The sequence below is a fragment of the Dipodomys merriami genome, unplaced genomic scaffold (assembly GCF_024711535.1).
Source record: "Dipodomys merriami isolate MVZ:Mamm:240054 unplaced genomic scaffold, mDipMer1.0.p SCAF_34, whole genome shotgun sequence".
Taxonomy (NCBI): Eukaryota; Metazoa; Chordata; class Mammalia; order Rodentia; family Heteromyidae; genus Dipodomys; species Dipodomys merriami.
In genome coordinates this window covers 493,124-563,515 of record NW_027204937.1, presented here as the reverse complement: position 1 = coordinate 563,515, position 70,392 = coordinate 493,124, and the positions used below count along the sequence as shown (strand labels likewise).

General features: G+C 47.5%; 3 protein-coding genes and 1 non-coding gene across 4 annotated transcripts in view; 2 read left to right on the top strand and 2 right to left on the bottom strand.

Moving 5' to 3' along the window:
* Bsnd (barttin CLCNK type accessory subunit beta) overlaps positions 1 to 1,429 on the bottom strand; it is a 10,549-nt gene extending 9,120 nt beyond the window's left edge. The window contains exon 1 of the mRNA XM_069987133.1: positions 895 to 1,429. Within this exon, the coding sequence (XP_069843234.1) occupies positions 895 to 1,071 (177 nt within the window). The 5' untranslated portion in view covers positions 1,072 to 1,429. The remainder of the gene's footprint in view (positions 1 to 894) is intronic.
* A 4,098-nt stretch (positions 1,430 to 5,527) lies between these two features.
* Tmem61 (transmembrane protein 61) lies at positions 5,528 to 13,486 on the bottom strand. The gene is made up of 4 exons (XM_069987042.1): positions 13,439 to 13,486; positions 13,096 to 13,217; positions 11,253 to 11,602; positions 5,528 to 5,923 (listed from the first exon to the last, which is right to left on the bottom strand). Exons 2-4 carry the CDS (start codon positions 13,108 to 13,110, stop codon positions 5,707 to 5,709), a joined length of 582 nt encoding a protein of 193 aa, XP_069843143.1. The 5' UTR covers positions 13,111 to 13,217; positions 13,439 to 13,486; the 3' UTR covers positions 5,528 to 5,706.
* A 27,150-nt stretch (positions 13,487 to 40,636) lies between these two features.
* LOC138803534 (U6 spliceosomal RNA) lies at positions 40,637 to 40,745 on the top strand. Its single transcript, XR_011364953.1, has one exon. It is a non-coding gene; the product is annotated as a U6 spliceosomal RNA (small nuclear RNA).
* A 5,246-nt stretch (positions 40,746 to 45,991) lies between these two features.
* On the top strand, positions 45,992 to 70,192 carry Dhcr24 (24-dehydrocholesterol reductase). Its single transcript, XM_069987132.1, has 9 exons — positions 45,992 to 46,337; positions 50,191 to 50,346; positions 55,262 to 55,367; positions 55,941 to 56,059; positions 57,764 to 58,027; positions 62,536 to 62,679; positions 66,890 to 67,087; positions 67,430 to 67,608; positions 67,714 to 70,192. Exons 1-9 carry the CDS (start codon positions 46,107 to 46,109, stop codon positions 67,865 to 67,867), a joined length of 1,551 nt encoding a protein of 516 aa, XP_069843233.1. The 5' UTR covers positions 45,992 to 46,106; the 3' UTR covers positions 67,868 to 70,192.
* The last annotated feature ends 200 nt before the right edge of the window (positions 70,193 to 70,392 follow it).

Genomic DNA, 70,392 nt, shown 5'->3' with positions numbered 1-70,392 from the left:
TGAGCCTGCCTGTTTGAGCAGCTGTTTGTCCTGGAAAGAGTCACCCAACCTCTCTGGACATTAAAGGTTTAAAACTCCTGACATGCCCATCCACAGGGGTCAATGATCTAGAGAGGATCTAGAATTATGATAACAGCTGTCCTTTACCCAACCCCCCCCCTCCGGCCCCCACAAAATTCCAGATGGGCCATCTTCCACCGCTTCTGTGATCACAGAGTGGAGAACTGGGGACCCATTTGAGTGGATGAATACACTGAAGTTCAGAAAGACAAAAGTCACACACAGAGTTGGGGAGAGAGCCAGAACCAGAACACGGAACTTCCAAACCAGGCCACCTCCCAATCACAAAGTCCCTCCTGAGACTAGGAAGAGATTAAGACTCTGAAATAGAAAACCCTTGTGTCTTCAAGTTATACCTGACCCACCCAGACCTCTCTGGAGCTCTAGGACATGGAGTGGAGCACTCAAGCTGGAGGACTACCCTTTAAGCTACCCATATCTAAGCTCCCATCCGAACTTGGCTACTTAGCCATGGAACACCGCCCCTCAGAGCCTTCAGCCACTTGACTCGGAAAGCAGCTAAGAGAAGGCCCGAGAGAGCTCAGGGTGAGGAGGGCTGGGCCACAGGAAATAAGCACCAGCTGACTGGCCAGGAACATAGATCAGGCTCTGGGTTTCATCAGAACCCCCTGTGATATCTGGGTCAGGGTCCAGACCCAGAGTGCTTCTGTCAGCCCTAACACTGAGAGCTGGATGGAGGGGTGATCAGATGCTCAGGAGCACAGAGAAGAAATCAAGGAGTGTCAGAGGGAAGACAAGATGATTGGAGGGTGGAGATGGTATGTAGGCTAGAGGCCCAGCCACCTGTTCATTGACCCCAGACCCCACACCTACCTTGGGGTAGCACTGGCACATGCTCCAGATGATGCCCCCGATCACCATGATGCTGCCCATGGCATAGAAGGTGCCATAGACCTGGGGCCGGTCGTGGCTCATGAGGAACGTGCCGAGGGACAGCAGGAAAAGCCCCAGCACAATGAAGCCAATGCGGAAGGTCTTCTCGTCGGCCATGGCTGCCTGGCCAGGCCCTGGCCTGTGTAACCCCAAGCAGAATGGGCACCAGACACCCTGCACAAACAGGGCACAGGCTCACCCAGGGAGGGACGGAACTCCGGGGTCACCACGGATTGAGCTGAAAGTCAGAGGAAGGGCAGGCTCCCTTCAGGTCCTGTTGTAGTCCGGGGACCCACCAGTGAGGCAGGGCTGGAGGTGACGCGCTTCAGTGGGCCCGTGGGCCCAGCCATCCACCTTCACTCCTCACACGTTCACCTTCCCTCTGGGCCCAGTGGCCTGACGTGTGTGTGAATCTGAGTGCAGAGACGAGGGGAGGGACAGGGGGAGGTCACAGGGCTGGGCCCCTGCCAACGCTTTGACATCACCTCATTTGCCTAGTGTGGAACTGAGCTGGGCGACAGGTGACTCCACACCTTCCAAGAGAAGCAGGTAGAAATCTGCAGCCCAAAGAAGTTAGAGCTGCTAGAGGGCTCCAGGAGCCCAGGCTAGCATTTTAGAGTCCTGGAGAAACCTACAGTCTCCAAGACAAGCGTCCATCTGGCTGGGGCTCAGAAAGAATGCTTCCTATCAGCTACCAGTGACTATCTGGGACATGTTGCAGCTACCCATTTATTTAAGGGGAACTTTAGAAGGCAGGTACCACATTTCCACTTTACAGATGAGGACGTGGAACCTGCTGAAAGTCACAGCTAAGTGTGGCAGAGCAGAGACGGGAGTCCAGTGCAACACTGCTTAACTATGATGCGAAGCGGAAACTTGGTGAGCCGACTGCTGGGCTGGTGTTCGGATTCTTCCACCCCAATCTTACTCAAGCTAGGCCATGTCTCAATTCCTCCTCTGTCATATGGGGATGATCATCCTAATCCCTTCTCAGGACTGGAGCTATCCCCAGGCTCGTTCTCCTCTGTCCCCTTTGGATTTCATGTCCTATCCAGGCTTGCTTACCACAAGCTGCCCCTCAACCTCCAAGGGACTGAGGTGTATATTAACACCTGCCCCTGCAGGGTGGGAAGGACTGACTCTCTCTTCCTCCTTGAAGCCCTCCTGGGAAGATGCCTTCCTCCTAAGAATGATGTCACCATGGATTTTCAGTCCTGAGAAGTCAGTCACTTGGTGCCACCCAGGGAGATCAGGGGCATTCTCATGGGGCTGATTGGCTGATACACCCTATAGATTGGGGGGTGGTTGATCAGGCCATCTCCAGGTCATGCGTAGGAAAGTGTAGAAAAAGCCGTCTGTGATTACTCACGGCCCAGGCTCTGCAAGGATTCATGATCACCAATTCACAGAGGCCCAGAGTCACCTCATTGGTGCTGTTCCCAGAAAAAGAGACAAACCCAGAGCATCCGCCTCTCCCATCCACAGTGGCCGTCCACGGAGCCTCTTGCACCCCCTGGTGGCCCCGCCACGCTCGGCACCGCATTGTGATATCCTTGTGGCCAAGTTCCAGGAGTTCCCACATCCATTTCCCAGATGAAGAGACTGAGCCAGGAGTGGCAAAGATTCCTTAAGATCTTTCCAAACTGACTGAGGGGTTGATTGGGGACAGGGACTAGAGCACCCCTTTCCCTTCCCAATGTAGGCAGGGCAATAAGGCCTGTGGTCACTGGAGCCAGCTTGCTCTGTCCTCCTCCCATGACCCTCCCCTTGTCCACCGCCCACTTTCATCCCTTTTAGATACAATGAGTGACAGCAGGAGTAAGTTGATGCCCAGTAAAATAAGTCTAGTCCAGCCTCCCAAGGGTTGTAACAGTTAACCAGAAAAGTGTGTGTGCAGTGCAGGTACCTCTGTTGTCCAGTGCTCCTGCTCACTGCAAGTCTGTCTCCCCCTCCTCCCTCTACCCCCCTCCACTTTGACTTTGGTCCTGCCACTGGGCAGGGAGGGGCCAAGGGGGCAGCTAAGGAGTCCATCACCCGCCAGCAGAGGGCACTCGATATCTGTGTCCTTTATCCTATCAGGTAGTAGAACCACCCCACAGGACACTCAGAGGAGGGAGGAGAGAGCCTAGCTATTGACAGATGCAGAAACTGAGGCCCATGAAGGCATGGCTGGTGCTCTGTTCTGCCCTCTACTACACGGCACAACAAAAACAAAAAAATGAAGTATGTGTGAGGTCAGCACAGTGGGAAGCAAAGAGAGAGACTGCTGGGCGGAGTGAAGGGACAGACTTACAGAAGGCACTCAGAAGAAGCTGATTAGAATTCTTATCACCAGGATGTGCAAAGGCACAGGGGCAAGTGCCCACTGACAGGTGGCAGGCTCTGTGAAGAGGCTGGTCCACATTGAGCCCTCCTATATCGGCTGTGTCTTCTAACGAGTTCCCAGGCCACATTAGATATTCAAGCTACCATCCCTGCCTCTGTCACCCCCATATCCTCTTGATTGTACTTTCAGTTCCCACTACTGATCCTCACCTGCCTGAGCCCCCATCCTCTCTGTTCCTCTAACTGGTCTCTGCTTCCATCCTTGACCTATGAATCTCATTTTAGCCCAGAGGCTAGGTTAACTCCTTACTCCTCTGCGCAGGACTCCTCTGGAACCTCTCCCTGCCTTCTCAGAGTAAAAGCCAAAGGCTCTAAGGTAAGTGATGCTGAGCTGCTATAGAGAGAGGCTGGAAAGGAGAGAGCGGGCTGCCAGCTCACCCACCCTGCCCTCTGGCTATAGCTAGGAAAAGGGACCTCTGACTCCCTCCTCCATCTTTTCTCCTCTCTCCCCCCTCCTTCTTCCCCCCTCCCCTTTCCTCCTTCTCACACCTGCAATTCATTAACTTACCTGTGCTGGGCCATTGCTCACTTTGGGGTCACAGGGCCAACATTAAGCCCTTAGAAATTGCAGAGGGTCTAATAAAACATGTGTCACGCACAAGGTTACCAGCAAGGTAGGGGCAGAGCATCTGCAGCCACCTGCATGGGCCCTGGGATGGCTCAGGGGAAAGAAATTATCAGGCCACTCGTGATAAGTAAAGGAGAAGAGTGGGAACACAAGCAGGAGAGAGGGTTCCTAAAGTCCCTCGAGTTAGTGAGGACCCAGCTCTGGGGAAGAGCTCCTAGAATAGTAAGAGAAAAAACCATGACCCTGGAAAAGAAGCTAGGTCTGTTGGGGAGGGGTATGGAGGTGGGGAGCAGACCAGACCTCTCCTCAGACCAGCAAAAGACCTCTCCTTATTCTAAGTGAGCTGTAGCTAGCTGCTACCAGATCTGGCCAGGGCCCGACAAGGCTGGCTCAGGGCAGAGACACCTTCAGGGAGGGGACAGACAGACAGACAGGGAGGCTTCATGGACAGCTACTGAGTGGTCCAAGCCATTGAAAATGGGAGACCCTGGGTCCAGGAGGAAAACATGACCCTGACTTTCTTCTCGGGACATTTACCTCTCTCCAGCTGTTCTCTTGCTTCCAGGGACTTCCTTGGAGCCTGTGAGGAGTGGCGTTGAAGGAATAAGACAACAGCAGAAGGCTGGCCCAGAACACAGTAAGCCCTTGTCTAGCTGACTGAGCCCCGGGCCTTTGTACTTCTGCCTGCTGTGGGACTCAGGGAAGCTCACTTAAACCTCACTCGCCTGAAACTGAGACAAAATGAGAAAGGCCCAAGTTCCCAGCTGTGTTCTCTGCCTTGAATGAGATGCTGGTTACATACCTGCTTCCTTCAACACCACCAGCCTCACCATGTGTGGAGAGCCAGGCTCGGAGCACCTTTCTGGCACTGAGCACTCCTGCAGTGATCAGGAGCACCTCATAAACTTTTCTCCCCACTTCTAGGGGACCCTAACCTGTGATCATCATCCTTATTCTGGAACAGTAGCTCCATCATCCTCATTCAGATAGTACAGACTGTCTGTGCAGTTTGAACCACCAACAGAGCCAAAGAACCCAAGGCCCAGAGCAGGAAACACTGGTTGACTGGTAACAGAACAGAAGTAGGTGGGTAGGAAACATGGGGCTTCAGAGAGGAGCTACATGGAAGCAGATGTTCCTGCCCATGGGTGGCCAGCGGGGATGGTAGTGGGCTTCTGCCACAGGACATGTGGCAGCAGAGGCCAGACTTGTGCTTGGTAGAGGAGGAGCAGGAATCATTACATACCTAATGCTAATGCCACCCTGGACAAGCTGACACCCGCATTTACCACCTGTCATCCGCACAGAGCCTGTGGGAGACCTGCGCCCCCAGCATCTACTGTTCCATCCCATTTATCTTCCCACCCAGGTGTCACTCTAGATGGGGAAACTAAAGCTGATAGAGGGATAGATGTTGTCCAAGGTCACCAAGATGGTACCTGGTGGCATTCAGCACAGGTGATCTGAATCCAGAGTCCTTTGTTCTCTTAGTCATTAGCTTAGAGTGTGGCATGGGCCAGGTCTGCCTCTGCCTCTTGCCCCATATGGAAACAGGAAGGGCAGCTGCCAGCCATTCCCACCTGCCAGCAGCATCTGGGGCTGTCATCTTCAATCATGAGACATCATGAAACATGGATGTATTTAAATCTAGCAAAAAAAAATGTACAGTGTTCACTGCACACCAGGCCTGCAGAGCAAACCTGAGAAAGGCTTAACTTTCATTGCCAGTTCCAGTACAGCTAGGAGCCTGGGCACCAAGATGGTACTTCTGCAGTTCGAGCTAGTCCTGGGTTGGAATGTCAGGAGCTGGGAGCACATGGTGTCTTTCCAGAACCTGCACTGCAAGCATGGATGATGGTGGAGTAGCTGGGTGGAGGTGAGGGGGGCGGAGTCCCCAGCAGGGCTGGCCCCGGCACCCTGCACCACAGGTCTTCCTCTGGAGGGTATGCAGTTGGTGCTGGGGGGCTCTCCACCAGGGGACAGCATGTGGCCTCCTCACAAGTGGGAATGGCAGTCCTAGAGAAACAGATAAAAGGGTATTTTCAAGGCAAGGACAAAAACTCACCACATGTCAGGGAGGCACTAAGAAAGGCTGGGCCTTCTTTCCGTGGTAGATCCAATGCTTCATAGCTCCCTGATGTGACCTGCTCCAGGCTGACACATGACTACTCTGCCAGCCTTGCTCTTCTACCCTTCCTTCCAGCCCCCTCCTCCCTCCACATGGAAAAAGCCATCTCCCACCCCCTACATTCTCTGCCCTACTCCCTGCTGTCCTTTGAGATAACCCAGGGACATTTATGTCCTGCCCCCTCCCTGAGAAAAGATCTCACTGATGCTCTGCCCGCCCCCCACAGTGATGCTTGCTGTCTGTTACTGTCGTGACACTATTTGATTGACCCCTAGAATGGGGACTGACTGTGAGTATGCAGAGACTAGCAACAGGTGCTTGGGATGGTTGTCGAAAGATGGGGTGGTGACCATGAACAGAGATCTCCAGGTTAACAGAAGTGTCCTTTACAAGGCCAACAGAATGGGAGACCTCAATCCCCATGCCTGCTGGATGCTTGAGTCTTTGGCATGATGTCTGCCTAGTGGTTACTGCTGCTTGCTTGTCTCAAAGGATGGTGTGCTCCCTACTACCAGGCCAACCACTTTATTCTTCAGTCCAGAGTCTTGAACTTAGTACCTGGGTACTGTCCCTGAGCTTCTTTTGCTCAAGGCTAGCACTCTACCACTTGAGCCACAGCACCACTTCTGGGTTTTTTCTGTTTATATGGTACTGAACTCAGGGCTTCATGCATACTAGGCAAGCACTCTACCACTAAGCCACATTCCCAGCCCCACCAACCACTTTTGAACTCTGCATAGCTTAGCTTTCCTGTTACTTTTTGCCTTACTCCCCCCACCTCCCCAGCCAACTGAGTCACTTACAGACTAGGCAAAGACAGTCTTCCAGTGATCTGCCAGCCAGATTCTCAGACCAGGCACCTGTATCCCAGCTACTACAAGGCTGGACTGGCCTTTTCTAAGCCCTGAGGGTCATCTGTGGGGACTCAGTGCCCTTTTCCATACCAGGGCCTTGGAGTGGGTGTCACTGTCCTATATTTGAGGTGACACTGGCAGGTACAAGGTTGACTGGGTGACATTGCAGGTCATTTCTCACACTAAGCCACTAGAGGGCTGGCTCACTCCTTGCTCTGTTGCATTCTTGGTAGAAATCAAGGGACAGTAACTCTGTTTATCAGGGCCTCAGTTTCTCTACCTGTGAAACGGTAACAGTGACAGGTAAGAATGACAGTCTGGGAAGGTGGCTCAGTGGCAGAGTGCTTGCCTTGCATGTATGAGGACCTGGGTTCGATTCCTCAGTACCACATAAGCAGAAAAAGCCGAAAGTGGTGCTGTGACTCAAGTGGTAGAGAGCTAGTCTTGAGTTGAAGAGCTGAGGGACAGCACCCAGGCCCAGGGTTCAGACCCCACAACTGACAAAAAAAAAAAGATGACACAAGAAGGCAGTCAGCACATGGTGTATAAACCAGGTGTCAGCAGCCGCTAGAAGGTCTGCTGTGAGGAGGGCAGGTGTGCTTCCACAGGCCCCTTGAGTGGCAGGCCCTGCCATGCAGGCTCAGAGCGGCCAAGTCTCTGCAGTCCATTTGGAGCTGACTGGAGACTTCAATTCCTCCACACCAATGATCTCACTGTCCAAACCCAGGAGAGGCCACTGCAGAAGGCCAATGCAGGGGACCCCAGGAGTGAAGGATGGAAACATGCAATGGCCCCTGGGGACATGTCCCTTCTCTCTAGCAATGTGTCCTCTTGGTTCAAGCCCATTGCAGCCCCCTGAGGAGCTCACCACAAGCAAGCTCACTATTCCCAGCCACAGACGAGGTTATGTGGCAGCAGGATTTGGGGTGCCAGCCAGAAGCCTTGTAGCTGAGGAAGCCCTTGGGGCCTTGTGCATCTCTGGGCTCCCAGCATCCTTTGCAGGGAGAGTAGGGAAACAATGTTCCTGAAGGCAGGCAAGCATGGGTCTATGCTGTGTGACCTGGGCCCTGTTCACAACTTCTTTGAGTCTCTTTGAGCTTTGACAGCACTCAGAAAAATGTGAGTTATAGGGCTTCCAGGCCCCCCTCACTCCTGCCTTGCTCACATTCTGGCTATAGTCCCCCCCCATTATCAAGAGTATCTGAGCCTTAAAGAACCAAGACAGGCTTTGAGGGTGTCTGGGGCCATCCCAGCAGGTGGCAGCTGGCAGGGCAGGGCTTAAGTGCCATGTGAGCTCAGCCCACAGCAGGAAGTTTACTTAGAAGGCGGGTGTGGAGTGGTCCTCAAACTACCTCCTATCACCTTAGCAGCCATCTGGACCCACCAACCCTAAATCTCCAAGGTCCTGCTCCAGAATGCCAAGAATAGAGGGTTTGAGGCTCTGCAGAGTGGTGGGGTCCCACAAGTCTCAGGTAGCCCCTTTCCCGGTGCATTCTGGGTAGGATACCATACAGTGTGCCACAAATGGGGACCAGGACAAAAACCTAACTACCCTGAGATGGAGTGGGGCAGACACAGTGGGGGGGAGTACCAATGAACAAGAATGACGTCCTATTTATCCAATGCACATCTATATCCATAACTACATAGGGGGAGGCATTTCACCCTACCCATTTTACAGCCCAGTAACGCTCCTACCCCTGCTATCTGGTGAAGACCCATTTGCCTGACTGCAAAACGTAGCCTGCCCTCCCCACCACACCTCTCCCTAGCTGCCTAATCCCTCCATACCTCAGGTTCCTTTTTGTAAAATGGGCATCATTACAGTCACCCCATGAGCAGCCAAGGCATAATCCAGTTAGCGAGCCTGGCACACTGAAGCTCACAATGCACGGTAACCACAGGAAGCTAATGTGTGCACAAGCTTAACAGCCTGCCACTCACATCTGCCCTCTCCTCTGAGCTGAAACAGCCACCAGGGGCAAAGACCTCTCCCTCCAGTTGACAGGTAAGGGATCAGGAAATCTAGAGGCATTCATCACACCTCCTGACTGGACCCAGGCCCTTCCTGCCATGCACACTGAAAGTAGGGAGTCCCAGGCTCCTTACTTTCAGCTACCTGGTACAGGACTGGCATTTGTGAGTGAACTCCTGAGGCCAGGACTGTTTTCTGCCTGTCCCATGACAGGCTCATTTTAGGTCTATATTAATTAAATGCATGAAGGAATAAGGAAGCAAATAAATGGGAAAACTGAACCCCCGCAGGAAAAGAAGCCTACCTGAGCCAAGAGTCAAGCCAAGGGTCTAACCTGGCTACAGCCAGATACCCTCAGAGATCAAGGCTCCTAGGACAGGACCAGCACAGTAGCTCGTAGGGGCAACAGCCAGGCTCTAGGGCAGCAGAGCTGGGCTGGATCCACTTCTGGGCAGGAAGGGACAGACCAGCAGACAAGTTTTCTATACACCTAGATGTGGTTCTCACAGCCTGAGGGGTGAGAAGCCCCCAGCAGCCTCCTGGGTGGGCATCTTGTTTGACCTCTAAGAATGGAGGCCAAGGCTCACCTGCCGAACAGCTGGAACTCAGACCCTGTTGTGTCCACATAGCTGTGTGTGTAGACAACAGCCACACCCACACACTCATGCCAGGCTGGGGGGGGGGAGGAGCAAGCTCCTGGGCACAGCTCCACAGCCTGGCATGGCTTCTGGAACCCCTAACCCCCAAGTGGGTCACTTGGTCTCCCCAAAACCCAGGTTTCTCAGCTGAGAAGGGCAGGGCTCTTCTGGCTTATCTCCAAAGCTGACCTCTCTCCTCTGACAGTTCCTTCAAAGCAAGATCTGGCCAGGGGTTGAATGCCTCAATAAATACCTGCTCCATCCTCATCTCAGAGGACACTGCCCCTCTGACAAGGGGAGATGGACATTCAGGCTCCAGAGAAGTTCCCAGGGGCCTAGGCTTGGCCTCGTTCCCCAAGATAGCCAGGAGGGAAGGGGGAGAAGCAGGACAGACTGTGGCCAGCAGGCTCCCACGGTGTTAGGTGCACCTGCCATCTCCTATTCTGCAAACTGCAAGTGACTCTTACCTGGGCTATGCTAGAAGTACAGTGATGGGGGGAGAGGCAGATGATGACCAAGGGCCTATATGCTGTGCAGCACATGGGTACTTTGTGTGTAAGTGTCCAATAAGAGCATGCACAATGTGTGCATTTTCACGGAGCCACATGTGGTGCTCCTGCAGAGGTGGCATTTCCTTCATGTGGAAAGCACAGACTGACAGAACATACACAGACATGGTGTCATACATCTATGGGAGTCACATTTCATGTGTGTGGGGGGGGGGGAGGGAGGGCTAGACACAGACGCTTCTGCCTCTAATCCCAGCTACTCCGGAGACAGAAATAGGAGGATTTCTATCAGAGGCTAGCAAAAACACAGGACCCTATATGAAAAAAAAAAATAACTAAGCAAAAAAGGCTGGAAGTTATGGCTTAACCGGTATAGCATCTGGTCTGGCAAGAGGGAGTCCCTAAGTTCAAGTCCCAATGCCACCAACAAAGAGAGAGAGAAAGGGAAAAAAGAAAAGAAATTGCCTACAAAAGGCTGGGAGTAGGGGGAGCACTATCTATGGGAAAAACAGGCTGGGACCTGTCTTAATGTAACGGTTCTGCTTCACTGCCCCCCCAACCACCCCAGCCCAGCACAGCCCATCCTGTGCCTTTGAGCATGCTCTTTTTCCTACCTAAATTTCCCCCTCTCTACCATGTCATCTCCTGGGCACCTGCTGAGTGTCAGGCACTGGGCTCAGCTCCATGCACATCATGACACTCCAATGTCCCAGGTACCCCTTAAGGCAAGGAGCCAGCAAGAGCACTGACTCCTGGGTTACCCCAGTTTCCTTCTCTACAAATGGAGCTACATCCTGGAGCTGCTGTACGGAGTAAGGGAGTATGAAAGGACCCAGCGCAGTGGCTGGCCATGGCAAGTCCCAGGCAATGTCTGCTACTATTATTACTTTTGTTCCTGCTTCATTATAGAGGAGCAGCCTGAAGCTTGAGGCAGAAGCTTCTTGGAGTCCCTCAGCAAGTTAGTCATCAAACCAGGAAAGAATCCCAGTAGGTCTGACTCCTTTCTGTGCCTGCTGCTTGGGTGAACTTAGCAACACCTCCCCCAGGAAGCACATTCTCTCACATTGCTCTCAGAAGCAGCGCTCATCTACCTCTGTCCCAGGACATTCAAGTTCTTCAGGACTGTACCAATCTCTGTCCATGTCTCCGGGGCACAAGACAAGGCTTGTGTCTTGAGGAGGAACCTTATAAAAGTTTGACTGTGTTCAGTCCCCTGGGATCCCCTCCCTCACCCCACTGACCTGCAGCCCCCCTTCTCCAAGGACTCCGCAGTGACATGGTGCAGGTCTCGGGACAGGTGATACAGGTTCCATGGGGGCGGTGCTCGTGTGCTGGCCTTCATGGACCACAGCAGGCCGAAGAGCAGCAACAGGCCACCCACCCCGCAGCAGAAGAAGCTGACAGACCTGAGCACAGGACGGGGGACCCCAGGGGTGGAGTGCTCCACACTGGGGGTCAGTTGGCCAGGCTGGCTACCTGCATCCCCTTCACTCCACCAAGCAAAGCAGAGGGTCCCAACTACCAGAACCACTGCACCACTGGCTGTCATGCTGTAGCGAAGGGTGGAGGCCACGCAGCCCCTGCTGCACATCTGTACAAGAGAGAGAAGACATGGGTGTTAGTCCTCCTCTGCTTGAGGTCATTGTGTGACCGTGGAGAGGCTGCCTCATTCCTCTGGGCCTCGGTGTTCTCATCTGTGAAATGGATACAATGCCGCCAACTGCACAGGTCTCTGAGGGTCTCACATATAACACACATCATGATGTCACACATAGCATGCGTCATGTTGCTAGGACATGGTAGTGGTTTCACACACATGGCCACTTTCCCTCTGGGCTTTTGTCCTGACTTCCTGGCCTGGTGGATGTCAGGCTCTCCACCTTCTGAGTAAGCCAGGAGGAAGGACATTGCCCACCTGCTGGGTCCCTAGGCCTGTCAGGACCAGGCTGGCTGGCTCTGCTCTGCCTCACCTCTCTTGGTCCCATGAAGGGGAAAGCTAGTATCACCATTAGACAGAGGAAGATACAGAGGTCCAGGTCAGGTGTGATCAAGGTGCTCTTAGTACAAAGAGCCAGGCTTCCTGCAAAAGGATATTCACAGTGGCCTTGTGGATGAGGATCATCATTTAGAACAAGCCAAAATGTCCAGTTATCAGCAACTGGCACACAAATCCATCACAACCTCCAGATGGAATAACTAAGATAGATTACCCATTAAGCTGCCAGGCTGGACACAAGCATATGACAGAAGGGAAGGGCTTACAACCTGCTCCATGTCAAGTTAGTAACTAACCTTTGCCATGTCAAGGCCTTAGAGAAGATGCTGCATAGGGAAGGAACACAGGAAAGATTCCACAGACAGGAAGAGGCCTACTGTCCCCCAAAGCCAACCTCTAGGCCGTTCTCCATCCCTAGTGAGTCTCTTCGTGGTAATTGCCTCTTCTCTGGCCTAGCCCTTACTGGAGGAACCCTCTGGATGATGCTAGAAAGCCCAAGTCCCTGAGGCCTTCTTGGAGCATAGTACTCCCGTGCCTACCTCCCTCCCTGCACCAGATCCCTCCTTCATTTCCTGTCCCTGTGGTCCTTCTGTTGGCTCTGCCACCTCGAGCTGGCTACAGGGTGGAAGCTAGACAGAGGATGGGCCTGCTCCAACCCTGGGCACAATTACCTAGTCTCTCTTGGCCTCAATGCCCCCTTCTAGGTCATAGGCATGATTTTTAGCTCCTGCCCCCAACTCCTACTTGCAGGTACCATGAGCTCATTTAGAAAGCCCTGCTCCTGTCAGGACAGCTTGGGAGAGCCCAGCTCAGGCTCTCACAGAAGCCGTGTCGGGTCTCCTGCCCGACAGTGAGCACCCACTGGGTGCCAGCTTCTGGAAGGGAGTAACCCACTGATCCACAAGCTGCCCAGCCCATCCTCTCTAACTGCTGGGAAACTGAGGACCTGGATGGCACCCAGAGAACAAGTACCAATCGAGGAGGACCCCAGATGTGCAGCTACAGGTGGGGGGGGGTTCCCCACAGGGGGTCCAGGCAGGCAGCCTAGCAGGAGGTAGAGGGAGAAGGGCTCTATCACCCTTACCCACCTCACTGGAGGCCATGGCGCTGCCGGGGAATCAGACGTGGTCCAGGTGCAGGGAACAAGGCAGGTATGACCCCATGGTGGCTGGGGGGTGGCTAGGTGGATGAGGGCCGTGTAAAGCCAGAGCTGTGGAAGACACAGGGGCTTTAGAGGAGAAGAGACCCACATACACACACACCCTGCGCACCCTCCCCTCCCCCCCCACCCCCCTACCGTACCCCCTCCCCCCCTCCCCTTGGCCTCAGCCACATCATGCCCACCACAGGATGCCACAGGGTCCCCTGACTTACAATGGTGATCTCCCACCCTTCTGCCCCCTGCCCAGGCTCCAAGCCCTGGCCACCCACCTGCTGTGCGCCACTAACTGCACTGGGTGGCTGCTCCCTGCCGCTCCAGGTACCAGGTGTCGCCTGGAAACCCCGCCCGGCCTTAAAGTGACAGCACGCTCCTGCCCCTGCCAAGGGGCGGAACAACCCTGGAACTGTGCAGGAGCCCCGCCCTGGGCCGTGCCGCCCCATTGACTTACAGGGTAGATTTGACATTGGAGGCTCACTTCCAACAGCCATGGTGCCTCCAGACAGGGATACAAGTCCCCACATCTCCTCACTTCACAAGGAAGGGGAAACTGAGGTCCAAAAAGGGAAATCTCCAGCGTGGCCTGCATCTGCTTTGACATGACCATTATTTTCTGTTCACATGAGTCAGTGAGAGAGCAGATTCTCCTGGACCCTTAGTACCCCATATCCCTGAAGGCAACATGCCCAAAACGTTCCTTACCCAGGTCACTGGCCTGCTGGGAAAGACCAGGGCTGGAGTTGAGGCACTCATATTCGGTCTTAAGTCAAGGACCAGTGCATGCTTAAAAGATGCTGGGGCTGGGCACTGGTGGCTCACACCTGTAATCCTAGCTACTCAGGAGGCTGAGATCTGAGGATCACAGTTCAAAGCCAGCCCCGGCAGGACAGTTCGTGAGACTCTTATCTCCAATTAACCACCAGAAAACTGGAAGTGGCACTGTGACTCAAGTGGTAGAGTGCTAGCCTTGAGCTGAAGAGCTGAGGGCCCAGAGTTCAAGCCCCACAAGCAACAAAAAGAAAAAAAAGAGAGAGATGCTGGCTGAGCTCACCTCAGTCCACTTTTGTAGACAACTGGTTTGGGAGCCTGAAGAGTTAGCTCTGTGTGTGTGTGTGTGTGTGTGTGTGTCTGTGTGTGTGTGTGTCTGTGTGTCTGTGTGTCTGTGTGTGTGTCTGTGTCTGTGTGTCTGTGTGTCTGTGTCTGTGTGTCTGTGTGTGTGTCTGTGTATGTGTCTGTGTCTGTGTGTGTGTCTGTGTGTGTGTGTCTGTGTGTCTGTGTGTGTGTCTGTGTATGTGTCTGTGTCTGTGTGTGTCTGTGTATGTCTGTGTCTGCCTGTGTCTGTGTCTGTGTCTGTGTGTCTGTGTGTGTGTCTGTGTCTATGTGAGCATGCACATGTGTGCATTTGTGTGTGTTCTCTAGGAAGACACCTGAGCTATCCTAGAAAGGGGCTGCCCAGCAAAGGAGCAACAAGTGCCAAGCTGAACAAAGTCACAGACCAGTAAAATCTTAACAGATTTAAGAAGGTCTGTCCAGGACTCAATGGAGCCCAGGTTTGGGGTGTTTGGTTTTTTGTTTGGTTGTTTTCATTTTGTTTTTGTCTTTTCTGATGCTGTCAAAACCTGAGCACTGGGTTTGGATTGCCCTGAGCCACAGCCTAGGATCCCCAACATGCGGGAGTGATGCTCTTCCTACCCGGGAGCCTCCGACTCTGGCAGCAACCTGTGTGGTAGCTTTGAGGTTGCAAAAGGGGAGGCTGCTGGCTGCAGGTCATAGAGCAGGGCAGGGAGGAGAGACCACCAAGACACCAAGAGTCTGTGAGTGATCTGAGCACTGGTCCTCAGCTGGCAGGTCTCTTTCATTTTCTCTGTGTGGGGTCTGTTTAAATGCCCCCATTTCAAGTCAGGACACAGGCTCAGACAGGGGCAAGTGCCTTACAAGGCTGAGAAGCTTAAATGAAGCTAAACAGAGACAGGGACCTAGGACTGCTGAGCTCCATTGTGGGGGGAGATTGGGTAAGTGGTGGTACTGGGGGTAGTTTGGGGCTTTGAACTTGTAGCCTCACACTTGCTAGGCAGGTACTCTACCACATGAACCACCTGTCCAGCCCTGCTTTTTCTTGGTTACTTTGGACATGAAATCTAGAGAATGTATCTGCATCAACTGGCCTCAACTGGCAATCCTCCAAACCTCAGCTTCCAGAGTAGCTAGAATTATAGGCATGAGCCACTGGTGCCTGGTTGGACAGAAGCAGCCCCCAGAGCTATGAACAGAAGGCAGAAGGCCATGACGTTGTCAGCTCCACTCACATCAGCAGGGCAGGCTTCCCCAGAAGTCATGTCTCTCATTGGTCAGGCTAATCTCCATCCCCACCCCCCCCCCTTGCCTGTAGTGCCTAGGTTGAGTCACAAGCTGGTGAGGCTAAGGGCCAGTTTGGGCATTGCTTTATCTGAGTCTCCTGACTCCATATGGAAACTCAGGACCTGGGGTTGACAAGTCATGGTTCTTGTCCTACCTCATCCATGCCCAGGCTGGAAGTCTCTGGCCATTTCCTCTCAAAACAGTGGGTTTCTTGCCTGTGGTGGAAGAAAACAATGAAGACTTCCTCTCAGGGAAGCCATTGGGGTTTAATGAGACCAAATCCCTGGAGCTAGCTTGTGTATGTCATCGCCACATGATGCTGCATTTGTGAATCTCCTTGATCTGTGGTGACTCCACTCAGGACTCAGCCATCTAAACATGACTGATTCCATTGCCTGTCCCCTCCTGCAGGAACTGCAGACTCCCAGATTCTGCCATAGTGCCCAAGTGTGCACAGATATGAGTTCTGCCAGGGCTGCTTATTTTCCTGGCACCAGTGAAGACTCAGAGGTGAAAACTGGCCTCCATTACAGCCTGATTGCTCCTATTGCCTCTCACTGCCTCTTCACCCCCAAGCTGCCTGACATCAGCTTGAGCTGCCACACCAGCCTCCTAACTAGTCCTTCACCTGCCTAAACCTTTCAGTAGCCCCCCATTACCCTTGGAATAAGGATCCCACCCAGTCCCTAAGCATCCATGTCCTCATGACCAAGACCCTGGCTACCTCTAACCTCACTTCCTACACTACCCCCCATGTCACCCCTGAACTCAGTGTTCTCTGTGTCCTAGAAACAAGGCCACAAACGTCCTTTTCTCCAGTTTCCCCCTGATGAGCTCCTGCACTTCCCCTCAAACTCAGGTCACAGGTCACTTTCTCTGGGTGACTTCTCTAAGTAGAATGTTCCGTCCCTTTCCTAGGCTCCTATGGGACTTTACAGCCTGTCCATCACAGCCTTAAATATACTGGCAGAAACAAAACTCCATGCTGACATGCTGTTGCCAGCAGAAAAAAAAAAAAAAGTTCAGCCAGATGCTATGCCTCACACCTGTAATCCTAGCTACTCATGAGGCTGAGATCTGAGGATCCAGTTCAAAGCCAGCCCAGGCAGGAAAGTCCATGAGACTCTTATCTCCAATAAACCACCAGAAAACTGGAAGTGGCGCTGTGGCTCAAGTGGTAGAGCGCTTGCCTTGAGCTGAAGAGTTGAGGGACAGAAACCAGGCCCAGAGTTCAAGCCCCATGACCAGAAAAAAAAACCTGGATAGGCTGGGAAGGTGGCTCAGTGGTAGAGTGCTTGCCTTGCATGCATAAGGCCCTGGGTTCGATTCCTTAGCACCACATAAGCAGAAAAGGCCAGAAGTGGTGCTGTGGCTCAAGTGGTAGAGTGCTAGCCTTGAGCTGAAGAGCTCAGAGACAGTGCCCAGGCCCAGAGTTCAGGCCCCACGACTGACAAAAAAAAAAAAAAAAAATCTTGATAAGTTTCAGGAAACTTAGAAAATATTAGTAGAATAAAAAATAAGAGCATTCCGTTCAGAGATAAAAAGCAAAGTCTCATCTTAAAATGAAAGAACATTTCCCTGAGCAAGGTCATACAGGGAGGAGCAAGAAGTACATGCTGGACTTGGCCAGGCTTCTCTAGTTCTTTATGAAGAGTAAACATGTTCTCATATAATATGCCTAGGAACCGTGTTTGGCTCACACTGAGGACTTGGTAATATCACCTGTGGTTATTTTTTTTTCAAGCTGTAAGTAGAAAAGAAGCCAGAGAACATCCTCCACTTTCTTGGGAGAGCACCCTCTTCTCAGTCCTGCTTCCAGGACAGGAAGCTTATTCTGGCAATACCTTCTCCGGGGACATAGGCCTCACCACCACCCAGGGGGGCAAACAACCACTGTAGCACTTGGCTCCAATTCTTTCCAAATGTGGATGCTTTACAAACATCAAAGCATGTGTTGAGGGCTGGGAATGTAGCTGAGTGGTAGAGTGCTTGCCTAGTTTTATGCAGGAAGCCCTGAATTCCATTCCTCAGTACCCACATACACAGAAAATGCCACAAGTGGCGCTGTGGCTCAAGTAGTTGAGTGCTAGGCTTGAGCAAAAGAAGCTCAGGGACAGTGCCCAGGCCCTGAGTTCAAGCCTTAGGACTGGCAAAATAAAATAAAATGTATAAACTAAAACCAGCCATGTGTTGGGTACTGTTTTGGCATCTCACACTATCTTGAACATTTTTCTGTGTTACACTGCTTTTTGATTCGCTCCTCACTTGTTTGGCTCCATTGCGGGCAGCACCTTGAGGATAGCTGTGACATCTCAGGCCTGTCACCCTCCTCAGGGTCATCTCAGAGTGGCCCACTGCAGGTCCACCATGAATCCATGCTGTATGAGGGCCAGCCACTGTCCCATTTGTGCTTCGATGGTAGGATAGGGTATTGCCATGGACACCAGACAGCCTGCAAACACTCAAATATTTTCTGTCCGAAAATATGTGCGAAACCTACTCTAGACCATGATGCAGCTCTGTCACTTGTATGTTGTACAAACCCAAGCAAATTACCTCCCTTCTCTGGCCCTCCTCACATGTAAAATAGGGATAAAATATCTCTCCAGAGGGAGGATGGTTATATTCATTTTCTACTACTCCATACCAAATCACCACAGAGGGAGCAGTTTAAAAATAGTAGCTATTGGGCTGGGAAGGTGGCTCAGTGGTAGAGCGCTTGCCTTGCATGCTCAAGGCCCTGGGTTCGATTCCTCAGCACCACATAAGCAAAAAGAAAAAAGCCGGAAGTGACGCTGTGGCTCATAGTGGTAGAGCGCCAGCCTTGAGCTGAAGAGCTGAGGGACAGCGCCCAGGCCCAGAGTTCAGGCCCCACGACTGGACCCAAAAAAAAAAAAAATAGTAGCTATTGCCTTACTGCTCTTTAGGTCAGAAATCCAGGTGGGTTCAAGTAGGTTCCTTCCTTTGGGTTTCACCAGGCCAAAGTCAAGGTATTGTTTATTCTGGAGGCTTTTTGGAAAAAAAAAAAAAAAAAAAACTACTTCCTTACTCTTTCAAGAGCTTAGGTCCCTGTCTTTGATGACCTGAGGGCTTTCTTTCTTCTCTGGCTATTAGCCAGAGGTTGCTGTCCCCGATCTCAAGTCCTTTCTCCTGACTGCTTCATCTGTGTCTAGACAAATTAAAAATCTACTTTTAGCCAGGCACCAGTAGCTCACATCCGTAATCCTAGTTACTCAAGAGGCTTAGATCAGAGGATCGTGGCTCAAAGCCAGCATGGGCAGGAAACTCCATGAGACCTTTTTTTTTTTTTTTTTGGTCAGTTATGGGGCTTGAACTCTGGACTTGGGCACTGTCCCTCAAGACTAACACTCTACCACTTCAGCCACAGTGCCACTTCCAGTTTTCTGGTGGACAGTTGGAGACAAGAGTCTCAGGGACTTTCCTGCACAGGCTAGCTTTGAACTGTGATCCTCAGATCTCAGCCTCCTGAGTAGCTAGGATTACAGGCAGGAGCCACAGGCACCTGGCTCCGTGAGACTCTTATCTCCAAAAAAGCACCAGGAAACCAGAAGTGGTGCTGTGGCTCAAGTTGTAGAGCTCTAGCCTTGAGCTGAAGGGCTAAGCGATAGCACCCAGGCCCAGAATTCAATCCCCACAACCAACAAAAAAAAAAAAAAAAAAGAAAAAGGAAAATCTACTTTTAAAGAGCACCTCTGCCAGGTACTGTGGCTCACAGCTATAATCCTAGCTACTTGGAAGGCTGAGATCTGAGGATCATAGTTCCAAGCCAGCCCAGGCAGGAAAGTTCCTGAGACTCTTATCTCCAGTTAACTAATATGTTGTACAATATTAACCTTGAGCAAAAACGCTCAAGGACAGTACCTAGACACTTAGTTCAAGCCCCAGGACCTGTACACACACACATACACACACACACACACACACACACACACACACACACACACACACACACACACACACACACACACACACACACACACACACACACACACACACACACACACACACACACGAGAATCACAGAGAATCCAGGAACAAGCCAGATGCTAACTAAAGCTTGTCTCAAACGTATCTTGTTGGACACACAACAGAAAATGCCTCAGAACCACCAAGTGGCATTGGGGTACACACAGGATTTCAACAGGAAAATGAGACCAAGGCCTGGAGGTAAGAAAGAGCCTTTTGCTCAAGCTATAGCCCTAATCACCAGAAGCCAAATCATTCTTACGCTGATGATGGACATATTTTAAGGGTGTCCTGTAAACAAGCCTGTTAAAGACTATCAACAAAGCCAGGTGAGGTAACGATGGCTCACACCTGTCTTCTTAATTATGTGGAAGACTGAGGTTGGGAGGATCAAAGTCCCAGCCAGAAATATCCACAAGATTTCATCTTCTTCTTGTCTTTTATTTTTTATTCATTATTATTATTATTACTATTATTATTTGCCTGTCCTGGGACTTGAATTCAGGGCCTAGGCACTGTCCTTGAGCTTCTTTTGCTCAAGGCTAGTACTCTACCACTTGAGCCATAGCACCATTTCCAGCTTTTTCTGTTTATGTGGTACTGAGGACTCGAACCAGGGCTTCATGCATGCTAGGCAAGCACTCTACCACTAAGCCACATTCCCAGCCCCAAGATTCTACCTTGACAGAAGGAGGTGGGCATATGGAGTCATCCTAGTTACTATGAGAAGTGAAAAATAGAAGAATCTCAGTCTAAGCCCATGCCTGGGCAGGAAACAAGACCTTATGCCAAAAATAACCAGTGCCAAAAAGGGTGAGAGGCTTGGCTCAGAAGTAAAACACCTGTACCTCTTTGCAGATGACACAACCCTGTATTTAAAGAATCCCACACATGCCACTCCCAGATTACTCAAGCTGATTCAAAACTTTGGCAAAAGCCGGGCGCTGGTGGCTCACGCCTGTAATGCTAGCTACTCAGGAGGCTGAGATCTGAGGATCGCGGTTCAAAGCCAGCCTGGGCAGGAGAGACTGTGAGACTCCTATCTCCAATAAACCACCAGAAAACCGGAAGTGGCGCTGTAGCTCAAGTGGTAAAGCGCTCTCCTTGAGCTGAAGAGCTGAGGGACAGCGCCCAGGCCCAGAGTTCAAGCCCCACGACCGACCAAAAAAAAAAAAAAAAAAACTTTGGCAAAGTAGCAGGGTATAAAATTAACCCTCAAAAATCAATGGCTTTTCTGTATGCCAACAATGAAAAAAACATGGCTGAAATCAGGAAAGCAAATCCATTTGTAATAGCCCCACAAAAAATAAAATACCTAAGAATTAACTTAACCAAAAAAGTGAAGGACCTCTATGATGAAAACTTCAAAAACCTGAAAAAGGAAATCAAAACAGAACTTAGAAAGTAGAAAAACCTCCCATGCTCCTAGATTGGAAGGATCAGCATCATGAAAATGGCAATATTTCCCAAAGCTATCTACAAATTCAATGCAATACCTATCCAACCTCATTCTTCAAGGAAATAGAAGAGGTAATCCAAAAATTCATATGGAACAATAAAAGACCTCAAATAGTAAAAACGATCCTTAACAGAAAGAACAGTGCTGGAGGAATATCAATACCAAATTTCAAACTCTACTACAAAGCAATAGTAATCAAAACAGGTTGGTACTGGCATATGAACAGATCTCAGGATCAATGGAATAGAATTGAAAACCCAGAAATGAACCCATAGACCTATAGCCATCTAATCTTCGATAAGGGAGCTAAAAAATAAATAGAATGGAAGAAAGACTCTTCAGTAAATGGTGCTGGCAAAACTGATTAATCACTTGTAGAAAACTAAAGCTAGATCCTTATATATCACCCTGCAACAGACTCAACTCCAAATGGATCAAAGACCTCGGAGTCAAAGCAGACACTCTGAAAACATTACAGAATGGAATAGGAGAAACCCTAGATCTCCTTGACACAGGCTGAAATTTTCTCAATAGAGATCCAGAAACACAACAAATCAAAGAAAGGTTGGACAAATGGGATTGCATGAAATTGCAGAGCTTCTGCATGGCAAAGGACATAGCTTGCAAGATCAATAGAAAGCCCATGGATTGGGAGAAGATCTTCACTAGCCATACAACGGACAAGGGTCTCATATCTAAAATATATCTGGAACTCAAAAAATTAAATCCTCCAACAACAAATCTTCAAAGAAACAACTGCCCAATAAATAAGTGGGCTAAAGACTTAGAGAAACTTCTCAGAAGAGGAAAGAAGATAGCCAATAGACACATGAAGAAATGTTCAACCTCCCTAGCCATAAAAGAAATGCAAATCAAAACAACATTGAGATACCACTTTACCCCAGTTAGAATGGTTATAATCAAGAACTCTAATAACAACAGATGCTGGAGGGGATGTGGACAGAAGGGAACCTTACTGCATTGTTGGTGGGAGTGTAAACTTGTTCAACCACTTTGGAAAGTAGTATGGAGGTTCTTCAAAAGATTCCACATAGAGCTCCCCTATGACCCAGTAATCCCACTTTTGGCATTTATCCAAATGATCACAAACAAGACCATACTAAAGCTACCAGCATGACTATGTTTATTGCAGCACTATTTACCATAGCTAAGATATGGAACCAACCCAGATGCCCCTCAGTAGATAAATGGATCAAGAAAATGTAGTACATATACACAATGGAATTCTATGCCTCCATCAGAAAGAATGACATTACCCCATTAGTTAGGAAATGGAAAGACTTGGAAAAAATTATATTAAGTGAAGTAAGCCAGGCCCAAAGAAACATAGGTCCCATGGTTTCCTTTATTTGCAATAACTAGTATATGTCTGAGACAAGCAGAAACAGTCAGATAAGGTGATGTTAGGCGAAATGAACCCCAAGATAAGGATTCAAAAGTTTTTTATTTCTTGCTATTGCTAACATATTTATAAGATGATTTCTTTGTTGCTTTGTATGTCCCTCCCCCACGGTATAACCCCTGTTTTCACTTAGTTGATGTTGGTATATCTTGTGGAGGGGAAGGGAAAAAACAAATTGTTTAAATAGGGATACAGGTGAACCCATTGCAACAATGAGATGTACAAGTCCTTATGTCAAAAAACGAACTTTACAACTTTGGCTGTGGGGGGGTCACGGGGGGGGGGGTAGGAGATGGGAAGGGGAAACAAAGAAGGAGGCAACAATGCTTGATAAGACATGTACTCAAAAATAAAAATAAAAAAATAAAATAAAAAGACATGTACTCATTACCTTGCCCATGTGATTGTAACCCCTCTGTACGATATTTTCACAATAAAAATAAATAAATAACTAAATAGAAGTAAAATACCTGCCTTGCAAGCGTAAGGCCCTGAGATCAGACACCAGTATGAAAGGAAGAGAGAGAAAGAAAGAAATTGAAAGGAAATAAGAAAGTAAGAGGAAGGAAGGAAGGAAGGAAGGAAGGAAGGAAGGAAGGAAGGAAAGAAGGGAGGGAGGGAGGGAGGGAGGGAGGAAGAGAGAGGGAGGAAGGGAAGGAGGAAGATTATAAACAGAATAAATCAATATCTATTGAATATCATACTAAGTACATTGTATTCTTAGCTCATTTAATCCTCAAAGAACCTTATTTTTTTAGACTTTTATTGAGATACAATTTGCATGCCATACAACTTATGTAGTTAAAGTATAGAATCTGGGAGATAGCGAGGAAAGGGGTGACATCATCCAAAAGTAAATGTACTATTTGCCTGACTTATGTAACTGTAACCCCTCTGTTTTTAGCACTTTCGAATAAATGCTTTTACCCTGAGTTCAAAAAAAAAGGAAACGGCAGTTGTGAATTAAGCAAGGAATTAGAAACTTCAAGGTCTCACCTCCTTGGAAGTGAACCCAACAGAGCTGTTTTTGGAGTGCCACTCTGGAAAGACTCAAGAGTAAGACCCCCAGCAGCTTCGGGTTGTGGGGGAGAATTAGGCCCTTGGGAGCCACGTACAGGGCTAGCAGCAGCCCTGACTACAGCGGATGCCTTGGCAGCTCAGGCAGACTACACGAGGCCACGCTATGAAAGTTCCAGATCATTCCCTTCTGCTTCCCTTTATTTCTTATAAACTCCTCTTTATATCTTATCTCAATATTTATATTCAGACTATATAAAGAACTTTATTACAGGACTGGAAAGTGTAACTCTATGTCTGATTTTCTAGTGCTTGGTTTGGGGTTTGTATTTCAGTGCTCAAGAATGAGATCAGTACCACATGATTTTTTTATTCCTTTGTATGTCCCTCCCCCACGGTATAACCCCTGTTTTCACTGTAATTGATGTTGGTATAATTTGGGGAGTGGAAGGGAAAAAAACAAATTGTTTAAATAGGGATACAGGTGGACCCATTGCAACAATGAGACGCTATGTCGAAAAACAAACTTTACAATTTAGGCAGGGGGATGAGAGGGGGGAGTATAGTTGTGGAGATGGGAGAGAAGGGATGGTAGGGTAAAAACAAAGGAGGAGGCAGCAATGCTTGATAAGAAATGTACTCATTAATTCTTGCTCATGTAACTGTAACCTCTCTGTACAGTACTTTCACAATAAAAAACTTACTAAAAAAAAAAAAAAAAAGAATGAGATCAGACTAGAACTTTCCTTTGTCAGGATGAGTGTCAGGGGAGACCTAAGCTCACTTGATATCTCTGTTCGAAGACAGAGAGCAGCATATCTTCATGCACAGAGCCACATTCTTGGGAACTTGATCCAAGGAGTAGGGCATCATATGGTCCACCCTGGAGGCCCTTGGTCATCTGGTAGACAAAGCCTCCTATTATGATTTGCCCAGGCCCAGACCTCCAGGCACTAAGACACTTCTGAAGGCAGCCTAACCCTTCCTCCTGGTAAATTCCTAGACTGGCTTGCAATGAGCTCCATTCTCCAGGAGCAGCCAGCCTAATGCTAACGTGCTGACAGGTCTCTGAGGGTTATCAGAAGACTCTTGTTCTGACTCAGAGAGCCAAAGTCACTGTTCTGAATTCACCTTGACTAATAGGACATTCAGGATTCAGGCCCACGTGGGTCACACTGTGAGAACCAAGGGATGTCACTCCCATCCTGGGACCAGAGACTACTCAAAGCTGGGCACCTAAGGGCAGCCACTGGCCCATTTTTACCTTCCCCAGAAGCCAACACTAGCCAGTGAGGATTGGCAGCTCTGTGGACCTTAGTTGGGAGCATCTAACTGAGGAAGTAGAAGAGGGCTGGGGCCTAGAAATGCCTCTATTTTTTTATTCTCTCCCTCTCCCACCCCAAGAACACAAGAACCCTAGGAGGGAAGAAGGATTATTATTCTCTTTTTGTGCTTGAGGAAAACAGGTTAGATGACTCGCTCAAGGTCAGAAGCTGCACTGATGTTCCATGGGTGGCTGCCATCTAAACCCAATGTTCAGGGAGGACTTTCACTTCATCTTGAAAATTTAGCCTGCTTGCCCCAGGCAGACAGGGGAAGGGATGCTTGTAACACGTACAATCAGAAACAGCCTGGTACCTTGTGAAGACTGTCAGGACTCTGCAATCTCAGCAACACAGAAAGAATCCTGTATTTGTCCTGGAGGAATGGAAATTAAAAATACAGAGAGCTAGGGGTATAGTTCAGTGGTCAGATGTATACCTAGCATGCACAAAGCTCCTGTGGTCATCCCCAAAACCTAAAACAAAAAAAGGAAAGGAAAGAAAAGGGAGAAAGGAAAATTAAATCATGAGCGCCACCTTATGGTAAACAAACTTTCATCATCTATCTAGTTAATGGTTCACATTATCCTGTGGTTATCAGGCCACAAGAGCCACAGGGAAAAGTAAGGGGGGCAGTGACCTCCACTTGAGCTATGTCCCTAGGGAAGCGCTCAGCCTGCCAGACCACTGGAGTTTTTTTGTCAGTCGTGGGGCTTGAACTCTGGGCTTGGGCACTGACCCTCAGTAATCTGTGCTTCCCTCCCCTCCAGTCAGTGTCTTTGTTCCTGACCACCTGTGGCCCAGGCAGCTTCATTGATCTCCTGGCCTCTACATTTCCCCCCTGCCTTTCTTGACTCCTCCCCACCCTGCCACATTCAGTGTCCCCCAGTCCAACAGCATTGTCTCCTGCTCCTTGTTCTATTAGCAACCAGAATGGTTCCTATGCTGCAGGGAGGGTGGGACTAGACTTGTCCATAAGGGCTTTGCTCAGAAAAGAGGAATAGGGATGAGGGAGTATGGAATAGAAAGCAGTGGATGCTGGGATTCCCATATAGGGTGGGCCAGGGAGCTAAGGGCAGCAAAGTAAACATCTGTCTCCGCATCCTCAGTGTTCTCTGAAAGGGCAGCTTGGGGTTCCTAGATGTCCCCAAGGCCTGGCTCAAGGACAGAGCCAACTTGGAGGTATGGAGTACTTTTTTACCTCTCATTCCCCAGCCTTGGCCATCAGCAAGCCTCTTTGATGACAAGGGCATGTTATCTTACTGATTCTAACAACTCTCTCCCTGGCTTCTGTTACCCCTATTTGCAGATGGGGAAACTGGCTACACAGCAGCAAGATATCATCAGAAAGAGCAGCCTAAGGATTGGGCACAGTGGCTCACTCTTGTAATTTCAGCTACTTAGGAGGTAGAGATTGGGAGGATTGCTATTCAAAGCCAGCCTAGGCAAAAAGTTAGCACAACCTCCTCTCAATCAATAAACTAGGCATGGTAGTGGGCATCTGTGGTCCCAGCTCTATAGACAGGAGACTTGCAATCAGGAAATCAGACCAGGAAAAAGTGTGAGACCCTATCTTAAAAAAAAAAAAAAACTAAAGCAAACAAGGGCTAGAGTGGAGGCTCAAGCAGTAGAATATCTGCCTAGCAAGTACAAGGCCTCAGTTCAGATCCCAGTGCCACCATAATTTTTTTAGAGCTTAAAAAATAATAATAAAGCCTGGTGCTGGTGGCTCATGCTTGTAATCCTAGCTACTCAGAAGGCTGAGATCTGAGGATTGCACTTCAAACCCAGCCTGGGGCAGGAAAGGCCATGAGACTCTTATCTCCAATAAACCACTCAGAAAACTAGAAGTGGTACTGTGGCTCAAGTGGTAGAGAGCTAGCCTTGAGCTGAAGAGCACAGGGACACCACCCAGGCCTAGAGTTCAAGCCTCATGACCAGCTACTACTACTACTACTACTACTACTACTAATAATAATAATAATAATAATAGAGCTTCAAGTCTGCCTTCTGCTTCGATCAAAACCTACATTCTTTTCCCTGTGACCACAAACCCTCTGAGGGACAACAGGCAGGAGCATATGGGCTGTGGGTCATCTCATACAGTTCAGTGGAAAGCTCCAAGCTTTGTCTTGTAAGGAACAACACAGAGCAACTTGCTGAGGCTATGGCTGGAGAGATGATGGCAGCCCAGGGACTGGCACAATACTGCGTGCTCAAAACCTGATCATGATCAGGTTTTGCTGACCTTCATCTTCTGCTTGGATAGCAGTAATCAAAGAAGCTGCTGAAAAGTGGAGGAAGCCCTGCTGGACCTGGAGGGTGGGACTCAGCTGTATGATAAGTGGAACATTCAGGCAAACCAGTAAAACCAAGACTAGGGTGTCCTAAAGACTGTGGAAAGGAGTAATAACCATATCCCAGCCCCAAGTCACACTCCAGGCCTCCTGCCAGGGTCTGGCCTCATCACTCCTGCTCAGACACTTCCTGGACACCCTGTCCTCTCCCAGAAGCAACCACAGGGGCAGGCTGCCTGGGTGTGAACATCAGCTCTGCTGGTAAGCACCATGAATCTGTGTTCCTTCAGTCTCCTGTACTGGAAAACAGAAGCACTGAGCCTCACCGTAGGAGGACTCAGCTTTCATGAGAATGGAGTGAGAAAGTCCAGGCACAAGGTTTGGACAGGCACATGGGGTCTATAACTTCGTGAGATCACTGTCAGGCAGGGGTTATCACCAAGGTCACTATGGTCTGGTCAGGAAGCACAGTAAGTGCTTAAATGGGTCTGTTCCTCTTGTGAGCCAAGTACTCTGGGAGGACTGCTTCCTGGCCTGCCTCTGATGCTTAACACAGCCTGTCCTGGAGTGAGTGCCATGATAATTCAAGGATGTGGGGAGCATTTGCCACTTCAGCTGCTGGAGAGTGTAGAGTATTAGAGAAAATCTTGTGTTTCTGCACCATTTTGTGTACAAGTTCCCCCTGAAACCTGAGCCCGCTAAAGGACAGACTCTGTGTGTGTGTGTGTGTGTGTGTGTGTGTGTGTGTGTGGTGTGTGTGTGTGTGTGTGTGTGTGTGTGTGGTGTGTGTGTGTGTGTGTGTGTGTGTGTGTGTGTGTGTGTGTGTGTGTGTGTGTGTGTGTTGGCTGCATAGACAGAGAATTCCAGAGAGATGAATGCAGCCCGCTAAAGGACAGACTTTGGGGCATGTGTGTGGGGGGGGGGGTGGGGGGGGGGGGTGTGTAGGCTGCATAGACAGATAATTCCAGAGAGATGAATGTAGTCTTGGAGCTGCATCTCAGTTTACCCAGCCTCCAGAGAGATGCCTTACAGACCAAAGAAATCACCACTTTGGTTTCCTAGGAGACCCCTCCAGGAAAGGCAGGGAAGGCTGCCTACTCCCCCTTTGTAAGCAGAGGAAATTCTTGCCTCTTTCATTCTTCCCCTAGGACCCAGCCTTTGCATGCACAGATTCTCCTGACTCCCTCAGGGATAGGAACTAGGGAGGAGAAACCAAATATCATTTTTTTGTTTTCTAGGTGATTAATGCTAATCCATCTGCAGACTATCTTGTGCACAGTCAGGATAAAACATTCCAGCCAACATTAAGCCTTCGTGTGCTGTCCAAATACAAATGCAAAAGCAGATGGACCCACTGATGGCACTCAGCAACCTCCTTCCTCTTGCAGCATCCATTAGATGCTTCTCTGAGGCTTTGCCCTTTAAAATGATACAAAGATGCCTAATCATGGGGGTTAATGAGATCCCCATCTTTTCTAAGCAGTTTCAGCAAGTTTCCAGCAAGTACAGCTGGAACTTGGTGGGGTCTGGCCCCTTTTGCTTTGGGTCAAAAATCTTGCTCCCAAAACATGCCAAGTCTGGAAACTTCCTGATACCCTGCAAATAGATTCCTTTTCTCACTGGATTAATCAGAACCCAATTCTGAGGGGGGAGAAATGGAGGGAGACCGCTGGCTTGCACAGCTGACTCTAATATGCTATTGAATGCCAGTGATTAATATCCGTTAGCTGAAGGTTGCTGGTGGTGATCATGATTAGATTTTAAGCACTCAGTACTATGCCAGTCTCTGGGCTATTTGGCTTTTTAAATAGCAGGGATCCCTCCTAGCTCCAGGTGTCTGCTGTTTTTTGTTTTTTGTTGTTTTTTTTCCGGCCGTGGGGCTTGAACTCTGGGTCTAGGTGCTATCTCTCAGCTCTTCAGCTCTACTACTTGAGCCACAGTGCCACTTCCAGTTTTCTGGTGGTTAATTGGAGACAGGAGTCTCAGGGACTTTCCTGCCCGGCTGGCTTTGAACCATGACCTCAGATCTCAGCCTCCTGAGTAGCTAGGATTACAGGTGTAAACCACCTGAACCTAGCATGCCTGCTGTTCGTATGTCTCATCTCTTCTGAATTGCTGCCATCAGAGTATGCTTTAATCACCTTCATGGCTCCAGCTCCTGGTTCCAGGCTCAGCACCCAACAGTCCCCTGGGAGGGTGCAAGTTGAAGGTAACTGATTGAATGCCTTATATGCTTTCATGAATAAGCTTACACATCTCCGCCCTCTGGTAGCCAACCCAGGCATCTAGGGGGTGATGGTGTTTGTGAGCTGCATGGCTGGGGATGACACCCTCCCTCCCCATGGTCACCGTGCTTTCCATAAATCCACAAATTCTTCATATATCATAAACCTCCAAGAAGTCCCTAGCATCAACTCTCTCTTTATTGTGGCTTTATCAAAATGACCTCACATTTATCTTGTCTTCATGGATAACTTAACCTTCCTAGTTTCTTTGTACTTCTTGTTCTTCTCCTGGGATCCTGATTAGAACACAGATTTAACAGCCTCCTAATCCCTCCTGCCTGGTGGCCATCCAACGCAGGCCTCAGCACCCACAGTCAACATTTCACCCCATTATTCCTATCCACACAACCCACAGGAGATTTCATCATCTCCACCCACCAGAGGTCAGGGGAGGAAAGCAAGTGGCCCAAGTCCTATACTGATTTTCAGTTCAACCAGTGAATGTTTAATAAAAATCCCAATTCTATAGGCCTAGCATGAGGAACATGTGTGTGAGTGTGTGTATGTGTGTGCGTGCGCATGTGCATATATGCTTCTGTCTACATGCACACAACTATGCACAAAGCACTAATAGATGCTAGACTCATCACAGTGACCTAGGGTCTGCCCTCTAAGAATTCAAAATTCAGTGCAAATGTTGTGTTTAGTTTTAAATTGGCATGTCATAGACTATATTAGCCAAGTCGTTTTCAACAGAGACAATATAGTACTATGTTGACTTGATAGCTGGAAGGTCAGGAAAAAAAACATTTCAATATTGTGCAAATGACAGAGTACCAGGAACTGCCTCCATTTCTAGGGTCCACTAAGCAAAGAAGAAGAGGCTGGAGTCAATGAAAGCAGCCTTACAGGAAGGGCACAACATGGAACCCAGTCCCTGAAGAAGGGAGGGGGAGGAGAAGTACTAATGCCAGGGCCTCTGATGAGGGAGTGGTGAAGGTGGTTCAGCAAGTCCTGAGTAGGTTGCAGCCCAGGAAAGAGAGGCTACTATATGGCCAGGCTGCTGGATAATGCTCACTGGCAGGCACAGGAAGCCAGGCAGAAGTTTTCAGGAAGCAAAAGTCCCTTCTCCCTTATCAGTGGGCAGTGGAGCCATCTCCCTCCACACCTCACACTAGCTCTCTGTCTCAATGAAGGATTTGCACAGATTCTGTGCAAGAGCCTCTCTTTCCTGGCCTGCAACCTACTCAGGACTTGCCTTGGCTATAATTTTGCCTTGTGACATATGGCTTTGGTTATTAGAATAATGGAATTATAATCGCCATTTTATAATCACTAACTGCTAGCTCTGCTTCTATAACTTGCTTCTTTGCCAATGGTGAAACTACCACTGGCCATTTGTGAGTGGCCCCCTCCCCCATGGATCTTACCTTTAAATACTCTGAGCTATTTGACTTTATGGCTGCTCTTCACTATCTTGGTATAGTGAAAGGTAGTCATCACGGCTAATATAGATTCCTAGCCTGATTGACTAAGTGTTGGTGACTCTTCTTGCTGATTGTAGGTTCAAGTCCCACTGGCCCCAGGAAGTTGAGATACTTCAGCTCAAAACCTGGGGGATAATCCCATTAAAAGTTTGAAGTTTGATCTTTTTTTGGGGGGGAGGGCGGGGGGGGGGGGTGGAGAGTCCCGTCGTGGGGCCTGAACTCTGGGCCTGGGCACTGTCCCTCAGCTCTTCAGCTCAAGGCTAGCGCTCTACCACTTGAGCCATAGCACCACTTCTGGCTTTTTTCTTTTTGCTTATGTGGTGCTGGGGAATCGAACCCAGGGCCTCATGCATGCAAGGCAAGCGCTCTACCACTGAGCCACCTTCCCAGCCCCAAAAGTTTGATCTTTGTGCAATTAAATCGTAACAGTGTCGCAACCTCTCCAAGCTCCTCAGCCAACAAAACATGGGCCTGTGGGAAGCTCCTACACAATAGGAAAATGTGGCTGAACGTTCTGAGTTTAAGGTTTGCCCTGAGAAAGCAGGGCAGACTCCCTCTTCTTGGTTAAGTCTCTGCCCAGTACCTGTGTCACCTAGGTAACTGGCAGTCACCTCCCCCTCCTGCTAGCCATGAGGCATGACTTTGGGATGGTCCCAGGCCCTAAGATCATATCCAGATCCAATGTGGCCAAGCTTTCTCCCTGTCACCTGGCACAGATAAGTCCTGGGCTGGAGGTGGGGCCCTTCAGCCTTGCACTCCTCCATGCACGTTTGGTAATGCAATAAACTTCTTGCCTGAATGCTTCCTGGTGTTCTCTTTATCAGCTACCTAATTAAACCTACTTATTTAATTTACCTTACAATGATTCTTGTAATAGAGGCCAAAAAGGTGTGGCTGAAAGCTCTCAGTTTGTGACAAGGGCAAAAAGATGTGACTAGAATCTCTGAATCAAATCTCTGCCTTCTGAGGAACTAGGTCTACAGGCATGAACCACCAGGCTGGACAAAGATTTACTTTTTTTTTTTTTTTTTGGTCGGTGATGAGGCTGAACTCAAGGAGTGTGCTAAGCCATGAGAAGGGAACCCATTAGGCTAACATACAGGGAATAAGTTGGCCACATTTCTCAGAGGTAGTAGGAAATGTATATAGTGAAGTGGGTATGAGCATGGGCTTGAAATGTATCTGGCTTGAATCCTGTCTCTATAATTAGTAATTATGTGGCTTTGAGTGTGTTGCTACTCTTGCTTAGCCTCAATTTTCTCATCCCTACAATGGACATAATAATAGTATCTGCCTTACAAGGTTATAATGAGGAGAAAATGAATTAGTGCTTAGAAAGCACTTAACATAGTACCCAGCACATGGCAAGTATTCAATAAATATCTGCTACTACCACTGAATATAGCTCAGCAATTGCTAAATGAACTCAGTAATTAAACCACCATTATATAGATAAAGCTTATCCAGACATGTGTATATGTAAAAGAAAATTCCTTTCCACTCTGCTGAACCTTTCTGTACCAGCCTCTTACCTTCAACTGTCCCAGCAAGCCCTGATTTCCTGCCTCCAATCTCTCTCTCTCTCTCTCTCTCTCTCTCTCTCTCTCTCTCTCTCTCTCTCTCTCTCTCTCTCTCTCTCTCTCTCTCTCTCTCTCTCTCTCTCTCTCTCTCGTACAGGTCCGGACCTGGGCCCTGACCCTGAGCTTTATGTGCTGAAGGCTAATGTTCTACCATTTCAAGCCACAGCTCCATTTCCAGCTTTTTGATAGCTAATTATAGATAAGAGTGTCTTGGACTTTCTATCCAGGCTAGCTTTGAACCACCAATCTCAGCCTCCTGAGTAACTAGGATTACAGGCATAAGCCATCAATGCCCAGCCAATTTCTCTCTCTTATACAACACAATGACTTTCCTACTCACTGAAAAGTTCTGGACAGAGTGGAGAGTGAGAGGAGGTGAAGGGAAGTGGCTATCCCGGATAAAGAAAATTCAAGAGGATTGTGTAGCAAAGCCTGGGACTCAGTGACTACAGTTGACTGAGCCAGAGTCCCCAGAGGGCAACCATGAGAATGAGCTGTGTGTATGGGGGATGGGGAGGATCTGGTGGTATTAGATACAGACCTTTGAACCTTAAGGCCAGGAGGAGAAACAAGGGTGTGATGGGAAGATGGCATTTCAGTGGGTGGGGAATGCAGCTGGGACTAGAAAGATTCCAGATTTGCAGATGTAAATTGGCTGGAGAAAGAAAAAAAAAAGCAAAATTGGAGCAGAGAATCAGTTAAGAGCTTGCTGCGACTATCCAGGGTCAGAAGCAGGTTAGCATGCAGCCCAGTAGAAAGGGGAATGCTTTATGATGCTTTATTTAACATATGCAGTGTCTGGACACACCTTCATCACACACAATAACAGCATAATTACTAAGCACATATATTGAGCAATGATAATAAAGACATTTGTTGAGTACTAGATGTTTACCGAGTATTTTGTAAGGTGTTTTATAGCACTAATTTATTTTCTACTCACAGCAGCCTTATGCAGTGAATGCTATAATTATGCCCATTGTATGGATGAGGAAATTGAAACTAAGGAATGCCCTCAAGGCCATATCATTTAATTACACAGCAGGGCTGGGAAATGACACTGTGTAAAGTGTTAGCCTTGAGCAAAAGAAGCTCAGGGACAGTGCCCAGGCCTTGAGTTCAAGCCCCAGGACTGGCAAAAAAAAGTAATTACACAGACAGGAGTCAGCCTGGATATGTTTCACTCGAGGCTGGGTTATACCCATCATGTTACATACTCAGTCCAGTAGCCACCTTCCTGGCTCAGGCTTTTGTCAATTGGTGATTTTTAAATAGAAATTTCAGGGAAATCTGCTGTATTGAGTTCTGAATGCTGCAGATTTAGTAATCCTAGCTCATAAGCCAGAATGTTTGCATAAGTATGATAGAAATCACAGATCTAAGCTGAGCTCCGGTGACTCATACCTGTAATCCTACCTGCCCAGGAGGGTGAGGTCTGAGGATCATGGTTCAGAGCCAACTGGGGCAAAAAAGTCAGTGAGACTCCTATTTCCGATTAACCACCAGAAAACCAGAAGTGGTGCTGTGGCTCAAAATGGTAGAATGCTATTCTTCAGTGAAAAAGCTCAGAGACAGAACCCAGGCCCTGAGTTCAAACCCCATGACCAACAAAAGAGAAAAAAAGAAAGAGAGAGAGAGAGAGAGAGAGAGAGAGAGAGAGAGAGAGAGAGAGAGAGAGAGAGAGAGAGAGAGAGAGAGAGAGAGAGAAATCACAGACCTAATCCCTGGCTTGTGGTAAAGAAGTAAGCACCTGTGGAGCATTTCTAGGCAGTGACTAGCTCATAGTAACAAATGGTCAATAAATGGTAGTTGTTAAAAACAGTAACAATAGGGTATTCAAAGTAAATAAAGAGAAAACTAGAAATCAAGCCAGTTAAGAGCCAGTTCAAAGTCCTGACTATGCTGACCTGAAGAGGAGATGAGAAAAAAAAAAGAGAGGATGGGAAAGAAGGAGAAAGAAAGAAAAGAATGGAAGGGGAGGGAGGGAAAGGGATGGGAGGAAAAGAAAGGAGAAGAGAGGGAAAAGACTCGTCTTCAAATGTACAGTATTGTCAGGTAGGGAAAGTAGATAAGACCCATTTTGTGTGGCGCCGGTGGGCAGAACTGGGACCAAGGCTAAGGTTAAGAGTTTCCAGCCACTTGAGGTGACTCATGCTGAAACAGATTTCTGTGGGAAGTTGTAGAATTCAGTTACTAAAATTTTCCAGTAAAGTTGTATGCAATGCAGTTCATCTAGAAGGAAGGAACTTTAATGATAATTCTCAAGATCAGGCATGTCAAAATTACCTATAGGTCTTGCTTAACACTAACTACTGAACCCATGTCCAGAAATGTATATCATTCAACCTTGGGTGGGGCCAGAGAACTTGTATCTCTGACTGGTTTCAAGGTGAGCCCATACTTTGCCTTAGAACACAGGAATTTGGAAATAGGGGTTATTTGGTTGGCCCATGGAAATGCTTACAGAAATTGCAGCAGATAAAAAAAATTATAAAGTCCCAAGTCTTTCACTATAAAGGTATTCAATTTGAAGGAATAAATCTTATTCCAAGATGGTGATTTTTCTTATTGTTTCTGACATTAACATTTCCTTATTTAAAAATGTAAAGCTTATTAATAGTAGATAGAAGCTTTTTTTTTTCTGCCAGTCCTGGGGCTTGAACTCAGGGTCTGGACACTGTCCTTGAACTTCTTTTGCTCAAGGCTAGCACTCTACCACTTGACAGTGCCAATTCTGGCTTTTCTGTTTATGTGGTAGTGAGGAATCCCAGGGCTTCATGCATGCTAGGTAAGCACTCTACCACTGAACCACATTCCCAGCCCTTGTCTTGTTTCTTAATGTCTTTGCATAGCAAAACAAGAAGAGGAAAATGCATTGTAGTACATTTTTTAAAAAATCTTCTTTAGTCAGGTGCCAATGGCTACTCAGAAGGCTGAGATCTGAGAACTAGCATACAGCCAGCTGAGGCAGACAAATCTCAAGACTCTTAGGTCAAATTAATCAGAAGAGGCCAGGAGTAGAAGTGAAGTTTGAGTAATTGAATACCACCTGTGAGCCAAAGGGATCGTGAGAGACTGTGAGTGAAAGCCCACTATGGGCAGGTACACACATACACACACACACGCATGCATGAGCATGTCTTTTTTTAATTATCTTTTATTTAGACCGAACATTAAAAAAAATAAAAATAAAAAGTCTGGGTCCATGAAAAACACCAAACTCTAGGAAACATTGTTCCTTTAATGTATAAGAGCTTAAAATGAGTCCTTTCTCCCAACTCAAATGTAAGGTTCTCATGAGCCTTTTTTTTTTTTTTACAGTTTTGGGAACTGAACCCAGGGCCTTAGTTCTTGCTAGACCATCTCTTATCAATTATTAGTTTTTATTGTTATTATAAAGGTGATGTATTACCAGTTTTTATTGTTATTATAAAGGTGATGTATTATTAGTTTTTATTGTTATTATAAAGGTGATGTAGGGCAGGGAAGGTGGCTCAGTGGTAGAGCGCTTGCCTTGCAAGCCTGAGGCCCTGGGTTCGATTCCTCAGCACCACATAAGAAAAAAGAAAAAAGCCGGAAGTGGCGCTGTGGCTCAAGTGGTAGAGCGCCAGCCTTGAGCTGAAGAGCTGAGGGACAGTGCCCAGGCCCAGAGTTCAGGCCCCGTGACCAGACCCCCCCCAAAAAAATAATAATAATTGAGCTGGGAGCTGGTGACTACTCAGGAGGCTAAGATCTGAGGATCACAGTTCAAAGCCAGCTCAGGCAGGAACATCCATGAGACTTATCTCCAATTAACCACCAGAAAACCAGAAGTGGCACTGTGGCTCAAGTAGTAGAATGCTCTCCTTGAGCGCAAGAGCTCAAGAACAGTACCCAGGCCCAGAGTTCAAGCCCCACGACCAACCAATAATAATAATAATAATAACTGTTAGACTTTGCTGGTGCTCCAACTGCTTTGAACTAAGGGCTGGACTATCAGCCAAGCAACCAGCAAGACTGCCTTCAATGCCAGTGCCAGCCACTTGGAACACCTGCAGATGCCACCAGGAAGCTATATGGCAACCACAGCTGCTTGCTGCAAAAGCACAACTCTGACTCCTGAAGGTATTGTCCCTGCCATAACTATTTCAGACAGCTTATCTTACATTCTTTATCATCATATGCCGCAGTGAAGTATAGATAACCCTGTAGCCAGGATCAGGCCATAGGCAGAGCACTTCCTCTTTGCCTCTGCTCCCTATCATTTCTGCCTGGGCTACTCTCTGGAACTTTTCAGCTGCCCTGTTATTACTATTCCACCACCACTGTTGCTGCCATTACCCTTGGTACTACTCAATGTTGCTTCTGATTGTCCTCTCTTAATCTGCATGAGGAAATACCATGATTGGCTATATAACCAGGCTATTTGGCTCACTTCATGAGCCAACCCAGAGATGTCTTCCTGTACCAACTCCTCGTGTTGTAGCATTAGACTCATAAAAGGGCTTTCTCACGATCTCTCTCTCATTATCTTTTCTTGCCTACATTTGATTTTTATCACTAATCAGGTATGCTGAGGGAGATAGCAGAAGTCGCAAAAGTAGCAGAGTGAAGGTAACAGTAGTGACAGGAAATTGAAATGTTCTAGGGAGCAGAAGTGACAGAGACAACAAGGACTCTAAGGAGCTGAAAATGACAGACAGTGGGAGCTAGGCTGTGGAAGAGGTCCAGAGAGTTGCCAAAATCTTAATGATCATGAGTCTTAGGTACCCTAAGCCTGAGAGTTATAACATTAACTTATGTCAGGGTCCCAGTGCGCAAGGCCTGTATGAGAGCAGCTGTAACATTACAAGGTATTATCTGCTGGTGCTGCTGCTACCGCAGTAAATAAAGAACTGCAATGATACCATGTGCCTGGGTTGCTGCTGGTTAAAACCAAGAACAATAGACCTCTAACCTGAGTACCTAGAAGCATCATTTTCTGGCTTCTAAAGCCTAGAACAATTGACCCTTAAGTTTCAAAGCGTGGAGCTGTGACTCTGGACCTGCCAGTCCAACTCCTATTCCTTGTCAAAGGGCCTGGGACTGGAAATATTAGCAAAACCTTAATCTGTCTGCCCACAGGTCCTATCTGGGTAAAGGGTGACTGGTAACAATGTGTCATTTTTGTTGTTTTTGGTCATGGAGCTTGAACTCTGGACCTGGTGCTGTCCCTGAGCTCTTCAGATCAAGGTGAGCACACTACCACTTAAGCCATAGCGCCACTTCCAGTTTTCTGGTGGTTTATTGGAGATAAGAATCTGACAGACTTTCCTGCTCAGGCTGGCTTTGAACTGTAATCCTCATATCTCAGCCTCCTCAGTAGTTAGGATTACAGGCATGAGCCACAGGCGCCCAGCTATAAGGTGTCTTTTAAAAAAGCATTACAGAACTTTTTGCCTGCTTGAGTGCTTACTCTGAATATATTTGGCCTTTGATGAATGCTTTTTGTGATCATTATGAACATTTATTGCAATAAATAACCATAGCCAGTCCCTGTAGGAAAGTACTTAAGGAAGGAGGACTGTGTGTCCCTCATTAAATCACCCTGGCTGCTTATCTGATGCCATTGCACTCTATTAAGCTATCTCTTTTCATCCACTCTATTAAGCTACCTCTTCTCTTTGTGCCAGCTTCTCCTCCGCCTGCACACCCAGAATGTCAGGCCACTGAGCATAGGTAATCTATCAGTGGCTTCATGGTGCACATCAATTTAAATCAATAGTCTATGATTTGGGGACTGTTCATCTCTGTTGAGGAACAAGGGCTGAATAAATTATCAGAGATTTGACCACTTCTGTTAGGAAATGGTAACGACAGAGAAGCAACCTGAACCTAAGTCAGAACTTACCCAAGAGAATCCATGAAGGATTTTAACTATTACAGTATCTAAATTCACTATCTTACCTGGTTTTGTTGGTAAGCTTTTGTTTTTCAATAGTGAGCTGCTGAAAGTCTGATCACTAAATAAATGAAGATATACAGATATTACTATGGTATGTTGGGTTTATTTGATCATAGTATTTTTTAATTTTGTTAGAAATGATAGGATTCTGATTCAAGAAGCAAGATGAGGACCAGTTGGCTTGGAGGCATTGGCATTGTATTAGTGAGGAGACAGCTCCTGGGCTCACAGCTTGATGAACCCAGCTGCTAAGTATAGAAAGCAAGAAGCAGGAGATCAATATTTTTGGTATAAAAATCCCTTTATTTCACTTTGGCCTGATAGAACTACACCCTCTGTTAAACTATACCCTTTGGTAAAATTAAGCCAGGTACCAGTGGCTCACACCTGAATTCCCAGCTACTCAGGAAGCTGAAATATGAGGATCATGGTTCAAAACCTGCCCAGGCAAGCAAGACCATGAGACTCTTATCTCCAATTAACCACCAAAAAGCCAGAAATGGAGCTGTGGCTCAAGTGATAGAGTGCTATCATCAAGCAAAAAAGCTCAGGGACAGTACTCAGGCCCCGAGTTCAAGCCCCAGGACCAGCGCACACACACACACACACACACACACACACACACACACACACTCTCTCTCTCTCTCTCTCTCTCTCTCTCTCTCTCTCTCTCTCTCTCTCTCTCTCTCTCTCTCTCTCTCTCTCTCTCTCTCTCTCTCTCTCTCTGAAAACAGCCAACCTAAAACTATAAACTATATCTTCTGATGCAGTTTAGCAAACCCACAATGTATATTGACTATGTTTTAGGACACCTTCTGTAAGAGGTCCAATGTCCAGTATTTGGTCCTACCACCTTGGATCACATCCCTAACTTCTCTGAACACTAGTGCACTATGCTTATATGAGTCAGCTTTCTATCACTATAACAAAAATACCTGAGATAACTAACTTTTTAGGAAAAGTTGGTTTGATTTGGCTCACCATTATGGAGCATCCATTTCATGATTAGTTGGTTCCATAGCTTTCGGCCTGTGGTAAGGTGGGAACACATGGAGGAGCAAAACTGCTACATTGTCAGCTCGGGACAAAAATGAGAGAAGGCGCTAGAATCCCACAATCCTCTTTAAAGCCATGCCACCAATGACCTAGAAACATCTCATAATGTTCCCCTTTTAGAGGTTCCATTATCTCTCAGTAGTTTGTAGACCAAGCTTTCAACACACAAGCCTTTGTGGGGCTTTTACCACACAAACCACAGCACTATGTCCACTTTGTGGAGCTGTTTCAAAACAATGGTCATGTTGAGCCTGTTACACAACTGGGACTTAGCATTTATCATCACTGAGTCAGAAAATTCCCCTCCCTTTTTTAGTAATTCTACATGAGGTATCTAGCACATCTTACTTTGTCTTGTTATATTACATTGAATTGTATTATAATTAAACGTAAGGCATTTAGAATCATACCTGTAATTAATTCTCCAGAAAAACTGAAACAACAGGAGAGAGGGAGAGGGGGGAGAGGGAAAGAGAAAGAGAGAGAGAGAGAGAAAGAGAGAAAGAGAGAGAGAGAGAGAGATACATGGAGTAAGGGACAGAGACACAGAGATTTTAGTATGGAATTTGGCCCATGCAATTATGGAGACTGAGAAATTCCATAATATGCCATCTGCAAGCTGAAGAATGAGGGAAGACAGTATCATATATATTGCGTTCAAGTCCAAGTAAGAAGGCCTGAGAAGCTAGAAATCTGATTTCAGAAAAGAATTCACCCTTCCTCTGCCATTTAGTTCTGTAAGGGGTCTCAATTGAAGGAACAGTGGGTACCTACACTGGATGAGCATAAATCTTCTTCACTCATGACTCAAATTTTAGTCTCCCTGGGCATTGGGGTATACGTCTGTAATCCCAGCACACAGGAAGCTGATACAGGAGGATTGTGAGTTGGAGGCCAATCTGGACCTTGAGGACCTGTCTCAAAAACAAACAAGCAAATAAGATGAGCACTGATGGCTCACACCATCAGTTCACACCTAGGTTGAGAACTTAGGATTGCAGTTTTAAACTAACATGGCCACGGAAGTCCATGAGACTCTTAACTCCAATTAATCACCAAACTTAGGTAAAAAAAACTAAGGGACTAGACTCAGACCCTGGGTTCAAATCCTAATACTAGAACACATACATAAGGATAAGAAAATGAGAGCACTTGCCTACCATGTGCCTGACCCTTAGCACTGTAAAAACAAAACAAAACTTAGAAATCTTCTTTAAAAGCAGATTTCCAGGTATAGACCCAGGGTGTTGTGGAGTCCAGATTCAGCATTTTTGCAAGCTTTCTGATGTGCAAGAATAATGCCACAATTTAAGCTGTACTTTAAGAAAGCCAGACTGTGTCTGCTTTGGCAACACATATACTAAAATTGGAACGATATACAGAGAAGATTAGCATGGTCCTTGCGCAAGGATGACATGCAAATTCGTGAAGCGTTCCATATTTTTTATGATATTTTCACAATAAAAAAAGAAAGCCAGGTTGCTATGTTTCCACTTCACTTTTATGGCATGGAATCAGAGGGAATGGCATTTCACACAATAACCAAGGGAGCAGATTCAGAAGACAGAAAGAATAAGAATCCTATCACTAGATTAAACCAGGTGCTGGTGTCTCATGCCTGTAATCCTAGCTACTAAGGAGGCTGAGCAATTCAAAGCCAGCCTGGGAAGGAAAATCTGTGAGAGTCTTATCTCCAATGAACTACTCAGAAAAATCTGGAAGTGGTACTGTAGACTGGTAGAGTGCTAGCCTTGAGCACAAAGAACCTCAGGAACAGTGCTCAAGCCTGGAGTTCAAGCCCCAGGACCATAAAAAAAAAGATATTCATTAAACAAGTCATTTAATCTCTCTAAGTTTATTTAAAATAACATAGACCAACAGTTCCATGCATTGCTACTCCATAGGCTGGTGGCAAGAACACACACACTCAGTCTGCATTGTACATATAACATATAAGAGAATGTCTTAAGGACTGTGGTCCTAACAAGATCCTAAACTCAAAAGAAAACCAGGCCAGAAGCTGATGGCTCATACCTGTAATCCTAGCTACCCAGGAGGCTGAGACCTGAGGATTGCAGTTCAAAGCCAGCCAGGCAGAAATGTCCTTTGAGACTCTTATCTCCAATTAACCATTCAAAAACCAGAAGTGGCACTGTGGCTCAAAGTGGTAGAGCACTAGCCTTGAGCAAAAGCACTCAGGGACAGAACCTAAGCCCTGAGTCCAAGCCCCATAACCAACAAGAGAGAGAGAGACAGAGACAGAGACAGAGGAAACTAAGCTCATTATTGAGAAAGAAATGAAATCTCAAGTTTTAGAAAGACTGCTATATGTTTAAACTATAAAAGGGATTTGCCTTAATTTCTGACTAACTGGAGAAATTGTTGCCCAGGGCACTCAATTCCTCTGCAACCTGACTGACACTGTTAGCCCAATGAGCTCCCTTCCCATAGCTTAGCATTCTCCCTTTTACTAGGCCCATTTAGTAAAGGCGGTAAATAATCAGCCTCCAACTCCCTTTACCTTGGGATGGCACTCCTCTGAGGCAGCTACCATCATATAAGGCAGCAAGAGCTCCTTAAAGTGACCTTCAGCTCTGGGCAGCTGCCGGGCCCCTTATCTACTACTTAAGCAACAGCCATAAATCCTAGTCTAACATGACAGAGCCCCTGGTCCACACATCTACACCAAGGTCTCAGCCTCTTAGCCCTTCTAGCCCCTCCTAGCCTCAGTAGGTTATATAGGTCACCTCAGACAAAGCTGGCACTTCTCACTTCTTCTTTGTTCTTTGTACCTGGATGTCTGTGTGGTTTTCTGGAAAAGTCTAACATACTCCAATAGACTATTTACATGGTTCATCAATTATGTAAATAATTACAGTAATGAGTAGATTCCCTGTAAAAGGGACTGCATTCATTTCAGCAAAAAATTAATCTGTTCAAAATTACCTCTTTATGTAATTGCTATGACCTTCTAAAAAGAACAAAATCCCCTGGACTGAGCTGCCAGGGGCTCAGGGTGAGAGACAACATGATGACAAAGAGACAGCAGGAAGAGGTTTGCTGGTAATGGAATTACCCTATACCTCTATTGTGGGTAGCCCAGGAAACCTGTATGTGCTAACATTCATACAACATACATGAAAACAAGCTGTTTTATTCCATTAAATTAAAAAATTCATAAATTAATTAGCCCAACTTGGAGTGACCACTTTTTGCCTAGATAATAGTAGCCCAAAGCATTTGAGTTTGTGGAGAGAAAAAAAACATATCTGAATGCCAAAAAAAAGCAGGTATGCTAGGAGAATGATAACAACACACATGGAGTAACCAACTGTACTGAATGCTTTTAATTTCCTCTCCCTCCCTTCCTGCCCTCTCTCTTTACTTTTTGGTGGTACTGTGCTTGAGTTCAAGACCTCACGCTAGGCAGGTGCTTCAACTCTGAACCACACCCCAAGTCCTTTTTGGCTTTAGTTGGTTTTTTTGAGGGGGAGGAGGGGGAAGGGTTTTTGCCCAGGGCCTGTTTCAGACATTATTATCTTACCCATGGCCTCCTACGTAGATAGGATGATAGGCATAGTGCAATATATCTGACTTACGAACTTTTTGCATGGTCTGAACTAGAACTTCAATTCTCCATTCTTTGCCTTCAGAATAACGGGGATTATGGGTAGGAACCACTATACTAAATGTCATTCTTTTTCTCATTTAACAGCCCTTTTTTTTTTCCTAAAGTGGTTATTCACTTTTGTGGGTCTCATCATTCTCTTCCCAAGAGAAAAAATTCCCAAGAGTAAAATTACCTCAATTAACTGGTAATTTCTACTATTCTTGTACAAAACATTCAACTTGCATCAATTTTTTAAGTTGGACCTTAATTTCTAGATTACCACATACCCTAACTTTACTCAGGAACAGCCAGCTAACTTCCAAGTCAAAGAAGCCTAGTGCAGATTTCTTTGGACTTTGTTTTTTGTTCTTTTAAATATTTGAGCCTCTGTCCTTATTCTTCATTCATTCATTGTTCAATATACCCTGCTTCATCTCTGATGCACAGAGCACCATGATAGAAACTGCAAACAAAGGTCAATGAGAGGTTGTTGAAGCTCAATCTGTGGCTGTGAGAGACACAAACAGACAATTAGATAACACTGCAAAAGACTTGTGGCACTGATGCACTTATTTTATTGGCACTTGAAGGAGAAGAGAAGTGTTGTAATGATAGCTTTCTTTAGCTTTAGCCGGAGTTGGCTTCAAGGCTGGATAATATTAAGCTCTTTGAAGAAAGGGAAAGGGCATTCCAGCTGCACCAGCTTGACAAAAACCACTGTCAATGACCCTCCCAACCTCCTAACCCAGAGAAACAAAGGTGAAAAGGAACAAACAAGGGAACAGAGAAAGATCCAATATGTCATGTTTGGTTTCTAAAGTAAACCATCTCAAAGACTTTTTACAGTACAAAGGACATGAGACATAAGTTTTGGCTGGGCACTGTAGCCTGAATGACAGGCTAGGCCAGGATCACCTGCTTAGTTCAACCCCTCCCCTTCCCCACTGGCCTAGTGTTTGCCTCTAAGCTCTAGAAATCCTCTGGAATTCATGCCTGTAACCTTTAACTACTCAAGAGGCTGAGATCTGAGGATCCAGTTGGAAGACAGTTAGGGCAGGAAAGTCCTTGGAGACTCTTTATCTCCAATTTTAAAAAGACAGCCGGGTGCTGGTGTAAACCTAACTACTCAGGAGGCTGAGATCTGAGGATCGAGGTTCAAAGCCAGCCCAGGCAGTAAAGTTGGTGAGACTCTTATCTCCAATAAACCACTAGAAAACCAGAAGTGGCTCAAGTGAGCACTAGCCTTGAGCTAAAGAGCGCAGGGACAGCACCCAGGCCCAGAGTTCAAGCCCCACAACCAACAACAACAAAAAAGCCATCCCTGCGCCAGCTAGACAGATGTAATTCCATCTTTAAAATAGACTGCACCCCCCAACCATGGAAATGAGTTTCTAATATTTTAAAATTTGAAATATTGTACCCCTACTCAAGGCTATGTTTTGGCTTTTGTTCCTAAGTAACTGTCACGCTGCCCTTATTCAAGCTATGTTTTGGCTTTTGTTCCTAAGTAACTGTCACACTGCCCCTACTCAAGGCTATGTTTTGCTTTTGTAACTTCTCACTTGACTTACATCTACAAAAAAAATAAAGGGGGGGGGGCTGGGAAGGTGGCTCAGTGGTAAAGCGCTTGTCTTGCATGCCTGAGGCCCTGGATTCGATTCCTCAGCACCACATAAGAAAAAAGAAAAAAGCCGGAAGTGGCGCTGTGGCTCAAGTGGTAAAGGACTAGCCTTGAGCTGAAGAGCTGAGGGACAGTGCCCAGAACCAGAGTTCAGGCCCCACGACCGGTCCCCCCCCCCAAAAAAAAAGGACCTTTAGACACTTTCTACCCCTACACAAAATAAAAATAAACTTTTTTAGTATATAAGAAACTCTAGCCGGGCGTTGGTGGCTCACGCCGGTAATCCTAGCTACTCAGGAGGCTGAGATCTGAGGATCCAGTTGGAAGACAGGGCAGGAAAGTCCTTGGAGACTCTTTATCTCCAATTTTAAGAAGACAGCTGGGTGCTGGTGTAAACCTAGCTACTCAGGAGGCTGAGATCTGAGGATCGAGGTTCAAAGCCAGCCTGGGCAGGAAAGTTGGTGAGACTCTTATCTCCAATGAACCACCAGAGAACAGGAAGTGGTGCTGTGACTCAAGTGGTAGAGCGCTAGCCTTGAGCTGAAGAGCTGAGGGACAGAGCCCAAGGCCAGAGTTCAAGCCCCATGACCGACAAAAGAAAAGAAAAGAAAGAAAGAAAGAAGGGAGGGAGGGAGGGCACGGGAGGGAGGAGGGTGAAAGAAAGAGGGGGGGGAGGGAGGCAGAGAGGGTGGGAGGGAGGAAGGAAGAATGAGTCTAAAAATCAACTCAAGGCTGCGCCTGGGTGTCCCAAAGGCCTAACGTGTGGCCGGCCAGTTGATGGTGTCTACTGACCGTACTTTGTGCCCGCGTGGTCTCTCCCGGCAGGTCACCCACGGCACAATGAAGGCCCGCGTGGGGCCGTGGCTCTAGTGTGGGGCCCGGGCGCGGACCCGCGCACCCGCTTCCTCGGGAGTTTGTCGCCAGTCTGGTGGGCTGCTTCCTAAAATGGGACTCACCACCCACCACCCAGGACAGCTGGGTGACTAGGTTCGTGGAAAATGCCTCGAAATAGGAAAATGTTCCCCTCCCGGCAGGCCCGGCAGACCCGAAGGAGGGAGGACCTTGACCCGGACGAGTCAAAGTTCACTCACAGGCCGCCGCGCCACCAACCCACGGGAGGTCACGCTGCGCGTGACCGCTCGATGCGTGTCTCCGGGGGCGCCCCTGAGGGAGAGCGGAAGGGCGGCCCCGCGCCCCCTCCCTCCGCCGGTGAGGGGAACACCCGTGGAGCCCAGCCCCCTGGCCGTCGCCCCGGCGGCTCCCCAAGCTCCGCCGACCCCAGCAGCGCCCCCGGCCCGGGTCAGCCCCTCCTCGCGCGCGTCGGCGAGAAGAGGGTGGAGCGGCCGGGCTCCCGTAGCCAATGAGAACCGCGTGTTCCTGGTCCGATCCCCGGCGCGGCTCGCCATTGGTCACTTCCCAGGTCTCGGCCCACCGAACCTTGGCGACCTAAGCCAATCGCAAGGCGGCGGGGGTACCTCAGACTCCCCGGGAGGCCGCGGCGGGCGCGGAGCCGAGCCGAGCCGGGTGCGGCGCGGGCGACGGTGACGGACGAGCTGCGCGGGCTCACGCGGCAGCATGGAGCCCGCCGTGTCGCTGGCGGTGTGCGCGCTGCTCTTCCTGCTCTGGGTGCGTGTGAAGGGGCTGGAGTTCGTGCTCATCCACCAGCGCTGGGTGTTCGTGTGCCTCTTCCTCCTGCCGCTCTCGCTCATCTTCGACATCTATTACTACGTGCGCGCCTGGGTGGTATTCAAGCTCAGCAGCGCGCCGCGCCTGCACGAGCAGCGCGTGCGGGACATCCAGAAGCAGGTGAGCGGCGGCGGGGCCGCGGGACGCGCGGCGGCGTGCGCGGGGACCGCGGCCCCGGCTCGTGCGGCGCGGGGCCGGGGTGCGGGGCGGGGGCGTCGGGGACAGCTCCCGGAGGTGGAGCTGGGGTTGGAGAGGGGTTGCCACCGACCGACGTTTGAAGGCGCGGGCGCGGGGTGGGGGGCCGCTGGGGAACTGCTGAACCGAATAAGCAAAGGCACTGGGGCAACCAAACACTGCTTGGAGGTTTCTAGAGTGCCCAGTGCGTGCACGGCAGGTGCGGCACGAGCAGATCTACGCTCGTGAGGTGAGCGGGGAGAGGACTGTCAGGTAGCATTCGCTGGCTCGGGCATTCCAGAGGAGGAAAGGCTTCCGGTAGGTGGAGCTGGGAAGTAGGAGAAAGGACTGGGGAAGGTATCTTAAGGTGAGAGCCTGGTGTAAGTGTGAGCCAAGGCAGTGAAGTGGGGGAAGGGTGAGGAGAAGTGAAGGCACCCAAAAGAAGAAGATTGGAAACGCACTTGGAGGTAGATTGCAGAGGGGCCTTGGTGCCAGGTTGGCGGTTCGAGTTCACGTTGCAGCAGCAAGCTGCTGTGTAGGGTAGAGGATGAAAGCAAGAAGGTACAATCCAGCCTCCAACCTGGGATGGACAGCCTCAGCCCTGACCGACAGAGGACTCACTCTTGACAAATGCAGTAGCCCGTCGCCCAGTAACCGCATGCGCTCCCCGATTGCTGGTGCCCACGGGGCCTGGGATCCTGCTTGTAGCTACAGCGAAGTATCCATCACCGCATCCCAGTGCTGGCATAGGTTTGGGGCCTGAGTGGTTTCTTGGCTTTCTCTGCCCCTCCTTATGTTCCTGTCTTAGGGCACGGCATCAGGCTGCAGAGAGCTTGTGTGTTTTCTGCTGCTCTCCCCATCCCCCCAAGGCAGGTGGTGCAGCCTGTGTGTTCTCCAGGCTCTGTGTACCCCCACACTAAATCCTAAGGATGGATGCAGAAAGCAACTACAGGCTAGACCTTGGCCCGGTGGGAGGAGAATGCAGTTCTGAAAGTGCTTTGCACTGCTGTCTTGAGGTTTGCAGCTCACAACCCATGCTTCAGAGCTCAGCCTGCCCTCCCTCTCCATTGGCATCTTACTTCCTAGCTGTTGTGCTTGATTTAGATGCTTGATCTAAATTAGATCCTTGATCTACCTGCCATTCATCTCCCACTCCCTCCACCCCCTCCCCCTTCAAACTATGAACCTGTGCTTCCCTGCCTTGGCTGAATTAGACCAATCCCTCCTAGCAGAGACTTTTACTGATTCACCACCTCTGGCTCAAGACAGCTTAGTGAGCTCTTTTATTAAACTAAATGAAACAGGATTCACTGTATACGAAAAAAACAAGGAGTCTGGCCAGCCCAACCCCTATGGTGAAACTGCCCTGTGCCCCTGACACCATTAGCTATAGTCCTTACCGCTATCCTAGTTTAAATGATACCTGTTGTGCTAATGGGAAAGATTGAAGTTGAAGCTGTGAGTCAGAGCCCAGAACCTCAGAGCTTGTAAATGCGGCTAACTCAGGTTAACTTGAGTTCAGAGCCTGAAAGCTCCACATTTTTTTTTTCTCAGTCGTGGGGCTTGAACTCTGGGCCTGGGTGCTGTTCCCGCGCTCTTCAGCTCAAGGCGAGCTCTCTACCACTTGAGCCACAGCTCCACTTCCAGTTTTCTTGTGGTTTATTGGAGATAAGAGTCTCGTTTATTTTTTTCTTTCCTGTCTCTTCCACCTTGCAAGCTTGGTTCTGTTGCTTCATGCCTTGCATGCCTAGGTATGATACCTGTCTGACAATTTGCTTTTTTGCTGAGCCTTCCCTATCTCTCTTTGGCCTACACATAATCCTAAAACTATGTTGTTGTCCTTGACCTTGCCTCCCTACCAGTCTTGTTTATCTTCCAATAGGACTCGGTCCAGTGTTTCAAGCTCTATGGCTTTTACCCCCTGCCTACGCATCCTCCAGCTTGAATACAGCACCCACTCCCCCACACCTCTGCAGACTTGGGCAGGGCTAGGCCTACATGGTCATAGAATCCCACATTTCACCCTTAACCCCCAACTCACAGGAATCCTTTTCTCTTCCCACCTCAACCCTGCACCTTAAATAACCTCTACTTGTGCTAGTGTAGTATCTGATCTTAGGAAAGCCCTTTCCTGTGTTGAACAGCTTGCCTGACCAGTATTTAACAAGATTCTTGGCTGCAAAGATAGAAACTTAATTTAAACTGGCTTGATATAAAAGGGGCTTTGCTGGCTCAGGTTCTAGAATAAAAAGTCCAGGAATAAAAATGGCTCAGGCATGACTGTATCCAAGATCCCTATCTTCATCTTTCTCTCCATCTGCCATGTCCTGACTCTTGCTTTCTCTGGGTTTCCTTTGCCAGGGCATCTGTCTTCCTTCGAGGCCCTTTGTTTCTGGTTTTAGATCCAGCCAGTTTAGCCACCCCAGTAAAGAGAGAGTATCTAGAACCAGTCTCATTGGTGTGACTGGGGTGACAACCCAATCCCTAAAATGTTTACTTTGGCCAAAAGGATTGCAGCAGACCTGTCATGTGCCTGCCTATAGGAGTGGAAGAGAATCAGCCTGGCTTGAACCAACAGAACCTGGACTGTTAGAAGTAGAAGAAGGAATTGATGCTCATAGATGAGAACTACAGCCCTTATCTATCTCTGCATGGACAGAATGGCTCTGCTTGGGTTTCTGACCCTTACCCTTTGTTCTGTGTTTTGTGTCCTAGTTACCTACAGTTAAAGCTTTGCCAACAGCACACCTTCCACTGGCTTGTGGTTCTTCCCTGTTCCTTCTTGCTTGCTTGAATGGTACGAGAATTATTAGCACATGCTTGGAACAGGGTTTGGCACAGAATCAGCCTTCATAGGTGTTAGCCGTTCTTATGTGACTGACTGTAAGCCTATCTGTCCTATGGGCCTGTAGTTACCATCCTGGCTGTAAATCTGGGTTCTATCTGTCTGACCTTGGTCGGACAAGTTGTGTGTGTGTGTGTGTGTGTGTGTGTGTGTGTGTGTGTGTGTGTGTGTGTGTGTGTGTGTGTGTGTGTGTGTGATATCAATCATGGGACTTAACTCTGGGCCTGGGCGCTGTCCCTCAGCTCTTTTTTTTTTTAATTGTGAACATACTGTACAGAGGGGTTACAATTACATGGGCAAGATAATGAGTACATTTCTTATCAAGCATTGTAGCCTCCTCCTTTGTTTACCCTTCGCATCCCTTCCCAGCCTCCCCCTGCCCCCGTCCCCCCACCCAAGCCTCCCCCCCCCCAACCAAAGTTGTAAAGTTCGTTTTCCACATGACAACTTGTACTTGTCATTGTTGCAACGGGTCCACCTGTATCCTTATTTAAACGACTTTGTCCCTCAGCTCTTTAGCTCAAGGCTAGCGCTCTACCACTTGAGCCACAGAGCCACTTCCATGGACAAGTTATTTTTGCCTCTTGATTTTCCTCATCTGCAAAAGGGGTTGCCCAAACTCCTAGGATTGTTAGGAGAATTAGAAAACCAGTGTCGATAGGTGCTGAGCCCAGTGGGGGCCTCCAGGAAATGACTATTACTCTCATTATCTTTACAAAATCTTTCCTGCACTTGTAAGATAATGTTTTCAAAAGCACGTTGATCTTACTGGTTTTTGCCTTGTGTTATAGCAACAAGTTGGCTCTTCTGTCTTATCAGCGGAAAAGATAAGCAGGATAGAGAGGGCAGCCATACCTCCCGGGGCCTAAGTGGAGGCATCTCTTCCAGCTCCCTCCCAGCTGTGAGCTACTCTGGTCCCTGAAGGGGCCACCTCAGCCTTGTTCATGGTTATAGGTACGAGAATGGAAGGAGCAGGGCAGCAAGACATTCATGTGCACGGGTCGCCCCGGCTGGCTCACTGTCTCACTGCGAGTTGGCAAGTACAAGAAGACGCACAAAAACATCATGATCAACCTGATGGACATTTTGGAAGTGGACACCAAGAAGCAGGTGAGAGTGTATTATCCGCTGCATTTAGGAGTAGGGCAGGCATTACCGCACTGGGGGGGAGTTATGAGCAAGGTGATTTTAGCCCAGGCATCCTAGAGTGGACAGGACCAAGACCCATGGTCATCAGGAGAATCCCTGTCCCACACTGCCGTGCTCCCAAGCCCCACAGCCCCCCAGAGGGAGATAGTAGTCACAGCCCCAGCCACTGGACAGGCCAGTGAGAGCTCCGGAATCTTTGACTCTCCTCATTTATCTATAAACAGTCGATGGAAAATCAGGCTGAAATGAGAAGCAAAAGAGAACTTATTTAGCCCCTCCTGGTAAGGAGGTATGCTGGTTAAAAAAAAAAAAAGTAAGTGTGGGTCTGGGAAGGTGGCTCAGTGGTAGAGCACTTGCCTTGCATGCATGAGGCCCTGGGTTTGATTCCTCAGCACCACATAAGCAAAAAGAAAAAAGCCGGAAGTGGTACTGTGGCTCAAGTGGTAGAGCTCTAGCCTTGAGCTGAAGAGCTGAGGGACAGCGCCCAGGCCCAGAGTTCAGGTCCCATGACTGGACCCCCCCCCAAAAAAAAAAAAAGTGTCCGGGAGAGGAAATCTTGTGGAAAGGATCCTAAAACACTCACTTGCTAAATAGTCCCCAAAATGCATACTCTTTGGTTCATCTAATAATTCTGCTTAAAATCTGGCTTAATTGATTCCCAGTTCAGATGGGCTGTATCACTTCTTTTGTCCTTTCCTTTTCTTTTCTATTTTTTTTAAAGACAGGGTCTCACTTCATAGCCAAGGTTGCCCTGGAACTCACTAGGCCTCAAACTGGCAATCCTCCTGGCTCAGCCTTTAGACTGCTAAGATTACAGGCCTGTGCTACCATACCTCGCTACACCTTTATTTCTCTCTGAAGATAATGAAATGTTCAATAATAAGAAGTTATTGTGAATGGTAAATCTACTTGCTAGTGCTTCAGTTTTCTTATGAGAGCATGTCTGCCTTAAAAAAAAAAAATAAAACAGGTTTGAGCTGGGCACCAGTAGCTCATACCTGTAATCCTAGCAACTCAGGAGGCTGAGATCTGAGGATCATGGTTCAAAGCCAAGCAAGAAAGTCTGTGAGACTCTTATCTACAGTAAACTACTCAGAAAAATCCAGAAGTAGAGCTGTGGCCGAAGTGGTAGAATGCTAGCCTTGTGCACAAAGAGGCTCAGGGACAGCACCCAGGACTGACAAAAAAAAAAAAAAGATTTTTTTAAAATTAGCATAAATTAAATATACAAAGGGGTTTCATTATATTTAGATAGATGCATATAATGTACTTTGACCATACTCTCCATGCTTGCTATACAGTAAAAAATGGTGCCAATAGAAAGGTGCAGCCTTGCCGAATGTTGGTGACTCAGACCTATGATCCTAATTACTCAGGAAGCTGAGGTCTGAGGATCACAGTTCAAAGTCAGCCCAGGCAGGAAAGTCCGTGAGACTCTCATCTCCAATTAACTACCAGAAAACCGGAAGTGGCACTGGGGCTTAAAGTGGTAGAGTACTATCCTTGAGCAAAAAAGCTGAGGAATAGTTTCCAGCCCTGAGTTCAAGCCCCACACCCACAGACAAAAAAAGAAACAAATGGACAGCCAGCTAAGTAAGAACTTTTGACAAGTCCACACATGAGACTAGAATCAAGAAAATTGATCATAACTAACATCCCCAAAAGTTTTCTCATGCCACCTGTTAATTCCTTCCTGCTGTCCCCCTTCATCCTTAGGTAAATAGTGATCTGCTTTCTGTCGCTGTAAATTAGCTTCTAGAGTTTGATATAATTGAAATCACTCAGTATATATAGATTCTTTAGTAGTAATTTTCAGATTTATCCACACTGAAGCAATATCTGGATATCTTTATTTTTTGCTGAATAGTGTTCCTTTAGGTGGATGTGCGAGTTTGGTTATCCATTCACCTGGTGGACACTTGGGCTGTTTCCATTTTGCGGCTATTATGAATAAAATGCTTGTAGACATTTATGAATCATCTTCTTATAGACATAAAGAGACTGTTTGGGAATGGAGTGGAATGACTAAGTCACACGATAGATGTATAACTTTTAGGGAAAATTGCCCCATTGTTTTCCAAAATGGTTGCAGCATTTCATATCCCCACCAGCAATATTTCTCTTTGGTCCATATTATCCTGAAATCGGCTGCCTAGTTAGTCTGGACTCCAGCCATTGTAAGAGTTGTTTGTGTATTATTTCATGGTGGTTTTAGTTTACATTTCCCATATGAACAAAAATATTACTACCTTCTGTGCACATTCGCCATTTGTCTCTCTTCTTCGGTGAGCCCTTTTGCCAATTTTGGTTTTAAATAGAATGCTTATGAAAACAACAAATACTAATTCTGATAAAATTCAGTTAACATCTGTTTTTGCACCTCATACTTTTTTTTTTTGTCAGTCATGGGGCTTGAACTCTGGGCACTATCCCTCAGCTCTTCAGCTCAAGGCTAGCACTCTGCCACTCGAGCCACAACACCACTTCCAGCTTTTTCTGCTTATGTGGTGCTGAGGAATCGAACCCAGGGCCTCATGCATGCAAGGCAAGTACTCTACCACTGAGCTACTTTGCCAGCCCCTGTACCTCATACTTTTGATGTTGTATTTAAGAAATCTCTGCTTAATCTAAGGTCACAAAGGTTTTTCTTCTGTATTTTATTCTAGAAGTTTTAAGGACACCTTAAAGTGAAACGTTTTTCTTCTGTATTTTGTTCTAGAAGTTTTAAGGACACCTTAAAGTGAAACTACTTGGGCTTAGAGTTTCCTTTGTGAGCAATTTTTTAAACTAAAAATCAGTGTTTTGGAGTTTATTCTTGGCTGAACTTTGATCTCAGACATTTGTTCATTAGGTTGCACAGTTTATCAACAGACTCTGTCACATTCCCACATTGTCCTTTTAACATCTGTAGCACCTGGAGCTATGGCAGGTCATTGTGTCATTTGATTCTGCTCTCCCTTGTCAGTCTGTCTTAAGGCTAATCAATTTTACTCATCTTCTCAAGAACTAGCATTTGACTTCATTGATTTTTTTTTTTTCTATTTCATTGATTTCTGCTGTGGTCTTCCTTACTCTCATTTTTTCTTATTTGAGTTTAATTTTCTTTTCTTTTTACAGTGTTGGGGGAAGACACCAGGGTCTTGGGCAAACAAGACCCTGAAGAAAGAATTGGTAGAGCCACTTTTGGTAGTTTATTTTTCTTTTTTGCCATACTTAGGTTTGAGTTTGTGGCCTTACACTTGCTAAGCAGACACTTTTGCTGCTGAATCACATCTATAGACTGATTTTTGCTCTTTTTTTTTTTTTTAAGGAAAGTTTCATTTTTCATCAGGTATACCTGATGTGACCCACCTGTTAGGGTTCCTGATAACTAGGATAACAAATAGAAGCCACCATCTTAGTTTTGCGTGGAGACAGGATCCCATGAGCTGTTGGCCCTAGATGGCCTCTGACTTCAATCCCATCATTTTCAGCCTCCCAAGTGGCTAATATTACATACATGAGCCACTAGTGCCAGTTACCCTTTTGGTAGTTTTTTAGGGTGAAGGGTTTAGGCCATTGATTTTTCTTTTTTCTTTATTTTTTTTCCCTTTAATATAGATCTTTAATGCTGTAATTTTTTTTCCTAAGCAAGTAACAGTCTATGTTCTTTTATTTTCCACCAGCTCAAATACTTATTTGGGTTTTTTGTTTATGAGATAGGGTTTCACTATGTAGGTTAGGCTGGGCTTGAACTCGCCATCATCCTGCCTTAGCCTCCCAGATCCTGGGATTACAGATAATGTACTGCCACACTCAGCTTCATGATAAAGGAGAGTATGGTCATAACAAAACACTAACTTGAAAACAAAAAGGCAACAGTTACATGTATGTGTAAGTCCATATTTATGTGGGTATAATATATTAAATAAAACATACAAAATAATGGGTTCAAACCTATAATTTTAGCTACTCAAGAGACTGAGACCTAGAGGATCAAGGTTCAAAGCCAGCCCAGGCAGAAAATTCCACCAGACTCTAATCTCCAGCTAACCAGCAAAAATCTGGGCTGGAGGAGTACCTCAAGTAGTAGAGCACTAGCTGAACAAACCTGGGGCCCTGAAGCTCAAAGCCCTAGACTGGCATAAAATTAGGTATAGGCCTACATCATTTAATCTCTGTTTCTTCTCACTTTCCTGGTCATTTCTTCTGTTTCACCATTTTAATTTTACTTATTAGCATCAGTTATTTGTAAAAGGAGGTTTGATACATACAAAGGTGAATGCAATTCACCTTGATTGGACTCAACACCCTTTGTCATTCATCTCTCGTCCCCTTCTTAACTTAGTATCAGCAGGTTTTATCATTCTGTTTTTCACACATTTACATAAATGATTTTGACCATATTCACTTTCCTGTGCTGTCTTCGTTCACCCTCACCTCTTAGGGTGGTACCTACACCCAGGCAAGACATGTTTTATATTCCAACAAAGTGTAAATAACCATTTTAATAAGCAAAATGAAGAAATTACAGGCTTGTGCCTGTAATCCTAGCTACTCAGGAGGCTGAGATCTGAGGATCATGGTTCAAAGCCAGCCTGGGGAGGAAAGTCCATGAGACTCTTACCTCCAATTAACCACTAGAAAACCAGAAGTGGTGCTGTGGCTCAAGTGGTAGAGTGCTAGCCATGAGCTGAAGAGCTCAGGGACAGTGCCCAGGCCAAGAGTTCAAGCCCTATGACTGACAAAAAAAAAAACTTGACAGGCTTTGATTCATCACTCACTGTAACTAAAGGCAGTGTAGTGTTCCAGAAGGAATACACAGCTGAGTAGGAAAGCTTGAGAAGCCTCCTTATGGTGGTCTTCTCCTGAGACATCTCTTTCCCTGTGTCTACAGATTGTACGTGTGGAACCCCTGGTGTCCATGGGTCAGGTGACTGCTCTGCTGAACTCCATTGGCTGGACCCTGCCTGTGTTGCCTGAGCTTGATGACCTCACAGTAGGTAAGGACTCCATATTCATGGGCAAGAGGAGTCAGATGGTCCTAGGATCAGGGCGAGGGGACCTTGGCCATCTTCCATCTGGTGTAGGGATGGCCAGTCTTCCATCGGGGATAGAAGTTACCATCTCTTACCTGCTGGGATCAATGATGGGGCTTTCACTGTGTACTACTCTATTTCTGAGGAGCTCAGAATAGACAGCACTATTATTCAATAGCATTTCCTCATTTCCAACTCAAATCTGCTTCCTTGTGACTTATATATGCCACTTCTACCTGTGGGACACACAGAATACTTCTAGTCCCTCTTCCCAGAGGATTTGTGGGCCCTAATCCTTCTCATATCAAGGGGAAGCATCTTCCCATGGATCACAGCTCCCTGTTACCCCATTGACCTCAGTTTTCCTTGAAGCCTCTCTTAGAGTGAGTACACAAGCTTCTAAGTTGAGGCTGGCTACAGTGAGGGTATGCATATCCACTCAAACTCCTGCCCTCAACTCCCATCGAAGCCCTTCGCTCCTAAGTAAGCTGTGCCCTGCACATCACTGCTAGCTCTGACTGGCATGTGTCTCTGTAGGGGGGCTGATCATGGGCACAGGCATCGAGTCATCATCCCACAAGTATGGCCTGTTCCAACACATCTGCACTGCCTATGAGCTGGTCCTGGCCGATGGCAGCTTTGTGAGATGCACTCCGGTGAGTTCCACAATGGGGCATACCAAGGGTATTAAGGATTGCGGGGTCAGAGAAGTGGCTCTCCCAGGGTGCCTCATTTCAAATACACCTTTGCAGGCTGTACCAATAATAATAACAAAAGAATAATACATTCGCTTAGACACTATTGTGAATGCACTTAATCTTGAACACCCAATGAAGTCAGTACTATTTTTATCCACATTTTTCAGATAGGAAACTTAAGCACAGATGATTAATAAACTTGCCTTAGGTCACACTAGTAAGATTCAAAGTTAGGCAGTTGGGCTACACCAGACTGACTGTGCAGAAGTCAGGCATTGGTAGTAAAGCTGTATATCAGAGTTGTGGGGTGTGAATAAAAGATTAGAAGAACTGCTTTGTTACAATAAAAGCTCATTCTGTCACTCAAAGTGGGACACAGTCATTTAAGACAATTTACCTAAAGAGTGGAACATTAATTAACCTCACTCAGATATGGCCTAGCATATGGAAGGGGGCTTCTGGGATTGGAGGGACATGAGCTCCTTTTGAAGTGGATTTTTCAGGGAGTGAGGAAAAGGTACTATGCTTGGGAGCTCTGAGCTGAGCTAGATGGACCATGGTGAAGACCCTATCTGTTAAGCATACTTTGCTGACACTGGGGTCCTGTCTTTGACCTATTTATTTTCAACAGAGAACAGACAAAGGCCTGTATCAAGGCCAAGACTCCTGACAAATGCGTACTCGGGAAGTGTAAGTAGGTTCTGTATGTGAAGCTCCAAGCCTAGATTCTGGCAGGCAGTTGCCAACTGGTTACTACTACTGTGATCAGAAAGAAGGATGAGCTGGTAACCCAACTAGGCATTGGTTGTGCCAGTTCTGCTATTCCAGAGGCTTTTGCTGGCCCTCTGGAGACCACTCAAGCTCAGCCTCTGCCCTCCTGCAGCCTACCCTGCCCACCCCCAAGGAGTACCTGCAGGGTTGACATAGATTTGTTGGAAAGGTGCTTTGTTAGAATCAAAAAGTCTAAATTAGAATGGCCAGAGGAAAAGGCAGTGATCTCCTGAGACAGATGTCAAAACAAGAAAACACTGCAATTAGGAAAAGATCTGTGGAGTCGAGGAGGCACTGAAGGAGGAACACTGCATGCTGAGTTGGGCCATCTTGCCTGAGCGGCTGACTTTTTAGGGTACCTTAGAGAAAACAGGTCACCTCTTGGGAGATTGACTTTTCCTTATCTCTCAAGAGGATAGTATTATCTCTAAGCTGTGTGTTGGGGTGAGTGGAGATCCCACAAGCTAGTGGAGTGGGAAAAGCTCTTATAGCCAAAGACTTTCTCATGTTTCCTACTATCCTGACTCTTAGCAAGGGTTTAGCTCTTGATTAGCTTGGTCTGGGAATCCCTTGCCTCTTTGTCCCCTATCTGGGGTCTTTGGACATTTCTAGTCATGACTTCTTTCGTGGGGAGCCTGTGTCTTAAGTGGCTGTGACTAGATGGAAGGGGGAGGATGCTGTTTTGCTGAGCAACCATGATTGGCAAGCAGCTGAGGGCATATTAGCTTAAATATCAAAGGAAAACTAAGTACAGATAGAAAAGGTCTTTGTTCCTATCATGCAAGATGGTGACAGATTAGCCCAGAGACCCCAGCTTCCCCAGTTGACTAAGTGTCATGGCCTGGGATCCACACATCAAGTCCTCCACATGTATCAATTCTGTCTCAACAGTCTGAAAACTCAGACCTGTTCTATGCCGTGCCCTGGTCCTGTGGAACCCTGGGCTTCCTGGTGGCTGCTGAGATCCGTATCATCCCTGCCAAGAAGTATGTCAAGCTGCGGTTTGAACCCGTACATGGCCTAGAGGCCATCTGTGACAAATTCACCCAAGAATCACGGCGGTCAGAGAACCACTTTGTAGAAGGGCTGCTCTACTCCCTGGATGAGGCCGTCATCATGACAGGAGTCATGACAGATGAAGTGGACTCTACCAAGGTAGGCCAGGCAAAGACTAAGACGAGATGGGGAGCGTGGGGTGGGATGGGACTGAGCCTCTATGAAGCTACTCCCTGGGTCTACCTACCTGGGGTCTAGGCAGCTGACCCCACTTTCAGATGACAATGAAAGCTTCTATCTCCTCTGCTCCTGCCACCTGCCAGGAATGTGTCTTGAGAGGTATACTGTCTGCTTCTCATAGTGGCCCCATTGCCTGTATGAGTGAGTGAGTGAGTGAGTGAGTGAGCGTGCGTGCGTGCGTGCGTGTGTGTGTGTGTGTGTGTGTGTGTGTGTGTGTGTGTGTGTGTGTGTGTGTGTGTGTGTGTGTGTGTGTGTTTGTGTGTGACAGACAGACAGTGCTGAGACTTATCCGTAAGGCCCGGGCACTATCTTGACTTTTTCACTCAAGGCTAGTGCTCTGACACTTGAATCACACCTCCACTTTGGGCTTTTTGATGGTTAATTGGAGATAAAAGTCTCACAGACTTTCCTGCCTGGGCTACCTTTGAACTGCAATCCTCAGATCTCACCTTCCTGAAGAGATAGAATTATAGAGGTAATCCATCAGCACTGGCTGTAGTCTCATTTCACCAAGAGGAAACTGAGGTCCTAAGGGCTAATGTAATTTCTATAGTAGTTGATTTGATGCCTTGGGATCCAGATGGACACTCGTTCAACTTATACTACATACAATACTTGGAGGTTAAACAAAGACTGACCTACAAACATGACCCAAAGCCAACTATTGCTAATGTACTTCTTCTTGCAATACATGTTGTTTGATTACAAAAGCATTATAATGGGGAGGTGGGAGATGGGAAGGGGAAACAAAGGAGGAGGCAACAATGAATGAAGAAATGTACTCATTATCTTGCCCAAGTAATTGTAACCCCTCTACATGGTATTTTCACAATTAAAAAAAAAAAGCTTTATAACCATCCCTTCTGCATTTCTCAAGAACTATTTGTGTGTCATTCCTATTGTTGTATGGAAATAATTGGCCTAACATCACTTACTGAACGTTTAAATTATGCATTGACTAAAATTATTTTATTCTTACAAGTAAGATGGCATTGAAGATTTAAGACTCTTACACCACCTATCCATTCTCTTTTTTGTTTGTTTTATTGCTTTTTGTCTTGCTATGTAGCCCAGGCTGGCCTTGAACTCTAGATCCTCCTACCTGTGCCTCCCAAGTGCTGGGGTTATAGGCATCTGCTACCCAGCTTTTTCCTTGCCCTTTAGTGCAAATATTTGTGTTATTAAGTCCAATAAGCAGAACACTGAAGAGTGAGACACCCTAGGAGAGCTGTGCTCTTGCCCATTTCCTGCAGCCATGTGGCAGAAGCCTTTCCCTGCATTCTTGCCAACTCTAGTGGTAGTATCACTCATTTTTGCCAATCTGATAAGGTTAAAAATAGGGCCTCTTTTTAATTTGTAGTTCTTTAGTTTCTTGTGAACTCAAGTGTCTGCAGTTTTCCAGTTTGTCATTATCTATTGTTGTCTTGAAATTGACTGGATTTTGTGTGAAAAGTGTCTCCCTACGTTGTATGGGCTTCGTGACTATCTTAATGTCTACAGAACAGAGAATTGAAGAGTGCCATGTTGCTTACTGAAGTACTGTGTCATTGTTGGGAATTTAAGTTGCTTCCAGTTTTTTTTGTTGTTGTTGTTGTTATTATTTTAATTACATCTTTTGTCTTCTGTGTGTAATTTGAAGATATCTTGTAGAATTAGTGAATCAAAGGATATTTATTCTGAAACAGTCTTGATCTACGCCTGTGTAATTAAAACATTTAAAATTAGAAAGGTCTGGAAAATCACCTGGAATTGTGACCCTCTCAAGGTAAACAAAGATGGCCCAGGTGGGGAAAGAGACCCCTGAGGAAACACAGCAAGCACAGAGCAGATTCTGACCCCTTTCCCAGGCCTTACAAATGCTCCTAGATAGGCAAGTGCTTTGTCACTGAGGTGCATGCTAACTCTGGAGCAGCCTCTTAATTCCCGACTCAATGTTGGTTCCCTCACATAGCATCTTCTAGAATTTAAAATCATCCATGAACCTAGGTTCCTGAGGGCTTTGTGGTGAGGGAAGAGAGGGTCCTGGAGCAGTCAGGTAACACTGGTCATGGAGCCCAGGTGCTCAGGCCTTCCCTGGGCTGAAACCTGATCAGTGTGTGTCCTCAGCCTCCAGTCACCTAATAGGGACATCCAAACGAGAGATTATCTGGCTTCTCCAAGGCTCTTCCTTAGAGCTTTTCACAGTACAAAGCTGAAGGAAAGGATCAAGGGGAATCACCACCCCCACTGTACCAGCATCATTTTGCTGTCATTTGATATGTTAAATGCCATCTCACTAACTGGCAAATGGGTTTGTACAGCTTTCAAATTTGAACAACTCACCAGATTCCCTGTGTACAAGGAGACATGGTCCCAAGGGCTTGCTCAGAGTCCTCCTTGGCTCAGTAGCAGAGATGTTTTCCTGCTCAATGCTCAGTGAGCAAGGCCCAGACACCCAATGGGAACAGAGTGGTAGATGCCATTGCATGGGTGGGCATTTCATTTTTAGGAGCACTTCTTGCAAATATCCTGGTTTGAAAGGTTGCAAACACTCTATGCCAGCAATGTCTGGAGTAAGGTCCACTTCTGCCATGAGAAGAGGCTGTAAGGAGGCTTGGCTGTGGGAGTACGTGGGCTAGAAACAGAGCTTGCATGGCCTCTGGTCTCCCCAGCCGACTCCTGTCCCAGGAGAAACAGATGATCCAGCTTCTTTATGATTTCCTGGGCTTCTCAGATCCAGTGGTTCCTGAGTCTGAGTACCAGGACACCTGTATGCAGTACCCCAGGTCTCAAGTTCATTACGGCAGGTACCACTGCCAGGAGTGCAACCAGGCCTCTCCTGGCATAGATAAAGTAGCTCTGTTTCCTGTTGAGTTTCAGTCTGCTTTCATTACTGAGTAGAGGCCCCATATGACCCACACCAAAGACAAGTTTGAGAACAGATGCTTGAGCCCTAATTTCCTAGCCCACTGCAGTTCCCAGTTTTCTAACCACCCCAGAGGAAGCTCCTCAGGAGAGTGGCACCTGGATGAGCTCCAGGTGCTGCCTGTGGAGCTTGAGTGCAAAGGGTTGCCTGGTTCCAGCAGACAGTGTGGCAAGTAGATGGCAGGGCAGGCCCCACTGAGAGAACTGCTCGCCACTGTGGGCCAGGTACTGTACGCTACTGTGTCCTGTTTTCTGGCAGCCCTTCCAACCATTCTAGGGAAGCAGTGTTCGGGGCCTACATAAGATTAGCCAGGTAAGTAGAAAAGATTATCTGTAAAAAGGCAACTTGGTACAGTATCACAGTATACAGGACAGTCTTAAAAACAATTAGCTGACATTAGTTATATAGGAAATTTCGTTGTTGCCATTCCACACATATGGAATGTATTCATTCCACTCAATCTGATCCACCCCCTCCACACACACCGTCATTCTTCCTGTCTTCTCTCCCTATGATGGTCCTGATTTTTTATTTTTTTTAATAACAAAAGAGTTCTGTACCTTTCTCTTCCTTTCATTGCTGACTCGTGTGTGTGTGTGTGTGTGTCTGTGTGTCTGTGTGTCTGTGTGTCTGTGTGTCTGTGTGTAATATCCAAATGGCTCAGAAAGCTCCTGTTCAGGGAGGAAAAAAGAAAAGCTCCTGTGTTCTTATTGTCAAGACACAAGTTCAGGGTGTAACCTACTTAAGGTCATCCAGCTTGGGGGACTTGGGAAGGTCTGGCCCCAGCAGCTCCTGGGGCAGTGCTCCCAGACTTCTGAAGCCTGACCCCCTTCCCCTGGATGTCTCCCTGCTCCTCAAGAGCAGCTACCCAGAGTTCATGTCATAGGTGAGGGCACCAAGGTGGGGCAGCACAGTCAGCTCAGAACACACAGCACAGTGAGACTTGGACCATTTGAGAATGAAGAAGACAGTGGGTTAGTGTATGGTTTAGGCAAAAGGCCCAGTGCCAGGGACCATGTGAGCTCACTTGTGAGCTTCCTCCAGGTGAAGGAAGATCCAGGGAGTGCTGAGCCCAGGGGACTGTGAAGCTTGGTTCAGCAATGCTGTGGCAGAAGATGGTGATGAGAGACTGTACTTGCTGGCCTTGTGAGGGCAGGGGGAGGAATCTCGCCTGCACAGACTCACATCGTAGCGGTGTCTGCCCTTCACATTTGCACTCTGTTCTCATCAAGAAGGAACACCAGCTGAGAGGAGTCACAAAGTCCCCTGGACTTCCAGATGCCAGCTGTGTGACCCCGTGCACACCACTTACAGTCTTTGAGCTTCTCTGCTATGGAGTGCCTGCTGTGCCTGACCGTGCCTGGCTTTCAAGAAAGCTTTTGGGTTCCTTTTTTCTCAAAAGCAGTGATCCACACAACAGAGCTTTTGAAAGGCCAGGAGTGCTAAACAGCCCATATCTGTTACTCCCTGGTGGCTCCGGCATGTGTCTCTGGGTTGATCACAATACTGTCTGTCATTACAGCTCAACAGCATTGGCAACTACTACAAGCCCTGGTTCTTCAAGCACGTGGAGAACTACCTGAAGACAAACCAGGAGGGCCTTGAGTACATTCCCCTGCGACACTACTACCACCGCCACACTCGCAGCATCTTCTGGGAGCTCCAGGTAAGGCTCAATTTCCCTATGCTGTTGGCTCCTCTTGGCCACCAGGAAGAGAACAGAGCAGTCAGCATTGTAGCCATGCTCTCCTCTCTTCAGGGAGGGAGCAGTGTTGTCCTGAGGGACCCCAACACCTTCTTAAAACTGCAATGCCATTGTTTCATTTTGAGCTGAGGAAATGGCCACCTGCAATGAGTATGCACCAGGAACTGGCCAAGGGTGTCAGGAGTGGAGCCAGACTCTGGGAAACATAGACCCACTCCACCCTTGGGAAACTTCCAGCCTCACCAAGCAGATGGATCCTTCCCAGTGTGGGAGGGCAGTTCTTTTGTGGTTGTGGCATGTATATTAATGTAAGGAGTGGTATTGCTGGAATATATGGCACACCTGTGTCTTATTAATGAGCAACTACTGAAATGTTTAGCATGGTGGCTTCTACTAGCAATGTGTGGGTGCTGATTTTTCTACATCTTCAAAAACACTTATTATTTCCTGATTTACAAATCATTAGTATAACCATCTTAGGGGATGTGAAGTGATACCATTGTGGTTTGAGTTTATAGTTTATTCTTGAGATCCTGGGCATCATTTGATGTGCTTGTTGGCTATTTATTTATCTTTTTTGGAGAAGTGTATATTCAGATTTTCTGTCCATTTTAACTAGGTTGTGTGGTTTTTGTTGTTGATGATATGTAAGTGTTCTTTACATATTCTGGATACTAGACTTTTCAGATAAATGATTTGCATGTATTTTCCTGTTCTGTACATTTCCCTTCATTGGTGACTCTTGCTATGTATGTTTTTAATTTAGGTGAGGTCTAACTTACCTATTTTTCATTCTGTTGTTTCTTTTATTTAAGACTAATATTACCAAATGCCAGGTCATGGAGATTTATGTCTCTGTTTTCCTCTAAGCTTTAAGTTTCAGTTCTTATATTTAATGTTTTAACTTTCCTTTTAGATTGTTGATATATATACACTGTGTGAGGCAGGACTTTGGCTCTACCCTTGTCACCTACCAGTGGAATTTTCTCAGCAGACAACGTGTGTTTAGAAGGCAGCAAGAGGCTGCTTAGCTGAAGCCATGATGTGGAGTGAGACCAGACAGCCGCCAAAGGCTGTATCACATGGCTCTTTATAGTCAAGCTGGGATTTATGTCTTATTCGAGATGTGAAAGATAGTCTGTGGGGACTTTGAGCCAGAAAATGACTGCCCTCGTTTTTGTTTTAAAAGATTATCTATGGACTGAAGGTATGATTCAAATGAGAGTGCCTGCCTAGCAAGCACAAGGCCCTGAATTCAAACCCTAGCACAGTTTAAATATATGTGTATATCTTTGACAGCTGAGTGGGAGTGGGCATGAAAATAGAAAAGGAAAGGAAGATTTCTGTTGTCAAGACTGGCAGCTGTGGGAAGAGAAGTGGTATCAGACCTGGGAAATATGGTCAGCCAAGGAGATTTAGACAGATGGGCTGTGGGCAGGTGATTGGTTGCAGGCCCAAGAACCAGATGGACAGTATGCCCTTGACTGCCATGAAAAGTGGGAGGAAGGGCTGGGAAGGTGGCTCAGTGGTAGAGTGCTTGCCTTGCATGCATGAGGCCCTGGGTTCAATTCCTCAGCACCACATAAGCAAAAAGAAAAAAAGCCGGAAGTGGCGCTGTGGCTCAAGTGGTAGAGCGCTAGCCTTGAGCTGAAGAGCTGAGGGACAGCGCCCAGGCCCAGAGTTCAGGCCCCACAACCGGACCCAAAAAATAAAAAATAAAAAAAGAAAAAAGAAAAGTGGGAGGAAGAATTTGAGAAAGGATTACAGGCATGGTGTTGTGGTGTTGTCTTGAGATGCTTCTCTGTGGGATGCCAGACTGTGGGGTTCGGCAGAGACTGAGGCAACACATGAAAATATGGGCAATCAGGAACAGGCAAGTTCTACTTACAGCCCTGGGCATAGATAAGAAAAGAAGGGTGTGAAAGCCTAGCCCTGAAAATTTGAGAAGGAGTCAGCAGAAGAGAAGGTGCTATCAGTCAGAGTGGGTGGGAACTAGGAAAACATGGTGTTTCAAGAAGATGAGAACTGGGAAGATAGCTTAATGGCAGAGTGTTTGCATGAAGCCCTGGGTTCAATTCCTCAGTACCACATAAACAGAAAAGGCCAGAAGTGATGCTGTGGCTCAAGTTGGTAGAGTGCTAGTCTTGAGCAAAAGATGCTTGGGACAGTGCCCAGGCCCTGAGTTCAAGCTCCACGACTGACCAAGAAAAGAAAAGAAAAAAAAGAAGTAAGATGAATCATATAAAATAATATTTATCAAAATGAACTCCAGGAAATGGAAACAAGAGGTTTTTTGTCTTTGGTTTTCTTGCCCTTTTTTCTTGTTTGTCCATTTATCTGTCTTTGGGAGGGGAAGAGGGAAGCAAGAAATGGTGAAGACAGTTGAACAAATGTAGCAGTGATACTCACTAGACACTATGTTGAAAATGAACTATACAACTTGTGGGTGGGGATGGGAGGAAAAATCTGGGAAAGAATGAGGGAAGGGGTGACACTGTCAAAAGAAATATACTCTTTACCTGACATACACAACCATACTCCTGTACATCACCTTTTTAGTAACAATAAAAAATAAAATAAATATTTTTAAAAGCTAGGCACTGGTGTTTTATCTCCAATTTTCCGCCAGAAAACTAGAAGTAGAGCTATGGTTCAAAGTAGTAGAGCACTAATCTTGAGCAAAAAGAGCTCAGGGACAGTGCCCAGGCCCTGAGTTCAAGCCCCATGACTGACACACAAAAAAAGAAGACTAAGATGAGCACCTATGTCCTGTGCTAAGAGGAGTGAGGATAGAGAAATGGCCTCTGGGACTTAGCCCTGGAGCAATCATCAGTGACTTTGAGGAGGATAGCCCTGACCTATGGGTTCTAAAGAGAATCGGAGACAAGGATGTAGGGATAGAACCAGTCTGAGAGGCTTCCTGCCAGGCAGTATCTGTGGACACTGAATGAGAGACCTGGGGAAGGGGTGTGGGACCAAGGGAAGGTGCCTTGTGTCTGTGCCAGTTTTAAGATGGGAGAGGTGAGGCATGGTTATAAACCTATGCTGTTTGTTGATGAGAGGGGAAGAGTGACTGCGAGGGAAAGGGTGTGTTTGGATGCTTCTGTGCCAGGTACTGAGCTGGCCATATGGTGTAAGCATAATAGGAAGGAAGCTGCACAACTGGGGAGGGTCACTAGGAACGAGGGGATGACTTGGTCGTGGGAGGGAGCGGGTACTCCCTTTTGATTGCCTGTAATTTCTCAGTGAAATGGGAGGCATGATTCCAGCTGGGGCAGGATTGCTGAAAGCTCATGGAGGGAGGAAATGTCAATTGTCTCTAACCGTGAGAATTCACTAGTTGGTACACTCCAGGATCAGCTGGCCAGCCAGACTGCTGAGACTCATGGTCCTGAGCTCACAATGAGGCCTACTTGTGCCTGTGGGTAGCTACATGGGAGGATGGGCAGGTGATGCTTGCAGTGGGAACTGTGGAGACAGTGGCACTTGGGAAGACATCAAGACTGGAAGCTAGAAGGCAGACTGTGAGGCAGGTGAAGAAGACCCCCAGGGAGGATCTGGCTGGAACAGACAAAGGAGATGGAGGCGGTTCTTTCCTCATGACTTGAAGACAGAGTTTCCAGGGAGGCAGGAAAATGGTTAGGCTCTGAGCAAGGAATCGGCAAGTCGGGCTCCCATTCTCCCAACCCAGTTGGAGCTTTTCCCTGAGGAATGACCTTAGGGAACTGGCTTGAGCTCTGTGATTATCTCTTCCCCCGCCGCCACCCCCCTCCCCCCATATTCTTTGCTCAGTGCCTGCTCTGTGCCAGCCATTCTGACCTCAATAAGGAGTCCAGGATTCATGGCCAACTTCTCATTTTGTTCTAGGCATTAGTGTCTTGACACATTGTCTTATTAGCCTCCTAAGTCCCTTTCCATTGATAAAGAAGGTAAAATAGAAGCAATAAGTAACTAGCCCAAGGCCATCACAGTTGGTAAATGCCAGAGCTGAGATACTGAGGTTCTCCCAGGCAAAACCCCAGGTCCCCTCAAGCCCTCCTGATCTGGGAAGGAAAGTGCCCTGATTTGTGTATGTTGAGTGTGGAAAGAGGATCTGGCCCCAGCCCTTTGCACGTAGAAACACTCTGCCTTTGGCTCCTTCACCCATCCCCACCCTTTCTTTGTGTTTCAGGATATCATCCCCTTTGGAAACAACCCTGTGTTCCGCTACCTCTTTGGCTGGATGGTTCCTCCCAAGATCTCCCTCCTGAAGCTGACCCAGGGCGAGACCCTGCGCAAGCTCTACGAGCAGCACCACGTGGTGCAGGACATGCTGGTGCCCATGAAGTGCCTGATGCAGGCCCTGCACACCTTCCACAATGACATCCATGTGAGCTGTGCAGACAGGCAAAGGCCTATGGGAGTCACACCTTCTACCCTGAGCTTAGGGGACACACCTTGGCACCCCTACCCCTCCAGACCTTGGTTTGCCCAGCCATAAAATGAGATATGGCCTTCCCATGCTACAGAGGCCTGACCCACTCACTGCTGGTCATAGGGCCTGCTGGTGAGCACTCCCGTAGGGGGAAGTCAGAGTGTCTCAGCCAGGGGCTGCCAAGGGGCCCCTAGGGGATGCTGCAAAGCTTCCCTTTGAGTAAGTGGTAAAGTATAGGCACAAGCCTGTCACCCACTGGAATAAAAGCCCCAATACCCACCTCTCTGACCTCTCCAGGTCTACCCCATCTGGCTGTGCCCATTCATCCTGCCCAGCCAGCCGGGCCTGGTGCACCCCAAGGGAGATGAGACAGAGCTGTACGTGGACATTGGTGCCTACGGGGAGCCACACGTGAAGCACTTCGAGGCCAGGTCCTGCATGAGGCAGCTGGAGAAGTTTGTGCGGAGCGTGCATGGGTGAGTGGCTCAGGGCACAGCCATACAGCCTCTCACCCACCTCTCCTCCCTACCTCCTCTCCTGATGCTGCCTCCTGTAGCCTCACTCTGTTTTTTCCTATGCAGATTCCAGATGCTGTACGCTGACTGCTACATGAACAGAGAGGAGTTCTGGGAGATGTTTGATGGCTCCTTGTACCATAAGCTGCGGAAGCAACTAGGCTGCCAGGACGCCTTCCCCGAGGTATATGACAAGATCTGCAAGGCTGCCAGGCACTGACCCGGGCCTGTCGCCCGGAGAGACTAACAAGTGCAGTGGAAATGTTTTCCCTTTGCTCCAGCTTGGCTGCTTTCTCAGACCCACATTTTCAGAACGAAACTCCACCAGAAATCCTACCCAGACAGTCCTGCTTCTGGGAAGCCGAGTTTCCAGGATAGCTCAGGCTAGTGGAAAGAACATGGGATTTGGAATCAGACAAATCTGAGTGCAAGTCCCAGTTTAGAACTCTCTGTGCTCCAGTCTCTTCATCTATCCTACTTGCTGGATATCTTCTAAGTCAAGCACCTGTCACACAGAAGCTCCATAAGCAGTAGCTGTTTTTTCATTGCTTCCTCTTCAGCATCACATCTGACTAAAATACTGTGGACTCAGTGGTTGAGTCCAGAAAGTTCCCCCCTCTCCCAGATTAGGTCACCTGTGCACAGGTTTGGCTAGAATAATGAAGGGGACACCCTGGAATAGCAATGCCACTGTCTGGGTCAGCCAGAAGAGCCCCTTGCAGGGAGAAGGAAGGCTCTGACTCTTTGGATCTCAGGGGGGCTGCATGTGGGACAGGCAGGCCCATGATGTGCTGTGCCAAAGCCAGGTCCATTCCAAAGCTCCCTCTGTCATCTTTGGTGACATCCTGCCTCTTTCTCCTGTGTGCTTGGGCCTGCTGGCTGCCCCAGCCATCTGCACATCCACTCTGTTTACTGTGTTCCTGTAGAAGGCATCTTGAGATGGATTCCATCCTGGCCTGGGCCCATTCTTCCTAGCTCTAGCCCGCCAGCCTCCTCATACCCCCACACCACTTAGAGTGGGCCATGTGCGCTGCTCTGCCATATGGGGAGGGGGTGGTACCTAGTGGGAAAGTGGCACTCTCCATGGTACTTCCATTAGGAGGCTCACTGTGGGGCAGGAAGCAAAGAGCTTCACTGATTTCTCTAGCCCCTGGTCCCCCTTTTTGTTCCCCTGCCCCAGCTGTAGCTAATTTCAGTGCCTTAACAAATCCTGAGCTCAGAGAAAGTTAGCTCCGTTTCCGTTCCAGAGGGAAGGAACCTCCTGAGGTCCTTTCTGCCTTGTTACTGAAGTGTGGTTGTTTGTGCAACTTCAGCTTAAGAACTGCCCCGCCCTGCTGAGAACCCACAGTCTGAAAGGGAATGGAGTTCTGGAAGGGAAGCCAGAATTCAAGAGCTGAGCCAGGCTGGTCACAGCCTTGATGCGTTGGAGTCAGGGACCTGGCTTTTGGTCCCTGCTCTGCTGTCACCAGGCTGTGTGGCCACGGGCACATCATTTGTCCCTGCAAGCTGCAGTTTCTTCACCTGTCACATTGGTACAGATAAGACCTCCCTGGAGCCTTTCTGCCTCACATACCAGGGTTGCAAAACTCATGGAAAACCTTGTTTTGTGTTGAAATTCTGAGAAAGGCTAAACAATCCAGGTGACGTTTAGGGATAGTTCATCATTTACAGTCCTTCTTTCAGCCCAGGGCCAGCTCCCATCCCATTTTTGGAATGGCTCATCTATAACTGGCAGGCAGGTGTCCATCTTGTCCTTTCAGATGCCAAAATCCTCTTAGAATCCCACCACCCAGGGCCTCGTGTTGCAGTATCAGCATGGTCTGTGGGAATTGGTCCACTTGCACTCAGAAAGCAAGAGAATCCCCTTAGTCTTTTGGCCTCTGGAGGAGACAGGAAAAAGTAAGTCTCACTCTAGTCTGCAGAGCATGCAGATTTTGCCATGGGCTCTGCTAATAGGTCATTGTGTATTCTGGCTTGGTTCTAGACTGATGACTCTACTTGCTGTAGATGAGTGGTTATCCCGAGCTAGATCAGTCCAACAGTGAGCATGCCATCATTTCACCAGATGCCTGCAGCTTATATCTCCCTTAGACCCATAACCAAAATCCAGTCCTTCAAAGACACTAGCCTCAGATTACAGTTTGGTTCTAGTAGCATCTTGCCTAGAAAGGCAGTCTTCCAGAATGGTGAGCTGAAATCCAGCTTATCTGTCCACACAGTGGCTTTGGGTAGGGTTCAAGTTAGTGCCAACGGCATGTGGAAAGGAACATTAAGCCTCTACCCATCCAGAGCCCTTGGGCTGGGGCTAGGATGATGTGTTGTTGGTGTTATTGAATGGGAAGAGACGGGTGGGATGGGTGTGGAAGTGTGTGGTGTGTAATCTTTATTCTCCCCCCCCCCCCCTTTGGTCATAGAGACCAAGGAAAAAGGCATGAGGCTCCCCCATCGGGATCTTGCAGCCACAGGTACTGTGCCTTCTCTAAAACACACTCCTGTGGCTGTGGGTCTGCCGCTTCTGTAAAAATAAAGTTTGACCTGGAAGCTAGTCTTTGTCCTTTCTTTCTCAAGAGACAACAGTACACTCAGACCAGGATTCAGATGTAGGTTGTGCAGTTCCCAACTAAGATGTTCTTTCTGAACCCAGGTATCCACAGGCAAGAGCTAAAAATGTATGGGTGAGTGACACAATTGGGTCTTAGTCCCATCTGACTCTTAAGACTGATGACTTGGGTCTGTCTAGCAATG

Coding starts and splice junctions, on each gene's coding strand:
- Dhcr24 (XM_069987132.1), top strand. CDS start 46,107: ATGGAGCCCGCCGTGTCGCTGGCGGTGTGCGCGCTGCTCTTCCTGCTC. Junction 55,368..55,940: donor GCTTGATGACCTCACAGTAG/GTAAGGACTCCA, acceptor GTGTCTCTGTAG/GGGGGCTGATCATGGGCACA. Junction 67,609..67,713: donor TTTGTGCGGAGCGTGCATGG/GTGAGTGGCTCA, acceptor TTTCCTATGCAG/ATTCCAGATGCTGTACGCTG.
- Tmem61 (XM_069987042.1), bottom strand. Junction 5,924..11,252: donor TTGGAGAAGGGGGGCTGCAG/GTCAGTGGGGTG, acceptor CTGTTTCTCTAG/GACTGCCATTCCCACTTGTG.